The sequence below is a fragment of the Bidens hawaiensis genome, unplaced genomic scaffold, assembly GCF_021521415.1.
Source record: "Bidens hawaiensis isolate Kalapana, Puna unplaced genomic scaffold, B.hawaiensis_p1.1 tig00013426_1, whole genome shotgun sequence".
Lineage (NCBI taxonomy): Eukaryota > Viridiplantae > Streptophyta > Magnoliopsida > Asterales > Asteraceae > Bidens > Bidens hawaiensis.
In genome coordinates this window covers 16,482-88,570 of record NW_027492138.1, presented here as the reverse complement: position 1 = coordinate 88,570, position 72,089 = coordinate 16,482, and the positions used below count along the sequence as shown (strand labels likewise).

The 72,089-nt window shown below is 37.0% G+C and overlaps 5 protein-coding genes and 6 pseudogenes across 5 annotated transcripts; 3 read left to right on the top strand and 8 right to left on the bottom strand.

The window, feature by feature from the left end:
• Window positions 1-11,561: 11,561 nt before the first annotated feature.
• Window positions 11,562-12,676, bottom strand: LOC143544044 (copper transporter 6 pseudogene; annotated as a pseudogene).
• Window positions 12,677-21,824: 9,148 nt separating this feature from the next.
• On the top strand, window positions 21,825-23,958 carry LOC143544076 (UDP-glycosyltransferase 76H1-like). The gene is made up of 2 exons (XM_077036236.1): window positions 21,825-22,351; window positions 23,051-23,958. The coding sequence occupies exons 1-2, from the start codon at window positions 21,856-21,858 to the stop codon at window positions 23,914-23,916; spliced, it is 1,362 nt and encodes a 453-aa protein (XP_076892351.1). The 5' UTR covers window positions 21,825-21,855; the 3' UTR covers window positions 23,917-23,958.
• Window positions 23,959-24,866: 908 nt separating this feature from the next.
• LOC143544030 (UDP-glycosyltransferase 76H1 pseudogene) lies at window positions 24,867-32,196 on the bottom strand (annotated as a pseudogene).
• A 5,893-nt stretch (window positions 32,197-38,089) lies between these two features.
• LOC143544074 (17.3 kDa class I heat shock protein-like) lies at window positions 38,090-38,770 on the top strand. The gene has a single exon (XM_077036235.1). It carries the CDS (start codon window positions 38,175-38,177, stop codon window positions 38,640-38,642), a length of 468 nt encoding a protein of 155 aa, XP_076892350.1. The 5' UTR covers window positions 38,090-38,174; the 3' UTR covers window positions 38,643-38,770.
• Window positions 38,771-41,779: 3,009 nt separating this feature from the next.
• LOC143544029 (F-box protein At3g61340-like) lies at window positions 41,780-42,412 on the bottom strand. Its single transcript, XM_077036209.1, has one exon. It carries the CDS (start codon window positions 42,410-42,412, stop codon window positions 41,780-41,782), a length of 633 nt encoding a protein of 210 aa, XP_076892324.1.
• Window positions 42,413-45,048: 2,636 nt separating this feature from the next.
• On the top strand, window positions 45,049-45,571 carry LOC143544043 (17.3 kDa class I heat shock protein-like; annotated as a pseudogene).
• A 225-nt stretch (window positions 45,572-45,796) lies between these two features.
• On the bottom strand, window positions 45,797-51,176 carry LOC143544075 (UDP-glycosyltransferase 76H1-like; annotated as a pseudogene).
• Window positions 51,177-59,111: 7,935 nt separating this feature from the next.
• Window positions 59,112-60,721, bottom strand: LOC143544072 (AAA-ATPase ASD, mitochondrial pseudogene; annotated as a pseudogene).
• Window positions 60,722-62,936: 2,215 nt separating this feature from the next.
• LOC143544073 (UDP-glycosyltransferase 76H1-like) lies at window positions 62,937-64,740 on the bottom strand. The gene is made up of 2 exons (XM_077036234.1): window positions 64,287-64,740; window positions 62,937-63,803 (listed from the first exon to the last, which is right to left on the bottom strand). The coding sequence occupies exons 1-2, from the start codon at window positions 64,738-64,740 to the stop codon at window positions 62,947-62,949; spliced, it is 1,311 nt and encodes a 436-aa protein (XP_076892349.1). The 3' UTR covers window positions 62,937-62,946.
• A 1,725-nt stretch (window positions 64,741-66,465) lies between these two features.
• LOC143544042 (17.3 kDa class I heat shock protein-like) lies at window positions 66,466-67,463 on the bottom strand (annotated as a pseudogene).
• A 2,904-nt stretch (window positions 67,464-70,367) lies between these two features.
• On the bottom strand, window positions 70,368-71,157 carry LOC143544041 (17.3 kDa class I heat shock protein-like). The gene has a single exon (XM_077036217.1). The coding sequence runs from the start codon at window positions 70,961-70,963 to the stop codon at window positions 70,496-70,498; it is 468 nt and encodes a 155-aa protein (XP_076892332.1). The 5' UTR covers window positions 70,964-71,157; the 3' UTR covers window positions 70,368-70,495.
• Between the last annotated feature and the right edge of the window lie 932 nt (window positions 71,158-72,089).

Genomic DNA, 72,089 nt, shown 5'->3' with positions numbered 1-72,089 from the left:
TACATTCTTATTGTTTTCGTTTAACAAATGAATAGAAATCAAGAAGTTTCCATTTTTGTTTTTTATTTATATTTTGTGTTATAATTTTTTATTATTTTTTTTGAAATTTTTTATGGGTTTTCAATTAAGATTAAAAACCCCTCAAAAAAAGTATTCAAAAATAATAATAAAAAATCATAACTTAAAATATAAATTAAAAACAAAAAAAAGGAAAAAACTAAAATGTTTTATTCGTTGTCATCGTTAAAAGAAAAAAAATTTCAAGATAAGATTCCAATGAATTTATTGAATTCATCCACATTTTAAAAGGATTTGAAATACTTGTATTTAAAGGAATTTGAACAATTCCAACGAAACGAGCACGTCATGTCATGAGATTTTAATTTTAATTACTTTGAATAGCCACGACCTCTGTGAAACGAACACGCCCTAAGTCGGTTAGTTATCCTTATCCAACATATATAGATAATAGATATAGAATTATTCTATTCTAATTCTATTCTAATAATTAATAATTTGATGAAAGAATGACAACATGTTTTGACTTTAGATAAGAAATAATTTAAAATGTAGGCGAAAAGATGGTATGGTTTTATATACAAAAATACAAAGGGGTAAATAAATTAATTAAATTAAAATTGGAAACAAATAAAAACTTGTGAATATGACAAGTGAATCAATTTTAAATTAAATTTATAGTTGTTTTGGGAAAATGGTTTTAAATTAAATTTATAGTTGTTTTGGGAAAATGGTTGGAAATGTGAATTAATTTAAATTAAATTTATAATTGTTTTGGAAAAATGGTTATTTTAAATTAAATTTATAGTTATTTTGGGAAAATGGTTGGAAATGTGAATCAATTTAAATTAAATTTATAGTTGTTTAGGAAAATTGGTTGGAAAATAGGTGTGCTTTGAATTCTAAATGTAGTAAAGATAATATATGAAATAATAAATTTTTTGTTTGGCTTTTTAAAAGTAATAACTTTTTTGTTCGGAATCCAATTTGGATGGAATTTGTATCCATTGACGTCTCTTTAAACACACAATAGTTATGCTTGTGAGATTTGAGATACGTGTAACTGGTTATTTGGTTTTGCTTCCACAAAGGTGCTATCAACTATGACTTAACTGAGAGTCTTAAATGACATCTCATTTGTCACGAAGGTGAATTGATAACAGAATATATTAGAAAAGAATTACACATATAATTTTGAAACAAGCTCTCCACTTTTTATAATTTAGAAAATAGTTTAAAACTAGACTAAACTCTCATAATCCTAATCAGAAGTGATGCCTAGATACATATGCTCGAGCCGACCCTAGCTTCATGGTCTAGGGATGAACTTGGTATCGGTATCGAAAATACTTAATACGGTACCAGTTTGGTACCAATACCGAAGACAAATATTCAAAAAAATATCAGTACCGTATCAAACCGTACTGGTACCGATGTCGAAACCACAAAAAAGTTGGTACTGAATTAGTACCAACGGCACCTAATTGATACTAATGCCCGATGCCATTTGCCCATCCCTATCGTGACCTAAATTAGCCCAATAGGCAAACAATCTCCTCCGCAAATACCACATATTATCAGTTAATGCCACACGGTGCCGGCTTCTTCATTGCCCTCCACGGAAATGACTCTATGTGCTCTAAAACAAACCATTTCTAGTCATTTATGCACATTGAAGTTCGAATATTAATTCCATACATTTTATTCAAATTGAAGATCAAAGATTAGTTTGTAGTCACAAGTCTATCTCTAGACTCGTGCTTAGAATCATAAGTTTTTTTAAAAGGCTGATTTAATTAAAAACCAAAAGAGAGACTACTTACAAGATGCAAGTAGCCCAAACAAAAGAAGCAAAATAAAACAAAATACAACCCAACCGAACTACTAATTAAAGTGGAAAATTAACAAAGTTAAACCGTCACCATTTATCCTACTCTAGTTTTGTGCTTTTGCTTCACCCATAAGAATGAGGTCGCCTTGATGTCATTCACCATTTTAGAACACACGGAAGAGATATTCTTTTTTATGAAGTCATTTCTTGATTACCAAATTATCCAACACGTAACCACAAGATAGATTGAACCGCATGACAAGTCTCTTTACCCTTGATAATTTTACTTGGAAAGTCTAGAATTTCTTCCACCAAATTAAAGTTCGGCTGTCTGTTGGGTTTCTATGGAATTTACAAGCTTAGTTAACCATTTAACTAATCACAATTAAGGCGGAAGCGTGATATTTATTTAACTAAACATATCTATCCATATGTTTATATATGTATATCTTACAAGTTTATATAAGATATGTTCATGAACAACCTAGTTCATTCAAGTATTAAGATTACCAATAATCTATTTATTAGAAACCCGAAGCAAGGATCAAATGATACGGAAAAGCTAAACTATCAAGCTAGTAAATACTTACATTCTTAACCCTTTAAGAGTTTAGTAGATGGTTGAAGAAGATGATGATGTGAATGCTAGACTTTCAAAGGAAAACCCTCAAACGGAATATACCCCGAGTCTCCAACACACACCGAGCTATGCTAGGAAGCTTGAACACGAAAAACCCGAGACCCGAGCCTTTCTTTTCCTTTTTGCCGTGAACAAGAAAGAAAGAAAGAAAAGAAGAGTTATATTTTTTTATGTTACTTGAAAGTGTTTATATATATTTTTGATCATGATCTTTTCTCATCATCACATACCATCATACTAACATGGTGTTAGGTTTTGGTTAGGTTTTGGTTAAGTAAAATACACTCAACCTTGTGACAAGAAATTGACCAAGATATGGGGTGTGGGGCCCACCCTAAAACCGGCCCCAATAATAATTTTTTTTTTTTTTTTTTTTTTTTTTTTTTTTATTTATTTTATACTTTATAAAATATATAAACACCCCATCTTTTATAAACCATTTTATAAAAGAATACATAGTTAAATAATCATTCCAATAATAATTATTTGAATAAATAAATTAACCGATTAATTTATTTAACACTTTCAAGTAAATATTCAGAAACCCGAATTTCTGAATGTATCGTGTTCTGTATTTGTCTTATAGATCTTATCTTAACAAATACATAATTGGTGTGTGTCTAACTCGTTATTGGGTATGACCCGACTTGGATCAAACATGACTAGCCACATTAACCTAATTATGTGTCTCGGGCATACGGTATTCCAACAATCTCCCACTTGCACGTGACTCATAAGAAGTTAATGCTAATGGTGAATACCGCCTAACAACAGGTCACCACCCCTAGTGTGTTTGACTAAGTGCCATTCAATAACATCATCCCCTTCAAGTCCATACTTGATATGATATAGGTAAGTCTTATCATTACATCTCTTTGTTACTAGATGTCCTGTCAAATCGAAGAGACACAGAGTGATCATTCTCTCAATGATTTAACTTAACAGGCCTTAGACATCTAAACTCTCAACACATAAGAGGAACAAATCCCATCTTGACTGCATACATCCTTGTTGACATCTCGTATGATATCTGAGCTCTTTCTTTTACGTCATCGTGTTACCGAAAAACAAAGAAGAGAGTCAAGTTATCAGACTTGATGAGAAACCAGATCCAATATGCATCTCAGGTCAAAGGACACAATGATACTCGCCTTTACTCAAGGATTACTTATGATCAGTTGCACTAACTCCATGCAGTGATCCTTGAGAGCGGATCATGTCCAATATTTGTGTCCCACAAATATCTATGAACCTTGGTGGCAAACCTATGCCTTATATTCATCACATGAATATCAACCAATCCGGGTTCATAATAGTCTTACCTTCATACTTGTTCCCACAAGCATGATCGACTACGGACGTTTAGAACAACATAAGTCATTCATGGATTAAACATGCAAATATAGAACATAACTCATTGAATAATTAAAACATAATTAATTTCATGAGATACCCATTACATTCGTTCTTATACAAACACTAAACACAGATTAAATCCACTCACTAGAATACCGAAGTCCTAATGCACAAACATGACCCTCATGCTTTGGCCTATCGAGGAGCTTCGTGAGTGGGTCCGCAATATTTTGATCGGTATGAACTTTATGAATACATATCTTTCTCTTTTCAACTTCATCCCTTATGTAGTTGAATCTGCGCTCAATGTGCCTCGTTTTCTGATGAGCACGAGGCTCCTTGATCTGTGCAATAGCACCCTCATTGTCACAGAATATCTCTAGGGGCTCCTGAATGGAAGAGATAATCCCTAGATCCATGATGAACTTTTTCATCCATGCAGCCTCTTGGGCTGCCATTGAAGCGGCGATGTACTCAGATTCTGTAGTGGATAACGCGACAACATCCTGCTTCGAACTCTTCCAAGAGACAGCGCCTCCATTCAAAATGAAGACATATCCCGACTGTGATCGAGAATCATCTCGGTCAGTTTGGAAACTCGCATCCACGTAACCCTTTACGACGAGTTCCTCCTCACCAGACCCATATATTAAAAACATATCCTTAGTCCTTCTAAGGTATTTTAATATATTCTTGACAGCCATCCAATGACTGTCACCTGGGTTGTGCTGGTATCTACTCGTTATGCTTAAAGCATACGAGACGTCCGGTCTGGTGCACATCATTGCATACATAATAGATCCTATTGCCGAAGCATAAGGAACATGCTTCATCCTATCCTGCTCTTCCTTAGAGCTAGGACTTTGGGATGAGCTTAACACGGTTCCTCTAGGAATAGGTACCAAACCTTTCTTAGAGTTTTCCATCTTGAACCTTTTCAGGATTTTATCAATGTACGCACTTTGATTGAGTCCGATCAATTTCCTTTGTCTATCCCTATAGACCTTTATTCCCAAGATATATGTCGCTTCTCCAAGATCCTTAATTGAGAAACGACTACTTAACCACGCTTTAACGTTTTCCATACTTGGTATATCATTTCCAAATAAAAGTATATCATCGACATACAAAATAAGGAAAATGATTATACTCCCACTAGCCCATTTATACACACACGCCTCATCACTGTTTTGGACGAAACCAAACGCTTTGATTTCTTCATTAAAACGATGATTCCACATCCGTGATGCTTGTTTCAACCCGTAGATTGATTTCTTTAACTTACAAATTTTATCTGGATTAGATGGATCGACAAAACCTTCAGGCTGAACCATATGGACATCTTCCTCAAGATATCCATTTAGAAAAGCGGTCTTGACATCCATTTGCCATATCTCATAATCAAAATGAGCTGCAATGGCAAATAATATCCTAATCGACTTAAGCATCGCGACCGGCGAGAAGGTTTCATCATAATCAATCCCTTGAGTTTGCGTGAAACCTTTTGCTACAAGTCGTGCTTTGTAAGTATCTAAATTTCCATGCATATCGGTCTTCCTTTTGAAGACCCACTTACATCCAACCAGTTTGGAGTTAAGTGGACGATCAACCAATTCCCAAACTTGATTATCGTGCATGGATTGCATCTCGGCGCTCATGGCTTCAAGCCACTTGTCACAATCAGGTTGTGACATAGCATCTTTGTAGGAGATCGGTTCATCCGAATCGACCAAGTAGCAATCATCCACAAGAAATCCATATTTCTTGGGAGGTCGACTAATCCTATTAGATCTGCGAGCAACGTGTGTATGATCAACCATTTGATCATCTTCAACATCCTCATGTTGAAAGCTAGTATCGACCAACTGTGTATCATCCAGTGATTCTTGAACCTCTTCAAGTTCCACTCTCTTTTCACTAGGTCCTTCCATAAGGAACCTAGTTTCTAAGAAGTATCCTTTGCGTGAAATAAACACCTTTTGTTCACTAGGATCATAGAATATATATCCTATATCATCCTTTGGGTATCCTATGAAGATACACCTGATGGATCGAGCCTCAAGCTTATTTGGGGTGTCACGTTTAACATAAACTATGCATCCCCATACCCTTAAATATGAAAAGGATGGAACCTTTCCATGCCACACTTCATAGGGTATTCGATCCACCTTTTTGGTCGGGGCCATATTCAAAATACGAGCCGCTGTGAGTAGCGCATATCCCCAAAATGATGGCGGTAGTGAGCTTCGTGCCATCATTGATCGAACCATGTCCAACAGTGTTCGATTCCTCCTCTCGGATACTCCGTTATGTTGAGGAGTTCCAGGAGGAGTGAGCTGTGAAATAATTCCACAATCTCTAAGATGACTTTGAAAAGCATCACTTAGGTATTCGCCTCCTCTATCGGAGCGGAGTACCTTGATTGTTCGGTCGAGCTGATTTTGTACTTCATTTTGAAATTCTTTGAACATTTCAAAGGCTTCATGTTTGTGTTTCATTAGATAAACATACCCATATCGACTAAAATCGTCGGTAAAGGTAATGAAGTACCTTTCACTATTCCTACTAGTTGGCTTGAAAGGTCCGCATACATCCGTATGTATGATACCTAACAAATCCTTAGCCCTTTCATTTGTACCTTTGAAAGGCTCTTTGGTCATCTTGCCTTGAATACAAGATTCACACTCATCAAACGAACCTAACTCGTTTGTTTTCAAAAGACCTTTCTTTTGGAGAGTATTTATACGATTCTTGTTTATGTGTCCAAGGCGACAATGCCAAATGTAGGAATTACTCAAATCCTTTTTGAGTCTTTTAGTAGAGGTTTGATATAATGAGCTATTTAAGGTATTATCATGAACCAATTCATAAATACCGTTGTTTGGTACAGCTTTAAAATAAAAGATACCATTAGATGATACATGCATTTCTGATCTTACAAATTTAAAATCAAAATTACATTGTCTAAGAAGGTGCACAGAAATAATGTTCCTAGTCAAACTAGGAGCATACAAAACATTTCTCAAAACAACTTCCAAACCACTTGGAAGCGATAAAGTGAAGTCTCCTCTAGCGACCACGTGCACCCTTGCACCGTTGCCCATGAAAAGATTCACTTCGCCCTTCTTTAAGTCTTCATTCTTTTTGAACCCCTGCAACCAATTGCAAATATGAGTTCCACATCCGGTATCCAATACCCATGTGTTAGAAGAAATAAGATTTAGCTCAACATTAATCATAAAGACATTACCCGAGGTATGCGCCGCATTCCTCTTGTCTTTTAGCTCTTTTAGGTAGACCGGGCAATTGCGTTTCCAGTGTCCGGTCTCCCCACAACCAAAACAAGGATCATCCTTATGACCCCTCGGTTCCATAACCTTTTGTTTCTTTGCCATAACCGGTGATTTGCCCTTACCCTTAAGATGCATAGGAGGACCCTTTCTTTTGGCTACTTTAGCCTTAAGATTGGGTTGAGATCGATTCTTGGATCTACCTTCATTGATCGCAAACATGGGTAAAACCCTTTTGCCCATGCTCGCCTCGGCTGTTTTAAGCATTGAGTGAAGTTCTCCAATGGTTTTGTCCCATCCGTTCATGTTATAATTTAACACGAATGTGTCGAACCTTTTCGACAAAGAGTTAAGGATCAAATCCGTTGCTAACTCTTTTGAGATGGGACAATTGAGCTTGGCGAGGCGATCAATGTAACTTTTCATCTTAAGTACATAAGTTGAAACTGGTTGATTATCATCCATTCTACATGCATGCAAGGCTCGAACCGTTTCGAACCTTTCAACTCTTGATTGCTTAAGGAACATTTCCTTAAGTTGAGTAATCATGTCGTACGCATTATGGTTTTCGAAATCCTTTTGGATTTCGGGAACCATAGTCGCCAACATGAGGCATGACACTTGAATGGAATCTTCCGTAAGTTTGACCCAATTCATATATTCGACCTCACTTCCCTCTTCCGGTTCTTCGGGGATAGGTGTTTCCAAAACATGATATAATTTTTCTTGTTTTAGAACAATCCTTAAATTTCGGAACCAATCCGAAAAGTTATTGTGGTTAAGACGGTCTTTAGCGAGAATAGATCGGAGAGAGACATTTTGGACGTTAGGGATTATGTTGTCGTCGACGTGTGCGGCCATCTGCAGAATTTTAATTAAGTTCATTTTAGTGTTTTACCTTTTTAATTATTAATACCCTTTTATATATATACCAAATATAATTAATAATTAAAATCTAGAATCCAACGATAAACCCGACTCCGGTTAGGTGACCTTTTTCCCATTGTCGATTTATCAAGGTAGTTATTCATAACAATTGCAAACCCTTTTGCAACTTCTAGAGTTTATGGGACCGGTTCGAAATCATATTTCGTGTCGGCATGTTTATCCCATCAACACCTATTAGACCCCATGTTTGGGTGACCCTCTTCACATGGTTCTAATTTAAGTCGTCCTACTTGTATCAACTTGTAATATTAACATACAAACGGTTAGGTGACCTTTTTCCCATTTATATGCCAATATTACCTTAACATATTAATTTACTCTTACGCGGTTAGGTGACCTTTTTCCCACTAAGAGCTTACTAATATGTTAAGCGTTATACAAAAGGATGGTGTTTAACTTATTATCCTTAATTTTAAAAGGGATTTTTAGTTTTAATAATTCTAGTTGTAAAACTTTAAATCATGTTCTAACATGCATTTAGTAACACGATATTTTGAAACCATTTTTCAAAATTCTAATTTATAATAAAGCCATTTTATTATGGGCGTGAGACGGCTAGTTAATAAATCCATTTTATTAAACTATGTGTCACGTAATTACCGATAATTATTAGAACCCATTTTATGCTTTGTTAATTAATTCTATGTGACGAAGTTGATATCCTAATATCTAACAATCACACAATCAAACAATCAATTAACAAGCATACACAATTATACTAGACACGAGCCACTAAATTAGACCACACTTGTTAGCCGAAACAAGTGTGTGTCTTAGGTCCAATCCTAAGGGACACATGACACATGGATGTTGTAGCTCCCACTCGATCCCGCATCCAAATGCTTCGAGCATCTTCTTCAACCCCGTTGTGATCCATTGGGCTTGAACTTGGGCCTTAGCTTCCATAAGCTTCCATTTGGGCTCAATTGGTGGGCTTAGGTCCTTTTGGGTTTGAATCCCTTTAATGGGCTTGTGAGACCCATTATCACCATACCCGGCCCAATTAGGCCCAAACTTCCAATTTTGCAATCTTCTTTATTTTACAAAATAAATGTCCTAATACATTTTTCTATAAAATAAAGATAATACAAATAACCTATTTATTACATACCCATATGAATAAATAATTACAAAATTACAAAATTGCCCCTAATTAATTATTACAAACCGAAACTTGAATAATTAATTACAATCACAACATCAACCACAAACAAACATCCACTTGGTCTACGGCTCGGTCTAGTATTTAACAAACATAACCCTTTATGTCTTAGGAACTCGTTCCAAAACCCCTTGACTTTATCGGGCCTAGCCCAACCCATTTGGGCTTGACCCAATAACTAGATTATGGGCTTCGGCCCACATGTGCACAACACATGGGCTTCGGCCCAATTAAAAAACTCATGGGCTCGGCCCATTTAACCAAAAATGGGCTTCGGCCCATATAGCCTTTTCCCTTTTATTTCCGGTTAGCCCAATAACCATATTCAAGTGGGCTTCGGCCCAAATTCACCCGAATTGGGCTTCGGCCCATTAACTCGGTTTTTTTTTTTTTTTTTTTGAACAAAGCCAAAAACAATAACAAGATTAAATACAAAAAAAAATCATGCATGTTAATTTTTTGTATAAAATCTTTCAAGGGGAAAAATATAAAACCGAGAACCCGAAGCTTAGTTTCCCGTACCCCGGCTCTTGATGCCAATTGTTGGGTTTCTATGGAATTTACAAGCTTAGTTAACCATTTAACTAATCACAATTAAGGCGGAAGCGTGATATTTATTTAACTAAACATATCTATCCATATGTTTATATATGTATATCTTACAAGTTTATATAAGATATGTTCATGAACAACCTAGTTCATTCAAGTATTAAGATTACCAATAATCTATTTATTAGAAACCCGAAGCAAGGATCAAATGATACGGAAAAGCTAAACTATCAAGCTAGTAAATACTTACATTCTTAACCCTTTAAGAGTTTAGTAGATGGTTGAAGAAGATGATGATGTGAATGCTAGACTTTCAAAGGAAAACCCTCAAACGGAATATACCCCGAGTCTCCAACACACACCGAGCTATGCTAGGAAGCTTGAACACGAAAAACCCGAGACCCGAGCCTTTCTTTTCCTTTTTGCCGTGAACAAGAAAGAAAGAAAGAAAAGAAGAGTTATATTTTTTATGTTACTTGAAAGTGTTTATATATATTTTTGATCATGATCTTTTCTCATCATCACATACCATCATACTAACATGGTGTTAGGTTTTGGTTAGGTTTTGGTTAAGTAAAATACACTCAACCTTGTGACAAGAAATTGACCAAGATATGGGGTGTGGGGCCCACCCTAAAACCGGCCCCAATAATAATTTTTTTTTTTTTTTTTTTTTTTTTTTTTTTTTTATTTTATTTATTTTATACTTTATAAAATATATAAACACCCCATCTTTTATAAACCATTTTATAAAAGAATACATAGTTAAATAATCATTCCAATAATAATTATTTGAATAAATAAATTAACCGATTAATTTATTTAACACTTTCAAGTAAATATTCAGAAACCCGAATTTCTGAATGTATCGTGTTCTGTATTTGTCTTATAGATCTTATCTTAACAAATACATAATTGGTGTGTGTCTAACTCGTTATTGGGTATGACCCGACTTGGATCAAACATGACTAGCCACATTAACCTAATTATGTGTCTCGGGCATACGGTATTCCAACACTGTCTTGGTAGCTTAACCCAATCAAGTATTAACGACCATATTAAGGTCATGAATATGAACAAATATTGAATTTCGAAAAAAAATGAAACCTTTAAAATGTCCAATTGTTTAGAATCAATTATACATTGTTAGAATTAGAAAACACGGATTCAACGATAATGTTAAATTATAGAATTACTTATTATTTTTGTGTGTTTATAGGGGTATATTGGCTCAATAACCTTTAACTAGAAATAGATCAAACTTGTGGTATTGAAATTTGAACGGGTGTAAAAATCCACAAATGATCTGGAAGCCGTTAGGAATTGAAAGTTGTTGTTCTAAAAAAATAAAAAAAGAAGCCGTTAGGAATTCAACAACCAATCAACCATGGATTGATATAGCCTAAATCAAGAAAATGTTGTACGTGTTCTTAAGTAATGCTGCCCAATTTAACAAGAATTTTGAAATTATGAGAAAAGTGTGCTCTAATCTAAAATATTATAAATATCTCGTTTATGTAAATGGTGGTTTCTGATAAAATCATGTTATTTGAAGTCCCAAAAATGAAGAATTAACAAATCTAAAGATGGTTTTATAAGTTTATATGCACATATTTGAATGTGTTGGAGCCTTGGAGGTGCCTTCAAAAGTAATCAAAAGAAAATATGCAACTTATATATGTATGTTTTTTTTATTTTCAGTAAGTCTATTAAAAGTTATGATGGTTTCCTGACCTTTATATTGATGTTGTGTAGCCTCTTTGGTTCCTATGTTTGATGATCTAAATGTATCACATATTAGTTGTTCGATGGTACACTTTTGCCGTTTGCTAGAGGCTTTGTTGGTTTGGTTTTTTCGGCTTTTCGTGTAGGGGATTTGTTGGTTTCGTTTTCTATGGCTACACACTTGTTTTAGGTTTGTTCGATGAAATGCTTATTGTTTATTTTGATCTTATTAGGTTATTTTCTTGCGAAAATAGGAGGATGGATATCAATTTCAATCCACGTACCCGTTAACCCGAATTTATTAATTACTAACCCATCAGTCGGATGCGATTATCACCCTTACTTTAGAGCCTAAGTTATCCATCAAACACATCTATGTGAACAAATAACTGCATATCATTGCTAGAACTCAAAAGAATATCATTTACTACATAATCAAACAAATTTAAAATCTAATAGACTATAGAATTAGCAAGCCATTGAAGGCATTTCCGAATCTTTATCCGATGATTTTTTAAGCACTCGAAACACATAAAACCCAACGGCATGCCCCACTATCGCCACAATAAACACACCAATGTTGAAAGACATCACTGCTAACATAACCAAAAACGATAACACCAAACGAAAAGCGTGCAACATCGTACGTGGTATACCGTTGGATTGTGTTGGGGTAGGGCTATTATGAGCTAGACATTCGTTAATTAACGCGAGCACAAACACTAAAAACAATGCCAAAATATACATTCCCGTGTTGCTTCCAGGCCAACCTTTGAATAAAATCCAGGCGTTTTTACCCCAATAAAACGTCATGTGTGTCATCATTTCATTTTTGCCCATTCCCATTCCCATATCCATATTCATATCCATTCCCCCCATTGAGTCATTTGCGGGTGCTTTTGGCGGCATTCCTCCCATTGTTCCGTCGTTGTTCATCACCATCGGTTCCATTTCGTTGGCGGTGGCTGCACTTCGAACGGAACCCGGGAACCGTCACGTTGATTATATATTATTTTTCCGCTATATATTATTTTCCCCTTTTTCTTCAGTCTTCTAATATTGTTAGATTGGAAAATTTAAGTACCCGAGATATTCGTGTTGTGTATTTTCATGTCGTATTTTCATATGTGCATTGGACTTGTGTTGTTCATATTGGTTGGTTTTCCTATAAAGAAGCAATCTTTTCAGAACAAAAGGTTCACAAAATCTTAATATGTTATTACAACTATTAGTCTTTATTATTATTTTTATTTGTAAAAAGTATTTTTTATATGGTTTATTGGATTTAAATAATCCAAACTTTGGTCAGTTGGCCAATATTAATCCCAACTTAAGAATTGGCCCACATTAATCCCAACTTTCACTGTATTGTCTGTCAACGAACCTTTTCCTAACGGAGTCTAACTCCGTTAATTTTTGCTTACGTGACTGCTTATGTGGCGCAAAAAAAACATTAATTTTTTAAAAACACTCTTTTAACATATATATCAAAGTTCATAGACCATTTGTAAAAATTACCCATCACCATCTAACATCTTATACCACCACCACACCATTACTACCAGTCTACCACCACCACATCAAGCTACCATCACCTCACCATTATCACCACCATCACTACATAAGCATGGCCACCACACCATTCTATTCAGAAAAATCAGAGTATGTGGATCTGAACGAAATCTGAACATTGACAGAAATTTGATCGGAACAAAATAAATATGTTTTGTAGAGATATTCTGCGGTCGTACAATTAGTAACACATTGTTTTCTTATACAAACCTGCTGGAAAACTTCATCATGGCCGGAAAAACGAAAATGACCGGAAAAAGTAGTTAGGCCACCAGAACAACAATTTTCTTCACCGGAGAAATCTGTTACAGTCGGAACTCGATGTGTTATTACTAAATCAGAAAATGACACTAATATGGCTTGCCGAAAACGCGTCCCCAGAATGGCCTCACCGGAATATCCAGTTTCGTGCCGGAAAGAAAATAGGTTACGAGATCAATTAACACTCTAGAAATCATCAAACATTTCTGATCATGCTCACATCCATGGCATGAACGTCGCCGGGAATTTATGTTGTTACAACGAAAAATATGGTTACCTTGCCGGAAAACCGTTTTAAGCCGGAAATCTTGCCGGAATTGTCAAAAACATCACCGGAAAATCTGGTAGTGATGTGGTAGTGGTGGTAATGGTGTGGTGGTGGTATAAGATGTTAGAGAATGATGATGGTGATGGGTAATTTTTACAAATGGTCCATGAACTTTGATATATACGTTAAATTAAAAGAGTGTTTTTAAAAAATTAATGTTTTTTTGCGCCACATAAGCAGCCACGTAAACAAAAATTAACGGAGTTAGACTCCGTTAGGAAAAGGTTCGTTGACAGCCAATACAGTGAAAGTTGGGATTAATGTGAGCCAATTCTTAAGTTGGGATTAATATTGGCCAATTGACCAAAGTTTAGATTATTTAATTCCAATAAACCTTTTTATATTGATCCCCAAAATTATTGGCAAAATTGTTCGGTTATTAAGCTTTCTGCTCTCATTATCACTAGAATATGTAATTTCTTGGAAGCAACCGTCAAATTACTAAGTGGTGGGGGTTTATTTGATGCTAAAGATATTTAATCTAGCGAGTAGTAGCGACTAAAGGGTATTTTGTCCAACGATATCTGATCATGTATTATACAGTTTTTCCTTTCTTGCAGGTTGAGGTTCGAGTCCTATAACAAACATTGATATAATATTATTAGGTGTAGCACCCCGGCCCAGATTGGGCTGACGTGTCACAATAAACATGGTTTATGAACAAAAGACATGATTTTATTTATTTACTTGTCAAACTTATAATACATTAGATGAGGTAAACTTAAGGCTATTTTACAAACTAGTACGGTCAAAAGATATTTTATTATGATCCTGATGCTTTATTCTTCTCTCTTAACCCCGTCCATAATAACCTGTGTACCTGTAAAAAAAATATTAACAATGGAATGAGCCGAATGCTCAGTACGAAATAATAGGCTCAAAACGACTTAATGAAACGTAATTTAGATTGAACTTATGATAATGATACGATGCAAAGTAACTTAAAGAAAATAAATCGTATCATACGGATGTACCCATGAGCGAACATAAAACGTGACAACATACAGGTAGCTACTCCTGCATATTAATCACATGAGATGGCGAGTTGGCATACCCGCTATCCATCTCCTTATTAATCCTAGGACCGATCCATACGCCTCCTATTAGTCATATGTACCACTTGTACTCAAGAGACGCCGTGAACTGATCTCACCGTCACGGGTGGTGCACATGTTGTCGGTGCCGCAACAACATGCTCGTGGGACACTCCACGAGAAGCGACATTCAGGGTATCGGAATACAAATGAACATAATTCATATAATTCAAAGCAACTTATTTTCGTAACATATATCGGAACATGCGATAATGAGTATAATCAAGCATAATAATATCGCATGACATGGAAGCTAAATTCAATGCTTAATCCGAATTTGAAATTCAACGGACACCCAAGTGAATTGATAATTCAAAGACGTGAGGAGTTATAAATATATTAACTCAATGGGTTTATATCAATTGAATATGAAAGCAATGAAGAGTGGGGTAAGGATCCGTACCTTTAATGTTCCAAAGTGATGTTTACCGGTTCACGAGCGTTTTAATTATCTACATATGAGGTATGTCCTAGTTAGAATTATTGGTACATTATAACTTTCATATCAGTTATATAGTTTGAATTAATATAGCATCATTGATTACATATATGGTACGTTGTAATTTAACTTATATAAAGTATTACCTTTATATAGTGTTTTGTATGATGTGTTTAATTGCTACAAAAATATTTTAGTTGTTTATGAATCACAATTTATTTATCTATTAAATTTATTAGTTTATACGATCATTTATCAATTTACAATATCTCTTCATACCCGTGTGTATATATGTTTATATAATTGATGTCTAAACTTTATTTATAAAATAAAAATCATTTCCGTTATCATGTTGGGGACAGATAAAATATTAATAATAAATACATGTTTGAATATAAAAGTTTAGAATTCATAAAGAAAATTGATATTATTTATTATTAGTAAACAAGATATATAGTTTACGTGATTTACACCACTTGTATTTTGTAAGTATTATTATTTTCTTTATTTTATTTTGTAGATAGTTATTATTAAAGTAATTTATATTTATATTAAACTAGTTGGTTCACCTGTCGCAACGCGGCAGGGTGTCGGTAAGAATTAACAGAGGGTCGGTAAGAATTAACAGAGGAGGTTTCACGTTTAATGACCGCATTAAGCTTTACGTAACAACCGTATAGCCCTTCATTACAACATATCGGGTCAACTCGTTTACACCCTGGTCAAGCCAGCGTGGGGCGGATCTATAGCTTAAATGAGTGGTTCCTCGGAATCACCCGAGTTTCGAAATAATAGTGTATTTGTATATAGAAAATATTAGAGGAACCACCTTATAAATAAGAAAGGAACCATCCTATAAACATTTGAAATGCTAGTCCAGCCGGTAAGTTGTTGGTCTTGTAACATGAAGGTCACAGGTTAAATTTCGGATTTCCAAATAAATTTTTGAACTTTTTTTTAAGTAACTGCTGCACAGCCCATTTAGTAAAAACACACAGACACAACGGCGCCTGCTATCTCCCCTGACCCCTCGTCCCCGTCGGCCGTTCTCCGAAATCACCATCTAGTTATTAAAATAACCAGTGGACCGGTAAGGCGTCTGGTTCAATGATTATGTAAGCTTTGGTTATAATTTTTTTGCCTTTCTTTGCTAGGAACTTTAAGTTAGTGATCTGCAAGAAAGTAGAAGCGATATCCCAACTTAATAATCTTAGAATAAAGTGGTATGGTCGAATAATGTTATTTCTTGCAAGCAAATAAAGCTAGATGATGGCCACAAATGCAGTAATTGGATTAAGGGCAGGTGAAAGACTATTAAAAGACTATTAATTCATCCTAATGTCAATGAGAAGCTTCCAAACAGTTGTGAACTCGGGTTTGTATCTGTCCCAACTAAGAGCATGATCACTGCAAAAAAGTCAACCAACTACGGTCTTGATTTCAAACCCAAACAACATAATCAAGACATATGTTACATCAGAGCTGTAAAAGAACATGTTAACGTTGCTTCCGATTGGGTTCAAGGGTTTGAACATGCATTTAGTAAATGAAGATTCTGATGAAGAGTTTTCAGTTGAAGCCTTGCTTTCATTATCCGAACCATCGAACCGACCCGAACCTCAAACGACCCGGAATTTTTTATACCCGACTCTATAAAATTGAATATATAAAAGTTGTGCACCACCTGAAAAAAATTTCTGGATCCGCCACTGCGTAAGGCACTTAATTTAGACTTGTACGAAGACATGACCCATTTCAACATAGAGATATTTTGACCCATTTCAGCACGGATATTTTGACTCAACCTATTACCACCTTCATTACATACCTATAGAAATTAAACAAAAAAAAACCTAGCATAATAATAAATCTTAAAACCAATATACAAAAAGGAAACACTATCATTAAAGTCAAATGGTTATGTCTAGAGAATTAGAATTAATCTAAAACTCAACGAAGGAAAATAAAATCAGAAAAAGACCATTTACCATTACTACCCATAGCTATCAAGAACTCGCCTTCACATACAACTGCACCTCCAACATGTCTTTCCCTGCAATTGCAACTCCGAACCATTTTGAAGTTTGATTAATGTCACTCTCATTAATGTCTTCTATTAAAAAAATATAATAATCTGTTATAAAGTTGGAAAAGGGCATATAGTTTTACCTGAGGTATCATTGAAACTTTGTTTTCTTTTGGTCTTTGGCTGCCGATGTAGGCGGGAGGGTGAATGTAGAGTTGTGGGTCGCAACTATTTTTTCTTTTTCGAGTGGTGCTGGTGCTAGTTGCGTGAAGGGTTGAGATGTTGAATATTTAGCTAAAAAGAATCTGGGTCACCACTACATAGTGTATCCCCCTCCTATTACCTGCCAAAAAAATAATAAAAATGTTAATCACTGCATTCTTGAAATATGAAAAGTGCTAGTCTTGAATACAATCATATAAATGTCAATTAATAAATACACATCCAAAGTAATTATCCAATATGCTTATTTAAATGTCAAAAAAGAATTCAAATAAAATACCTTCACATTTCACAATCCATGTCTTCGCCACCAAAGGCATTCTAAGCCTCACCTATTCAATTGCCACAAAGAACTAACTGTCACGTGACCACCCTACTTCCGGCTGAAGTATTTGCCAAACTACCAACTTGAGCCATTGCCTGAAGTATCAATGTTAAACTATTAGCAAGAAGATAAAACTTTATACTTTTGTTAAACAATTTATTAAAATAGATGTAACAAAACTTGGTTCATCGACGGTTGTAAGAAATATAATTACAAATAGGCTCGGATAAGTTATCATCATGACATTCTATCAACCAAACCGACCCAGAGTCGTAATAAGCCGCCATCACAGACAACTGTCGCCAACACCACCGCCACCAAGGGTTCCGAATCGGAAGATGACAACGATAGACTATCGACAATCACCCAACACCGACATCAAAGGTTCCAAATTAATCGGAACCCGGCAATGATCGAAAACGACAGACTTAGGGGCCATAACAATAAAACGGATGTAGGCTACAAAATAATAATCACAATCGCAAACGTCCGCAAGACCACCGCCAAGAACAAACAACCGCCATCATGGCCGAAAGTCGAACCAGACCATCGTTTCACAACATTCTGCCTTAAACCATCACTATCGCCACTGTCTACCATAACAACCATAGCAGATCACCGCCTAGGCCACACAACTGCCGCCAAGGGCCCGGAAATCGAACCCGGCAAAAGTGACGGGATGTTTAAGGATCTTTAATGCGATTGTCATCTTCATCTACAACAAAGTTTAATCAAACTTCAATCAAATAATTAAAAATACAAACTTTATCAAAAACCCTATTACCTAATCCATGAAATTGAATACATAAAAACTGAAGAACACCATACTTATTGGAGATATGAAGGTTGTTGATCCGTGTTTTATTAAGAATCTTGACAGCGAACGGATGTCTAGTTTGTACGTTTTTAGCTTACTTAACTTTCGCGCAACCCTCATTGTCAATCATTATTCGTAGTAGCAGACCAATTGAACAATGCAATTTGAAGTTGAACTAAACACAAACCAAAATGAGAAATAAAACAACATACGAAAGTATGAAATTCAAAAGATTGGACAACAAAACAATCCATTAGAAATGCAAATGCAATCAGCAGAGAAAAATTCTAAAACTGACTACAACATAAGAAAAACAAAGTTGAGAGCTTACCGATACATGTACGATAGTATACCAGCCATCAATCCATTGCAAGATAAACAATCTGCTAGTGTCATTTATGAGTAATGACTATAAGTAAGAGAGAAGTAAAACAATCCAAACTTACCATCATTTATAAATAGGCAGAATGGAGCTTGAAAATTGTTTAAACACAACAACCTGCAAGATAAGAAGAATTGCAAAGCAATCAAAGATAAAAAGAACACAAACTGCAAGAAGACAAATGTGCGGGAGGGCGCAACCATAGCAGATGATCGGAACACCATAACAAATCCGCCACCACCATAAACAATCACCGTTGCTACCGTCGCCTAGGGTTCGTAATGGAACCCGGCAACAACACAGGCAACATGGGTGATGGAATCGTCGGAAATTCCAGTAAAAGGAGAAGAATCAAGCGGTGATGAAATGATAGAGAAAAAAGCAAGCGGTGTATATTTTGATTGCAATTATGTAAAAACAAATAAAGAAGTTAGTGGTATTTTTGGTCCAGTCACAGTCAAGGATGTACAGAATACACTTATTAAGCCAGAAGTACAACTCATGATGCACAAATTTAGTTGAAAATGTAAATATATAAATTATGGAGTCTACTAGCAAAATTTCATGGGTTTGAAAATACAAGTAAATGGATAGTACAGATACTTTGGTTCGAATCATTATTGTATGTAGTGGTTTCCTTACTAATCTGTATAACTTGTCTTTCATTTGTTTAAGTATTAAAATAATAACAACATATATATACAACTAGCTGGTACTTCGTCGGAAAACGAGCACGTCGACCGGAAACTGTTCTGAGTTCTAAGAGAGTTTTCTAAAAGTAACGAAGTGACCGACCATTACTAACATGATGAGATAAGTAGATATATATCATATTTATAGTGGAGTTACCTTACGTAACAATTAGTGGCGACAAAAAGAAAATTCGACGTTAACGCCGGTTTCGTTGTGATGTTGTACGGTGGTTCAAAAGTGGTGGGGTGTTTGGTTATAGTGTGGAGATGAAACTGTTTGGTGTTTGGGTTCATTTTGGCTTGTCTGAAATGTTGAGCGTTGCCGAATTTGTTGTCGGAGTGATAATGAGGATGTTCACATGTTTAGAGAGAGTTGCATTTATATAATCACTTTTATTTATTTATATTTTATTTTATTATTATTATTATTTTTTCTTAGTGATCCAGGCAAAGATATGAATGGATGATACACCTTCACTGGATAGACCTTATTCCACTAGTTATCCTAACTTGAAATTTAATATTGTATTCTATATTTTGTTTAACTTGCTCACTTTGTCTTTATATCACATAGGAAATATGAGTTCCTTTATAATGTTTAATATTATTATATACTTTAAACATAACTATTACTTTTACGACAAAAATTCATTTATTATTATTATTATTAGTATTAGTAGTAGTTTTGGTTATTACATTAGGACTAGATTAGATTGTTGTTAAGAAGCAGAAAAAGAAAGAAAATAAGAAAAGTTAACTAGATGTGTGTATGGGACTATGGTCAATTTAAGTTTATGCTATATATATGAAGATGAATAACGGGAAAGAAAGGACCCCAAAATAAATCGATGAGTTGTTTTGATTTATGTTATTTTTTTATTAATTTGAAAAAGGAAAACTTAAATTACCTTCTATCTAGGTAAAAAATATATTATTGAAACATAAAACAAAAGTTAGTGATCTAAATAGAACAAACAATTACACCAGTGACCTAATTGAGACACTTTCAAAAGTTAATTACTATTCTATGAAATAGTCCCTCGTATGTGATACGAATTACAAATAATTTATTTTTTGATTAAAGTATTCGTCACGTATCACGGAATTAATAACAGACAAAAAGAACAATTATCAAGTAACAAAAGAATCTATATTTATGTGGAATTAGAAATATAAAATTTGATAGTCAAATCAGACTTGCTGATTTCTTATATAGGTATCGAATTGACATCAAGATTGGAGTGAAACGTCACGATTGTTTGTTTCAGAGGTGGTACTAGGGGGCTACCCGGACCCCCAATGGGCGGTGCGCCTTGGAATCCTCTCATGATATGTGAAGGTTCTTTAGTAATGAAGTCATAATAATCATCCGCCAACGTGTACTTTAACACCATCTAACTTGTATACAAATTGTGAATTTTTATTTTTGTGCTAATACATCACGTTAACTAATAGCCATACAACTTGATAACATTAAAATAACCAACAAGTTAGAGAAAGGATCACGTAGTATGTGATCAGAAATTATTATTATCATTACTAAATAATAAATATGACTCATTTTTAATTATTATCAATATTATTTTATATTGATCCTCATATATTAAAACTTAATGATTTATACTAGAGGCTTGCTATCTTACGTTATCATTATCTTCCTAAATGATTTAAGGTTAGCACTAGTTTTAAAAGTTATGTAAATTAATCAATCTAAAAAATTAATCATATTGATTATACCAAAGACCTGTTATCTAATGGTATCGTTACCTTCCTAAATTAATTTATTTATCTAACAATACTGATTTGTTTTAGCCAATGCATTTTAGTTCAACTGACATCGAAGGAACGTGAAGATTTTGGATGAAGAAGCAATGTCTCAATTTCAAATCCGATCTCAACTTTATCGTGCCTTCGGGCGGTGGCTGTTTGAAACATGAGATTGTGGACTTAAACTACAACTGACTGAGATCACAGACGCATTGGGTTACCTCGGATAGCCGGGTTGTTAATAGTAAAAAAATAATAATAAAAATAAAAATAAAATCTAACAATATATTGAAAATTTAAGTTATCATTATCATTACCGATCACTATTTTGGACTTTGGTACCAAACGTAGTCAAATCACAATTTACAATTAGTGTGTGGTCTGTTCTCTCAGCAAGACAACATCTCACACATGATCAGTAACGCAACCAAACAAACAACAACCATGTCGGAACACAGCGGCCGGAGCCGCCGTCTATTATTAGTACCAAGTCCGTTACAAGGTCACATAACACCCATGCTACAACTTGCTACTTACCTTCACTCCCAAGGCTTCTCAATAACCATAGCTCATGCTGACGTCAACTCGCCGGATTCTTCTAACCATCCAAATTTAACCTTCCTACCTTTGCCGGCAAACTTATCCGGCACCGACAACTCCGGCGGGTTGACTCAGTTTTTTACAAATATTAATGTTAACTGCAAACCCTATTTGTATGAATATGTGGTTAAGAGTTGTGATAAGGAATCACTTGTTATTGTTCATGATAACTTGACGTTCTTTGCCGGTGAAGTTGCCGGTGAGTTGGGTGTTCCAGAGATTGTCTTACGTGGCAGTAGTGCGGTTTTCTTTCCTGCTTTTAATATTATTCCTAAACTTCATCAAGATGGTCGATTTCCTCCATCAGGTAATTAATTAATTAACTGATAAAACCGAACCGAAGGTTAGCTTTTTAGTTTGGTCATAATTTATAAAGGAAAGGTTTGGTTTTGGTTACCGATCATCATAAAATCAATTAACCGAAAATAAATCGGTTAAGATCAGAGGGGGGCATAAACAAGACGAGCCAAGTCCGATCAAGTTTAACTCGTTTAACTTACAAGCGCTTGAGCTTGCACACAACTTGTTAATTTTGAGTTCTACTTTTAAAACTCAAACTCGGCTCGGTTTTTTTTTTTTGCTTATTAATTAGTTTTCAACTTTTCATAGAATTATAATTAATTTTTATACATAATATAGTTATAACTTCTAAATATAATGTAGCATATATTATCCAGTTATAATTTACATGATTTTATACATAATAATTGTTATTATAGTATTATGAGTTTAGTATGTTATATTAAGTCATAAAGAAGATTGGCTCATTTAGACTCACAAATCAAATGAAACTCAATAAGTGATGTTGTAGTTCATGCTTGTTTATTAAACAAGCTTACTCTTATATTTGAGCTTGTTTAAGCTCGACAAAACTCAAGTTTTTAACAAGCCGATCTTGAGTAGCTCATGAGTGGTCACATGATATATTAGTTTGTGTCTACAAACACATATTTACAGGAATTCATATAAGTGATTACTAACAAATTGTTATAAATATGTTTCCAAGACTCTTTACTAGAGGAAATCATTCCAGAACTGCATCCATTTCGTTACAAGGATCTACCTTTTCGTACCCGGCCAATTGATAAAACACTTGAATTGATCACCTTGACCAGCCCCAAGACACACCCTTCCGCGTTTATTTGGAACACCGTCGAGTTTCTTGAACAATCAGTACTAACCCAAATCCGCAACAGCCACCAAGTTCCAGTTTTCACGATCGGCCCACTTCACAAAACAGTCACAATTGGCTCGACAAGCTTTCTTGAAGAGGACACAAGTTGCATCACATGGCTAGATACACAACCACCCAAGTCAGTTATTTATGTGAGCTTAGGAAGCTTAGCTAACTTGGATGAAAATGTAGCATGTGAATTAGCATGGGGGCTAGTTAATAGTAACCATCCATTCCTATGGGTGGTTCGACCGGGTTTGGTTCGTGGGTTTGAGTGGACCGAGTTTTTGCCAGAAGGTTTGGTGGACGAAATTAAAGATAAAGGTTTGATTGTGAAGTGGGCCCCACAAAAGTCGGTTTTGGGACATAAAGCGGTTGGGGGGTTTTGGAGTCATTGTGGGTGGAACTCGACTATGGAAGGTTTGTCTGAAGGGGTGCCAATGTTGTGTCAACCGTTTGATGTGGACCAGTTGTTGAATGCTCGGTATGTGTGTGATGTGTGGATAATGGGGTTTGAGGTTGTTGTGGAGAGAGGGGAGATTGCGGGTGCGGTTAAAAGGGTTTTGGCGGGTGAAGAAGGGGAAGAAATGAGGCGTAGAGCGATTGAGATTCAAGAAAAGGTTAAACTCGCAATTGGAGATGGTGGTTCGTCGCATAACTCGTTGAAGGAGTTGGTAGCTTTCATTTTGTCATTGTAAAATTGTGATTATAAGTTTGTCATTTGTGTATATGATAGTAGTTGTGGGGATGGTGATACACAATAACAGGCGTTTTTATATATCGCATGCCCTGTATTCATTATTAATTGGCCTGGACTAGAATTTATCATTGTAATTCAATTGCATAAAATGGGTCTGGAGTAGAAACTGCCATAGTAGCAGGCCCACTTTGTGATTCATTGTACAAAAATGGCGGCAGCTGTTGTCATGACTCGAACCCGGCACGGAAAAAAAAAAGATTTTAGGTTGACTAACAAAATCTGTTTAAAAAAATGTCGGTTTGTGTTTGACTAACACGTCCCGTTTAAAAAGCGGGCCGGGTTCAAGTTGACCCATATAAAAACGGGTTAAAAAGAACTTTTATAATTATATTTTTGTTTCGTAATTTTGCTTTTTGTTTTAGTTTTTCCATTTATGTGAATATACATTTGCAATTTCCGATCCAATTTTAAGATTTTTAGGATTTTTTTTATGTTATTCATTTGCTCTCTCGACTCTAAATTATATCAATTTATTTTCAAAAATCTTTCTAAGTTTTTTATGAATTAGTTGTTTTTGGGTTGACCTGAATTTATGTGTGTACGGGTCGTTAGGGTTGAAATCTTTGACACGAATAATGATATGGGTTGGGTTCGGGTTACGCATTTCAACCGGTCGACGAGCAACCTATCAGCCAGAAAACCAACACAATTGACACCCCTGTTAATAAAATGGGACTCTGCTCATAGTTATTTTGCCTAAAGAAGAATGTGATGAAGCTGATGTCAAGTCTAATGAAATTTCCCATTAAAAGTATTAATAAATCTTCTTCACATATTATTATCATATTGTATTATTGTCCACACTGTGTTTCATGAAATGTCCAATTAAGTGGGTATACTTTTCGAACTTAAAAAGACGAATAAAAATGCTTGTTACAAATTACAAATTTATAATGACAAAATAAACTCTTCCAATTCCTTCAATGCATTGTGTGAAGAACCACCATGGTTTAATGCATGTTTAACATTCTCTTGAACCTCTATAGCTCTCTACTTCATTTCTTTATCCTCCAAAAGTCTTTTTATTGCATCTTTAATTTCTGTTTTCTCTACAATAATTTCAATACCATGTTGAACCTTAGAACAAGTAAATCAAGAACACCAAACACGATTTTGCATAAAACGTTTATGCGACTTTTTTCATTAATAAGAAATAAGAACAAATACTTTCTACTCTCTCTACGTTTCTCTACTCTACCAAAAGAAAACTAATGATGGGTTTATATAACTCCCACAATTCTAATCCTACTCAAACTAGGAATCACAATTAAACTAAACCTCTAATTTATTTAATAATAAGTAAAAGATAATTATGACACCAAGTTATTCAACTTGGTCCCTCAACTTTGGATCTCCACCAAACCGCCCCTTGAGATCTTCCGTATCGCCCTTATACTTTCAGTATTTAATCATTCGGGTCCTTCAAGTTGGTGTTGCTCCAAGTTTTACACTCCCTCTCAATACCAACTTCCATTGTTCCTCCAAGATCCTTCACACCTTGTAACGCTCTCACCTCCTTGAGCTTGATTCTTGGATTCGACTTTATAACACTCCCTGCGGGATTCTTTTTCATGTTGACAAATAAGCTAGTTTCGAGATTACCACTATTTAGAACTGCATCACCCGTTTTCAGATGGGAAACAACTTTTGCTTTCTTAACTTCATGACCAACTATCATGGTACTCAAAGCAATTCTTCCATCCTCACTCAACTCAACTCCTTCTTTCGTTCGTTCACTCGGATAACCCGAACTTTGCATGAACCTCACGCAAACTCCAACGTCAACTTTGTTGGTTTGTTGATCTTCAACGTTTTCTATTCCACCATGGCATCCCGTAACATGAGACGGAGCTACCTCCTCGTGCACTTCTTCCAACACGGTTTCTCTCTCGTCTTGTTCGGTTCCAGTCACGGTTACGTCTTGATCAACCGTAATTTCTTCTTCAACCACGATTTCCTCATCATCTATATTCAAAATAACATTAGATGATTCCAAGGCTACCTTTAACTGCGACTCTGGCATTACTTCTTGGCTTGTCCACCAACATGAGCCTTCTTCAAACCATTCATCTACCAGGTTCGGTTTGAATTCGGTGTCAACTGTGTATTTTCCTTGAACCTCGGCCATATTAGCCTCCACATCCCACGGTTCTTCTTCTTCTTTAACCAAAGCTGCATTACCTTCCTCCCTAGGCTCTCGACAGTACCTTGCCATATGCCCATTTTGTCCACAGTTATGGCACCTAAACGGAAACTGCTTTGGTTGGTACCTTGATTCCTTGTCTCGGTTCTCTTCATCCGATGAATCTTCTTCAGAGTTGGCAACCCGGCTCTTCCGGTTCCATTCTCTCTTTTTGGGTCGGTCACGTTTCTCATTCTCCCAATATTTACCCTTGCCTTTCTCACAATTACGGTTATGATATTTACTAAACCGATGCTTCTCCTTTCTTCCGACATACAAGGCTTCGCTCTCGGTTTTAATCGACACACCAGCTAACTGTTTTGCCAAGGCTTCTTGTCCGGCAAGAATATTCTCGAACTCGGTTATACTCGGTTGGGTCGCCCACCCTTGAATAGCGGTAACAAAACTACGATACTCCAGCCTTAAACCGTGGATGAGTATCCACTTCATACGAGCATCGCTAACCCGAGACTGTGGATCGAGTTCTCCAATCTCGCGACATAAGTTCTTCACCTTACGAAAATATCGTGCGATTGGAAGATCCCCTTGGGAAACCGTCATCAACTCACCTTCGACTAGTTGCAATCGAGCATCGTTCTTCTTCGTAAATAAGGTCTCCAGTGTATCACACGCTTGCTTTGGGTATTCGAGTTCTTGAATATGATCAAGAACATCATCATCCACCGTTGTCTTGATGATAAACATCGCACGGCCTGCTTTCACCTGCCACTTTCCGATACTACCGTTAATATCGTTTGCAGGTTGTCTCGTCTCGGTACCGTTCGTTACCTGCCAAAGATCTTGACCTTGAAGATACGATTTGATGCACGTCGACCATTGTTATAGTTGCTCTGGTTAAGTTTCTTGATTTCTCCTACCATCTGTAACTCTGCCATTGTTTCGTATTCACTGATCTGGGTACAACTCTGGTTACGACTAGAAACTTACTCTAATCGGACTTTAAAATATTTAGCGGATTTGTAGCAAAAAGTTACTGGCTACTTTAAACTCCCACAAGAAACAAAAAATAAACTCTATTATTATCCCTATATTTTGGTGATCTCTTACCTCTAATTATGTGCACCACAATCTGTGTTGGTTATGTAGTTTAATTCACGTGAACACAGAACACAAATAATGTGTGTTGACTTTCTTCTCATCACAATTCCCAATCAATAAGAATGTGTCGAATTCTCCTTTTTGAACTTTTGGATGCACTCTTATAATAACCCGAACTCCATTTGAGATAACAACTTACAATGATCATAATAGTGCTAGTTTTAGATTAATAAAAATCTTATCATAAGATTATTAATATATATATATATATATATATATATATTTAATTACTTAACATTTACGTTGAATTATGATACAAATAAAGGAATCATAGACTAAATTAAAAGTTCAATGGATAGATATTAATTTGAACCTCAATTCTTATCCATGCATGCCAACAAAACGTGGAGAATTGGTAACACAACAAACTTTTCCACATCCAGTCATGGGAGCCTTTAAAACCCCATTGTGCTCCTTGCTTTACCATCGCATCGCACCACCACCACTTTACAAATCACGAGCATTACTGCCGCTGCCTCGACCCTTCGTCGGACCTGTTGAGCCACTACCGGGAGACCACTTCATCAGACCACTTAAACCCGCCTCTTTGTTCACCGCATTAAACCGCCACTGCATATTCCGGCCACCATCTCCTGCCGCCTCTACGGACGCTGCGTACCGTCACCATTGCTCACCAATCGACGTTGCGTTCCGCTATTCAGACACCGTCACGCATCCGTATTCTCTCGTCGCTCTCGCTCTTTGATACGTTCAGTTACGTTCGTCTACAGAGGTAATAGTCTGCTCTTTGTTAATCAGTTGTTGCTTAAATAATCTGGGTTAATATGGTTCTTGAATTTCGATGTGTTCCGGCGACCAAGTTGTAAATTGAAGATCGATTTTGTTGGATAGAAATAAACTTACCGATGGTTTTTGCCAGCTCAAAGTCAATTAATATGTAACATTTAATATGGTAAATTGGTGCACACTCAAATTATTTTATAAAGCATAATAGTTAACTAAAACGTTTTAAACCTACTGACTATTTATCAAATGAGTTTTAATGTTTCTAGTTGGCTGAAAATTAATTAATATATTATGACGTTAGGACTAAAATATCTTACAGTCGGGATTATTAAAGTGTTCTACTAGTCCATTGTTTTTCTAAGAACATGAGACAATTTAATATAAGAATCCACAATGTTCGATCTCCGGAATATCAAAATGAACGAGCCAACAAACAAGAGAACCTAAAAACTAAAGTTTGCTAACATTCTAATGTGAAAATAAATAAAATGTAGGAGTTAGTACAACTTAACGTGACTCGACTTTACTTGCTTGCTCATCGACTATTAAAGTACGGTTTCTGTTTCCGTTTAATCTTAGTATTGACTCTATTCTGTTGCTTCGTAGTACGGATTTTCGTTACCGTCAGTTATATTTTGAGTTCAGTTATATTATTATATTATAATATATAGCATGCAATAGATTATTTATTTGTACTCTTTATTGCATGTTCCGGTTTTAAATATATTTAGTTATGTGCTTTTAGCTTTTGTACTCTGTCACCCGAGCATGTCTGAAATGTCGTATGGGCGTCAACGGCATGCACTTATCGTGACAGTGCGTAATTAAAGTTCACGGCGTCTCTAGCTTGTGCTTTCGTAGCACTTTGGCCCCTAGAGGCGTATAGATCGATCTTAGCTCTGAGTTTGCGTTTGTTGTGTGGAGATGGAATAATGGGTGTACGCCACGCTCATATTCTCATAGGTGCATGGACTAGCTAGCTGTGTACCAGTCTGTTCTGTTTTGGCTCGTGGGTGTTTCCGTTTCACGTGACTTTGAGTTCTTTCTTTTATGTGTAGTCACGTGGTTTGATGTGTGTATATGTTATGATATGTTTCTTATATGCATCCGTATGCGTTTGATTATGTTCTGGCCAAGTGTCGGATCATACCTCCGAATTTTATTATGTATATGTTTTGGTAAAAAGGTTGGTTTCGAGTTTGAATTGAAGTTCGTATAATTATTTTCTTACGTCTGTCCTTACCTATACTATTGTTCTTTCCGTTACTGGGCAATTTTTGGCTCATCCGTATTTTCTTATTTTGTTTTTTTTTTATTTTGTTTACAGGTAATCCGGGACTCGGGGAAATTAGTGATGAGAGAGAATAATTAAGTTCAAGTTTTTAAAGAGTATTCATTTTCGATTATTTGAGTAAATATAAATTGACTTAGGCTTATTCGAATTTTGTTATGATATCTGTAATAGTGACACGTCAGCCCATTCCGGGTTGGGGTGTTTCAACTCTAATCCCACCGACTTGTACTCCTTCAAGAATTGACTTTTGAACTTTATGGACTTTGTGGCGACGGTGGCACTATTTTTCACCAACAATAATCCTGCTCGTTCGAACAAACAACCTGACGGACTGGTTTTTTGAAACTTCCGAATTCTTTCTCTTACTTTAACACCTTCTACCGGAACTTTAACTGCCTCCTATGTCTTTGATTGGAAGCACTACTTCAATCAAGACTTACTACCGATCGAAAACACGAGCATGGATCGTTAGGCTCTGATACCACTTATTAAACCTTAGAGCAAGTGAATCAAGAACACCAAACACGATTTTGCATAAAACGTTTATGCGACTCTTTTCATTAATAAGAAACAAGAACAAATACTTTATACTCTCTCTACGTTTCTCTACTCTACCAAAAGAAAACTAATGATGAGTTTATATAACTCTCACAATTCTAATCCTACTCAAACTAGGAATCACAATTAAACTAAACCTCTAATTTATTTAATAATAAGTAAAAGATAATTATGACACCAAGTTATTTAACTTGGTCCCTCAACTTTGGATCTCCACCAAACCGCCCTTTGAGATCTTCCGTACCACCCTTATACTTTCAGTATTAATCATTCGGGTCCTTCAAGTTGGTGTTGCTCCAAGTTTTACATACCGATCTTCCACACATAACTTAAATACCTAGCATTCATCAACTGGTCTACACTAAACGGTTGACACAACATTGGAACCCCTTCAGAAACACTCTCCAAAGTCGAGTTCCAACCACAATGGCTCCAAAATCCTCCAACCGCATTATGCGCCAAAACCTCCTTCTGAGGTGCCCATTTCACTATCAAGCCTCTTACCTTCATCTCAGCCACCAAATCCTCTTCCAAAAACTCGATCCATTCGAACCCTTGAACCGAACCTGGTCTAACCACCCATAGAAACGGTTGGTTACTGTTGACTAGACCCCGTGCCATCTCAGTTGCAACCTTTTCATCCATATTAACTACGCTACCGAAGCTCACATAAATCACTGATTTGGGTTTTGTTTATCTAGCCATGTGATGCAACTAGTGTCTTCTTCTAGAAAGCTAGTGGAGCGGGTTGGGGATGTTTTGTGCAAAGGGCCGATGGTAAAAGTGGGAACTTGGTATTGTTGGCGGACTTGGGTCAGCGCCGATGGTTCAAGAAATTCAAGGGTGTTCCAAATGAAGGCGGAGGGTGGTGTGTCGGGGGTGATCATTTTGGCTGATTCAATCGCGTCTTGTGTCGGGAGGTCAATAAAGGGTAGATCTTTGTATCTGAAGGGTTTGAGCTCCGGTACTATTTCATCCAGTAAAGAATCTTCAATAAAAGTTCAAATGGGCTGTTAGAGGTTGCAGTGGGATGAATGCATGCATAATGAAACACATCAAAATTTCATATTTGTCTTATATATTCAAATTATGAGGTTAAATCTAAATGTCAATATAATTTGATAGATTGAGCTAAAAATTCAGACTAAATAACAAAACATCTTAGTAGTTATGGCGTAAAATAATGCTCGTCGAATTTTAGTTTTAAACGTGCCTCAACTTGAGCTCAAAACGACATTGTTTATTAAATAAACGTGCTCTAGCGCGAGCTCTATATAGCAAGATTATATTATGAGCATAATTAAGCCAATTATTTATATTAAAAATAATCAGTTTTATTTAAAATCATATAATTATATACTTTTATAAATTAATATATAAATAATAAAATTTAATAAAAGTATAAGAACCATGCATGAACCCGGGCTCACACTGAGCTTGTAAAATTCTCCACAAGTTAAACTCAAGTTATAGATATATATATCTCGAAACGCGTTAATTAGGGCTCGCTCAATGAATCACGGGCTCAGCTAAGCTTGTTTTCAATATATTTATTCATTTTCAATATAATTAACGTTCTTTGAACTTCTGATTAACAGAGTAATTGGAATTTAAACCTTTTATAAAATATAAGCAATAACCGGTATGATTCTTAAATCATGGTTCATAAATAAATGATTAATGATCACATAGCCATGAGTATTTAAAGTGTTTGTATATGTGCATTTTGGGATAGAAATATTACCATGCACCGGAAATCGGCCTTCTTGGTGAAGCTGAGGGATGATTTTATACGCAGGAAAGAAAGCCGCACTGCTGCTGTTCATGATGATGGACGGTAGACCGAGATCAACGGCCAATGATCCTCCATACACCATGAGGATATCATATATTATAACCACTGATTCCTCTTTCATGATCTGAAGAAGATGTTCCCTTAGATGCGGTTTGCAGTTTTTGTTCAGAGCTTGCAAGAACCCGAGGAAGCTGGTAAAGCTGCCCGGGCCTGCTAAGTTGTCGGGCAAAGGGAGGAATATGAAATCAGAATGATTGGAAGAGTCCGGTGAATTGAACTCCGGGTGAGCAATGGTTATTGAGAACCCTTTGGAATGAAGGTAGGTTCCGAGTTGGAGCATGGGCGTCATGTGGCCTTGGAACGGGCTTGCTACCATCACCATTCGCCATCGTGTACAGCGGTTCTCGGACATCGTTGTTTGTATCAAACGTAAGATAATGTTTTTGTTCTTATTAGAAAATGGCAACTTTATATGGTACTCTTGCAAATATTTATAATGTTATGGGAGTTAAATTTTTAATATTGAATATTGAATATTGGATAGTTGGTGAGTTGGTGTGGTACCACTTTCTTTGACATTTCTTTTGATTTTTATCTATTTAATTTTAATACAAGTCTCGTGTTTCTCAAGAAGGTATTAAAATGGGAAGATATTAAAATGTTAATGTGTTGATTAATATGTTGACATTATTGATGATATACTCAAGAGAAGTTGAATATTGGATAGTTGGTGGCTTGGTGTGGTGACACAATTGACATTTGTTTTGATATTGCTCTATTATAATACAAGTCTCATGTTTAAAATGTTAACTTATAGATTAATGGGTATACTTTCGCATGATTGATGATATGCTCAAATTCACTCAAGAAAATAAGTACCGACGACGCGTCAACGGATTTATAAGGGGTCAAGAGGGTTCCTTTTCGACCTTGTGATCGACCAAACTTTCTTTTAGTAGTTGCGTCTCGTTCGGTGGGCTTTTTATTTGTATAATTCATGTCACCTACAACTATCGGAAATGACAGATTAAATTTGCTACTACAAAACGGTTTTTATGATCATGCATGAGAGATAGTTGGGAGCCAAGCGGTATGAAGCGAGACTGGTGAACACCCCCCCCCCCCTCGTCGATACGTGCCAAAGCCTCTCCGAACAAGATTCCATCCCGAAGGCCAAGTCGCGACTTTTTAATTTTTAGATTTCGGAATGTTAGCTAGGTTTAACGAGTAGTATATTTTCATACACTAGTTCTTAATCATTCTCTCTCAAAGATTATCTGGTTAGTCAACCGGTAATAGAGATGATTCTCTCGATACCTCATGAATAGAAATAAGCTTAAAAACTTTTTTTCGATGTATTGCAATGGATAAATCCCAACCAAACTTAACTGTTACATATGTAAAACAGTGTGGGGTAAATGTTATGGCTCTCTAAAAGAGGCGTTATACCCTTGCCACGTCTCCAAGAACGCCCTAAACGCCATTACACACTTGGTTTTAGAGGCCGTTTGCCGACATCATTGCGAAGATCCTCATGGGTGTTAAAGGGCGTGAAGAAACACTAATCGACCCCGGCAGACTACGGATAATCTGGGGGTTAAATAGATGTTTCCCACGAGGGTTAGGTCCGGCAAAGATGGTTATTCTTCTGATGACCTGCAAAACAGACACCGTAAGCTCGTCACTGAGAAGGGGGGGTTCCTCCTTGTGACCACCCTCCGGTGTGAGAATCAGACTAGATTGCTCTGAATATAAGTGTATATTAAGAGATTGCTAGAGAAGATAAGATAATGAGATATCAGATAATGTCCTTACCATTCCAAGGTGTTGGAGTATTTATAGCCGAAGGTAGGTTTCCAAGAAGGTACAGCCGGCTGAATAGTATTCCTGTTCTACCAACAGTAGGCTACACACAAGCCATGCTGGTTGGTGGATAGGCTGCGGCCGATAGTGACAAGGCCGGCTGTATACTGTTCCTTTACTGCCGGCTATGCACTGTTCCACCAACTGTAGGCTACGCACGTCCCACCGTGAGGGTTGGTGAGTAGGCAGCGGCTAATAGTGACAAACAGTACTAGAGGGTGCTCCTCCTCGTACTGTTGTCGGTGAGCTGTCACCCTGTGATTGGTTCATGGGCTGTTTTGGTCAGATCGTCTATTTTGCCCATACCTTGGCAGGTATAGTACAAAAGATCTTCTAGAAGCATACGGACTGGCTCATTTGGGCGGGAGTATTCCCGCCTTGTTCATTCCTTCAGGTGACATTACTGAAGTATCAAGAGTTAGTGCCTTGTGCGTGTAGCCTTGCTATTAGTGCGGGTAGCCTTCTCTGATGGCTTGTATCCGCAGCTGCGGGAACAAGCGGGGTACTTCACCATTGGGAGGCTTTCCCTGCGGGAACAGCTGGCGTACTGCGCGTAAGGTCTTCTCTGGGCATGGTGGGTCCTGCGGAAGCAGTTGGTCCTTGCGCAGACGTCCCTATTCAAGGTGAGTCTTGCGGGTCCAACTGGGCTCTGCTGGGACCTACCTCTTCAGGGCGTTTGCCTTTTTTTTGTATAAATAATAGTTAATATATAAACAATCATTTATCTCCATCTCACCTAACAAACATATTTCATCGTATGTTAATATTTTTTAATGTAACATTTGAAAGCCCTTTTAGCCAGGAGCATTTCTTTATCTAAGGTGACGCTTACATAGAAAAATTTTTCAAAATAGGAAAAAACAAATAGGTGAAATGGTTTATAGGAGAGAGAAAGCATGTATTAGTAAAGTAGGAGATCCACCATTTGAAATGACGGATCTCAGACAAAACATGGGATCTGTCAGATCTTGTCTGGTGATGTGGACAACAACCAGGAGATCCGTCATTTCCAATGGCGGATCACAAATATTTTATTCGTGTTCCGCCATTTGAAATGGCGGATGTCAACTTTGGTGATCCTCCAGTTTGACTGGCAGGTCACAATTTCCAAAGTAGGATACCCCTATATGTAAAAGTGAATTTTAGTGGACATCCGTCATTTGAAATGGAATATGTCATCTTGACATCCGTCATTTCAAGTGGCAGATTATAAATAGTGACATCTGACTGATTTGACCACACCCCCTTTTTCTTTATATTATTAATTTACTTATTTGTTTTAATATATTAACGCTTTTTTTTAAATAAAGTGTGTATTATTAAGGTTTAAGAAAAAAGAAAAAGCATTTTTTATTTTATTATTTAGTAAATTCTAAATATCAATATTTAACAAAATATAAAATTTAATATTAAGCTATGATCTTTTCTTCTTCATCTTATTTTTCTTTCGGTTCTGTGGTTACATTCTTGCTGCAAGTTTGTGATACCCTTCATAGATTTGTTTATTTAAAAAGAAAAAGCATTTTTTTGTTAAATATTAAATTTTGTATTTTCTATTAAACAAAATAGAAAAAGTTTTTTAATAGATTTGTTTATTTAAAAAGAAAAAGCGTTTTTTGTATTAAATATTAAATATTAAACAAAAGAAAAAGTTTTTAATATTAATTTTTGTATTTTGTTAAATATTGATATTTAGAAATCACTAAATAATAAAAAGAAAAAAACGTTTTTTTTAAACCTTAATAATACACACTTTATTTAAAAAAACGTTAATATATTAAAACAAATAAGTAAATTAATAATATAAAGAAAAAGCGGGTGTGGTCAAATCAGTCAGATGTTACTATTCACATTCGCCATTTGAAATGGCGGATGTCAAGATGACATCTTTCATTTCAAATGGCGGATGTCCACTAAAACTCACTTTTACATATAGGGGTATCCTACTTTGAAAATTGTGACCTGTCAGTCAAATTGGCGGATCACCAAAGTTGACATCTGCCATTTTAAATGGCGGAACACGAATAAAATATTTGTGATCCGCCATTTGAAATGGCGGATCTCCTGGTTGTTGTCCACATCATCAGACAAGATCTGACAGATCCCATGTTTTGTCTGAGATCCGTCATTTCAAATGACGGATCTTCTACTTTCCTAATACATGCTTTTTCTCTCCTAAAAACCATTTCACCTCTTTGTTTTATTCTATTTTGAAAAAAATTTCCATTTACATATGATGTATTGCCCTTTTAGCACCGACCATTTTCTATCAGATTTATCTCCCTTCTAATACTTTCACTCATTTTTTACACTTTAAAAACTTAGAAACTGTACCGTTTGAATAAAAACTTTGGTATACAAGCAAAACAAAAGTCCAGAATCTTGACATGTAACGAAATTTGTAATGGTTTTGTGAGTTTTAAGTAAAAAGTGTCATCAGCTAGGCCCCATCTAAGAAAGGGTTGTGGGCACACTCACTGAACAGGTTTAATTATATAGTGTGTGCGACCATTTTTTAGTAAAAACTAAATAGTCTCACACCCCTCCCTCTAACGCAAGCACGGTGTAGTGTTCACCATGCTTCACCGCCAGGTAGTAGAGCCACGCCCAATCTCACAGAGGCATTAAGGACACTCTAACATGTAAACAGACACATTAAATTTGAGAAAACTTACATATAATGCACTGATTGATGGTCCGGTCTGACTCATTTAACCCAAATTTACTTTGTGTTCTTATGATATAAACCTACAAATTTAGAACGATTTTTTTTTCTCAATTGTGTATGTAACAATAACACTTAATCATAGCAAAATCACCGGTAACCGGTAGAGATTGAAAATTGAATATATGATGGATAGATCAACTGCTCGTTTCGGATACAGATTCACCACCGAAACAAACAGTCGGGCTGCGATTTTTAACCAAAGATACAGACACACCACTCCGGATAAGAAACCGTGTCTAAGATCACCACTCGAGACGTCAAAATCGAGCTAGCAAAGACAAATCGACTTTACTCAAAATCTATTAAGAAAAATTAACCAAAAGTTTTTTTAATATAAATCATCTGCCTTCCTTCCTTTCATCCAAAACATTTACATAGAAATCAAAATAACTGCCAATAACCCCACCCACTAACATTCAACCTACAAAGGTGGGTTTATTTAAGGGGGAAAAACAAATAAAAAAACATACTAAATAAAACAAACGACAATGTAAACTAAAAGAAAATAAACATGAAACTTTAAATTGCACAACTTGAAAATAAAATAGAGAATAGCATTGGGTAGGATTATAGCGGGTCTTCAGGTGTGGGTAAACATATGATCTTATTAACCCATTTCATAAACCAAAGCCGATTAACGTCACCACGAATATTCAACCCGACCCGGGTCAGGAGATGTCTCTCACTTAAATTATGTAATCTTTTATCCTGACTTTTTACATAAAATACTCAATTCACCGAGCTCATCAAACTCATATACAATAAACCCAAACCCTCAAATTTCATATAAGGTTCATGCCCACTTAGAAATTCAAATCCTCTATTTATAAGGAAGAAACTGAATTGGATCGGTTAAGTACCAAAACACAAGTAAAAAGAATCTAGAAGCTCACAACATTGTACTCATGCTATATCAAGCAACTAAAAACTACGTCACTCATGCTACGTATATTGCCGAACTCCTTGAGACTTGTAAGCAAACCAAACACACGGATATTACACCGAGTACGAACTAGGGATGAGCTCGGAATGGTACCGGTACCGGTAACGATCCCGAAAATCCTGTTCTAGAAAATTTGAAATATTTGGTACCGGTACCGAAATGTTCGGTTTTGTACTGGTAGTTCGTGTAAAATTCAGGAAATACCGATACCGTACCGATACAGAAAATTAAAAACTTGATATCGATTCGGTACCGAATCACTACCAAATCCTATACCGGTACCGAAATGCTCATCCAGACACTTCATAATCTAAATAATTTTTTATGTTTCTATATAATGGGTAAAAGGCCGGAAGTCCAGGCCCAGTATACATCGATCTGCAGACGAAACTTCAGTCATAGTAGGGGCCCTAGAAGCATCAAGACACTTCTTCATAATTCCAGGCTTCAACATTCTAGTGACCGTTACTTTAATTATTAAAGATTCATCATGAAAGTTCGTGAAGATCATCATCATCATCATCATCGTACTCAGTATATCCCACCAATAGCAATGCTATGGTAGGGTCTGAGGAGGGTAAGATGTAGACAGCCTTACCTCTATCCCATAGGGATAGAGAGGCTGCTTCCGGTGAGACCCCCGGCTCGATAGTAGTTTTGCATCAAGCCTTGGACATAAGGCACATAACACTCAATCATCGGGACACCGGCTGATTGGTGCATGTGCCCTTGTCTTTCGGCTATCAACGCCACCACATGATGCCTGATTAACCTTCCGCCACTTTTAACGTTATTTTCACGTGATTAGTAAAATAACGTCAAAATTAGTACAATTTTACTTTTACTTTCACGTGAAGATCCTATCCCAAATCTATATAAACCATTCCAACTCCTTGCATCCCATATCAATCAAACTCAACAACACAACAATCGAGTAACCAAATTTAGCAAGTAATTCTACTACATAATGTCGATCATCCCTAGCTTGTTCGGAGGCCGACGAAGCAGCGTCTTCGACCCGTTTTCCCTCGACATTTGGGACCCGATCAGCGACTTCCCGATTGCGAAACCGTCTGACGTGTCAAGGGAAACGTCTGCATTGGTGAACGCCCGTGTGGATTGGAAGGAAACACCCGAAGCTCACGTGTTCAAGGCGGATCTTCCCGGGATCAAGAAAGAGGAAGTGAAGGTGGAGGTCGAAGACGGAAACATATTACAAATAACGGGTGAGAGGAAGGTGGAAAAAGAAGATAAGAACGATAAATGGCATCGGGTTGAACGAAGCAGCGGGAAGTTCACAAGGAGGTTCAGGTTGCCCGAGAATGCTAAAATGGATCAGGTGAAGGCGGCCATGGAAAACGGGGTGCTTACGATTACAGTGCCTAAAGAACAAGTCAAGAAGCCCGAAGTCAAGTCTATTGAGATCTCTGGTTAGAGAACTTTTATGTATTTATCCGTGTGAAGTCTTTTTAGTATGTTTTTTCTGGGTGTGAAATGTGTGTTGGTCCATGATGAAAACACTTCCATGTAACTTTGAATCTTTGATGATGAATAAAATGTTCTTTAGCTTCTAATTAGAACTTATATATCATTTGGATCTTAATCTTATCTTAGTTTTGACGTTCCATTCTACTTTGTATTGTTGGCAATGACACAATGATAAAGAATATAAAGCCATTTAATATCACTTAAAAGAGCATAATTCACTACATATAATAGAAAAGGTTAAATCTTGCAACTATTTAACACATTTTATATAATTCAACAAAACCTCATAAAGGATTTCTAATTTTTTTCATACAAATTACAAATATTCACCTTTTTCAGAGGATCCTTGTTTGCTTCACTTTTCATTTCAATTCTTTTTGACTTCTTAAAGTCAGCATACATATATGGTTTATTTGCACTCCTAACCCCAATCCTTAAGCTTGTTCTTGTATACTTATTCTCGTAATAACATCAACAATTTCTATTTCTACATTTTTCATTTCATTGTTAATAAATAAAACTTTTATGCCTATTTATTCTGGCATCGCATTCTTTAAATAGCAAATTTATTAACATTTAACACAATCCAAGCTACATCTGGATAATGGGTAAGCGAGCAACAAGCTGCGCCGCTATCCCCTTTTGGATCGCAAAGCCAATATACTAAATATTAATCATTGGTTCTTCGGGCTCTGCGAGCCACTGTGACCTTCTGCACCCGCTCCAAAAACCGAACCACCTCAGGAGCTAGGGATCCAAATGTGTCGAAGGCGAATGGAATGAACACGTGCTGATTCTCCAAACACGCTGCCTCATGCTTAGCAGCCTTCCTAGATTCCGCCCCCAAAACCGCCTGTCTTGGAACGAAGCCACTGTCTCTCAACCCCACCAATGGAGACACCCCAGTGAGGTCGACACACGCATGAAGACACCCCAGTTAGTTTGTATTGAAAGGTTTAGGAAATAAGTGTTACCATACATATTTTCAATCTGTAACAACATGTTCCACAAATGAAAAACTAACATTAAACTATTAAAGTAGTAAAGCTTAAACTAACATTGATCAGTTCCGTTTACATAGCCAGTTCAACTAAGTTGAAATATCAAGAGGTGGAGTGCTGACGTGTGTGAATATATATATATAAATATTTAAGTAAAAGTTACACACAAATCGGGTTTTAAAATAGGTTTTCACCTACAACTAAACCACACACGAAAGGCAAGTATACCTATCGTTTGTAATAAAGTATCGATAAGAACCGAGTATCAATCCATGGACACGGCAACTTTCTAGTACTAAATCTTTGTAAATAACCAACCGAACAAATAAATCTTGATTTAAATATTTAACTAATTAAACTAGCATACAATGAAAACAAAGCAAGTAAAAATACAAGAAAAACAATCAATCCAACAAACTACCTTGACAAGAATCCACTCTACTAACATGACAAAATAGCAATGATATGGTAAAACATCATGAATCTAAACATAAATACTAGATTACAATAAAGCAACCTAATACTAGCAAATAATCATCATGATGGGTTTTCAATCAAGAGATAAACATAGACTAACTTGTTTGTCAAAACAACAAAGTCTCATAATCCAAGGAAAGCTAGCATGAACAACATTCTAACCACCTAAGATTACACTAAAATAGCCAAATTCATTAAATTAATATAAACTTATGAAACTTTAACTAGCAAGTCATCACCAAGTCAAGAATCATAACAACACTCATCAATTTTCCAATATTAAGTGTAGGGTTTCATACTCATCAATAATTATATAACCAAGTTAATTTTTACTAGTCATTCCTAACTTAGTAATATAAACAAAGATTTCATGAACATTCAAAGTTTACAAACAAGCATCTAGAACATAGTTTTCCAACATGAATGCCTAAACATTTGCAAAACTAACAAGGTTATATAACATAACAAGCATGAATACCATCAATATCAACTTATAAATTCAACCATATTCTTGAAAGAAAACCACTTTACCAAAATCATGCATAGATAATATATCACATTAATAAGAGTTTCAACATTGTCTAGATAGCAAAAGTAATTAGCCCATAAGACTTAATACAACTACAATCAAACTAGAAATAAGCTTACAAAACATGTTCAAGAACAAAGGAATGCAAACTAAGATCAAGCAAGGATTGAAGGATGGAATGATGAATCTTGTGTTGGTAGAAGCCTCCAAGAATCCCCAAAAATTGCTGCACTTGGTTGGGAGAGAATCCCCAAGACTCCACACACCAAAATGAAGTGAAAACAAGTGTTTATAAGCTTCTGGTCAAAGTGCATGGTCGTGCACTATTTTGGGTAAGTCAAACTTTCACTTTCGGCGGCTCAAAGTTGCAGGTTCCACAAAAGTGCACGGTCATGCCCAAAAAGTGCATAGTCGTGCATTTCCGGCACTAGCTAGTGCACTTTCAAAATTAATGTGTCTTGTCCTCGGCATCGGATAGTGAACGGGCTCGTGCACTCGGAAGTGCATGGTGGTGCACAAAAGTGCATGATGGTGCAGTTTCACTTTTGGCACGACAGTAGATGTGCACAGGTTCCAATAAAGGTGCATGGTCATGCACTTTCGTAGCATGGTCATGCACTTTGGCACGGTATCAGATGTGCACGGGTTCCTATAAAGGTGCACGGTGGTACACCAAAAGCGCATGATGGTGAAGCTTGGTCAGCATGGTCATACACTTCCTTAGCATGGTCATGCACCTGCAGCATGGTCATGCACTTTCTTAACATGGTCATGCACTTTGGGCAGATTCTTGATTTTTGTCCGAAAAACACCATCTTTTCATCGTTTCTTCGTCGGGCGGGCGCCCGGACCTGCAAATTCATAAATAACTCAATTAAGTACTAAATACAACGAATTTGCATGGAGTTTTACCAAAGTAGAAGGATAATTTGATGCTAAAATGTGTACACTTTGTGTTACATCAAGTGCCTTACCGGTCAAGCAGAATTAAAGATTCTGTGTACGAGCTTACATAAAATGAATCGCGTCTCCCTTCAATCCCTATGCCATTAAAGTGTTTTGACAAGGGTTCATAAGCTACAAGTGCATCTGAATCTTCATCGTAGTAGTTAGCGCCATCATAAGTTCACCATTCTTTCTAAACCCAAATGGCAAACTTGACGAATATGGTAACTCATACGGCATTCTAACGGTAAAATGCTTCTTAAACTGTTTTGAAAGGCCATTGCTCATCACCCACACTTCATATTTCTTGTTCATCGAACTCCCCTTAAGCACAGCAACCGAATCCTTTATATTACATAAAAACAACTCCATTGAATCATGGAGTGCTAACTTAGATGGAAGATATATTTCTCTAAACTCTTCAGTTGACAAATCAAATAAAACAAGAGATTTATATGCATCACCACCGACACATTTTATAGCAGCAAACCAGTAAATTAACCCGTTGATGGTTACTTGAGAGTGAGGCCATTTGAATTCAACGAAGTTATCAATGAAGCTGTTAGGTAGACTACCATGTGCCCGTCTCCAAACCCCATAGCTTAAAGTATAAACCATTACACTTTTCGTCTCCGCGTTATTAACTTTCACAGTTTTAGGGTCATTAGTCGCACAACAAACCCCAAAACCAAAAGTAGACGGATCTTCATCGGGCACGGCAATGGCAACTGATTTTGTAATCAACGGATTCCAAAGAACAGCCATCGGCGTTCCAAGTTCATATTCTAAATCATCTGGATCATGATAATAACCGAAGATACAAAACAAGCCGTGAGAGGTACCGACGACTAATGAATCATCCCTAAGTAGTAGGTTAACGGAGTGGGGGACAGTAAGGGAAACTTTGTGGTGGGGAAAAGTATTATCATCTACAATCGAAAAGTATGTTATCTGATCAGACGGATATTCGTACCTTATAATCAGCAAATGTTGCGGTTGATTATCATGGCTGCGAGCGATGTAATCAGAGATGGAATCAGAGGAATCGATTACTGACTTCCATGGTGATGTAATAGAATCTCAAAAATAAATATGCTATGAATATATTTAATTAATTATCATCTTAATTCAAATGATTAGGATTTTTATTAACGTATCCAGGTATTTTCAAAAAAACGGGTTATGTCCGAGTTAATTATTTAATGTTTAGCTCACCAACTAGATTGTCATATATATTTACAACTTGATTGTTTATTACATATCAACATGTTTGATGTGTTTAGATAAATGGACAATGTTTAATTCCAGGATTTTTAGTGTGTTTGGATGAGGTTGGCGTTTTTAACACGAATACAAATACATATTGTTTTTAGGTTTCACATTTCAACTCATCAGCTGGTAACTCAACATGATTGACACCCTAATTTTTATCGTCACTTTATTCTGCTTGTATTAAATAAGTATCTCCTATTTTCAGCTGGAAAGATATATGAAATGATTCTATAAGATTGAAATACAAATTTTGTCTTTGAAAAAGTTTAATTTAAGACGGTGTTATTTAAGAAGTAGTTTCAAACAATAGAATATACATAATCACAATATGTTTGGAGAAATCAAGATGAAGTGGTTTATGTATAAAACTTTTTCACTACTCATATTATCAATTAGCAAATGATACCGACTGTCAGTATCGAACAGGTACCGGTGAATTGAGAATCGTCAGCATCAATTCGGTACCAACGTTTTGAGGTTTCAGGATTGATACGGTACCGATATTTTCCTAATTTTTCGTCTTCGATACCAGTAACGTGCCTTACCTAGTATATTCGATACCAGTACATATATGAAGATTTTGTAGGAAGTGGTTCACTTTTAGTTAAGATAATAATAAAATTATAATAACGATACTCTCGTTAATATTGGGAAATTCACTTAGTACAATACCGTTTACAAAAGTACATAAAAAGAATATAAAATGCAAATTTATATACCGAAATGATTCAATCCATATCTTACTAGGAGTGCTTCCATAAGCTTTCTTTTAGCATCCATGTCACGAGTCTTCATCACTTGAGTCTTCAACAAATGTTTCTTCAAAACAACAATTTGTTTATTGAAATTGGGTAACGGTTTTGGTTGAGGATCGTGTTAGACACGGGGGCCCTTAAAACAGATTTCGTGCCTACTCTCAAGCGCGTCTGTTTCCCAGGGTACAACAACCGGAACAGTATGTGTACTGCCGGAGATGGCCACGAACCCGAGGAAGTCACCGGCTATATTGGTGTTTATCAAGATGTAGGAAAATTTGTTGAAGTTGTTTGACATAAGTATAGAGAGTGCTCCTCTCTAAATTTTGTCATGAGTGTGTGTAAGTGACTCCAAAATTTTTTTAAGTGCTATTACAACATGAACCAACAAGTTCATTATATACTTACACAAAATGAGAAATACTCAACCAAAATTAATATGTCATAAAAAATAAAATTAATTTAGTCATAAAGAAAATAATTAATCTTGTAATAAACTTGAAATTAATTATTCTAATTAACATGGTTAAATACTTTTAATTAGATTTAAGTGGTGAATCAAAACCATCATATTTATTCATGACATGAGTTGAAACAAACTATTTGACCAGGTCCAAACAACTGTTCGCAACAGTCCGTTATGCAGGCGCGACACTCATGCGCTCCTACGTGGGACACGATGTCAAAGATAAATCCAATTTTCTATTCTTTGGTTATTCCAACCATACAACTTTGAGCATTGATATTCAGTCATCTAAGCTCCGTTTTAAACACTCAAATCAATATTTATACAACACATATATAAATATATTATTCATGTTCAAAGTTAGTGAAAAACCCATTTTCACTAATAAATTTTTCCAACAGATTTTTGGGTAACGGCATCAAACTCATCTCTATTATCAATCACAACCATATCAATAACCAGTAGGCCTTTTTATATGCAATTAATTCAATTCATGGTTATTTTAGTTTTCTTTTTCTATGTTTGTGCAATGTTGTTGTCGTTGGTTTTAGGTGATAAATTTATGGAAACCTATAAACTGAAAGTATGTTATGTCAATGTTCCACGGAGTGATGTTGCTCGTAAGTTGTAAGTAGTAAACCACCGAAACAGGCCCGGCCCGGCCCGGCCCGGCCCAGCCCAGCTTACAATTTAATCATGTTTCATCAAATGGGCCCACAGAAGAATCAAGACGTTTCTTCAAGATTCCAGCGACCACACATTTTATTCTTAAAAGATTCATCATGAAAGTTCGTAAAGATTCTACCCGAATCTATATAAACCGTTACTACTCCCTATATCCCATATAATCAAACTCACAAAAACAACAATCGAATCAGCTCAATATATACCTTACATTCTTACAATCAAGTAACCAAATCCAGAAATTCAATTCCATTACAAAATGTCGATCATCCCTAGCTTGTTCGGAGGCCGACGAAGCAGCGTCTTCGACCCGTTTTCCCTCGACATTTGGGACCCGCTCAGCGACTTCCCAATTACGAAACCCTCCGATGTGTCAAGGGAAACATCTGCATTGGTGAACGCCCGTGTGGATTGGAAGGAAACACCCTAAGCTCACGTGTTCAAGGCGGATCTTCCGGGTATCAAGAAAGAGGAAGTGAAGGTGGAGGTCGAAGACGGAAACATTTTACAAATAACCGGGGAGAGGAAGGTGGAGAAAGAAGATAAGAACGATAAATGGCATCGTGTTGAACGAAGCAGCGGGAAGTTTACAAGGAGGTTCAGATTGCCAGAGAATGCTAAAATGGATCAGGTGAAGGCGGCTATGGAGAACGGGGTGCTTACGATTACAGCGCCTAAAGAACAAGTCAAGAAGCCTGATGTCAAGTCTATTGAAATCTCCGGTTAAGAAAAGTTTTATGAATTTACTTGTATCTAATATGGTTTTCTTGGGTGTGAAGTGTTTTGTAACCTTGATAATGAATAAAATGCCTTTTTAGCTTCTAAATCAGATTCAACATTACTAATTTACTATGGCTAAAATGTGTTACATGTAATGTCTAACATAAGTTGTACTTTTGTGTAAAACTTTGATAATGATGAATAAAATGCTTGTTTATTTATTGTAATAACTGGTTTCAAATTTACAATTATTTATAATGATAAAATGAATTCAACCAAATCATTCAAAGATCTACGTGAAGAACCATCATGGCTAATTGCAAGTTTAACATTTTCTTGAATCTCTATAGCTCTCTCCCTCATTTCTTTATCCACCAAAAGTCTTCTAATTGCACCTTCAATTTCTGTTTTCTCCACCACAATATCTATACCAATCTTCCACACATAACGCAAATACCTAGCATTTAAAAACTGGTCCACTATAAATGGTTGGCACAACAATGGAACCCCTTCATAAACACTTTCCAAAATGGAATTCCAACCACAATGGCTCCAAAATCCTCCAACCGCGTTATGCGCTAAAACCTCCTTCTGGGGTGCCCATTTTACTATCAAGCCTCTCACCTTCATCTTAGTCACTAAACCTTCTTCAAAAAATCGAACCATTCGTACCCATGAACCGAACCTGGTCAAACCACCCATAGGATCCCATGCCATTTCAGTTGCAACCTTTTCATCCACGTTAGCTACGCTTCCTAAGCTCACATAAATAACTGATTTGGGTTCTTGTTTATCTAGCCATGTGATGCAACTTGCATCCTCTTCAAGAAAGCTAGTGGAACCCATTGTGACCGTTTTGTGCAACGGACCGATGGAAAAAATTGGAACTTTGTATTCTTGGCGGATTTGGGTCAGTGCTGATGGTTCAAGAAATTCAGTGGCGTTCCAAATGAAGGCAGAAGGGGGTGTATCGGGGGTGATCCCCTTGGCCGATTCGATCGCGTCTTGTATTGGCAAGCCAATCAAAGGTAGATCTTTGTATCTGAAGGAATTGAGCTCTGGAACTATTTCCTGCATTAAAGAATCTTCAAGAACAAAAACAAATGGATTGTTACACTGTTGTAGCTGGTCTAATGCATTCAGATGAGGTTTATATATAAATATATACAGTGGCAAAGCTTGGACTAATCAAGACACCGGGCGCCAAACTCAAAATATATTTATATATAGATATATAATTGAGGGGGCGATTTCAAATTTTCGTCCGAAAGCGGCTAAATGTACACCACGTATAAACATTTTTGGTTGATAAACGAATAAATTTATACAACTGCATAAAAAACAGGGGGCCTGGGCCACCCCTGGCCCTAAGTATACTTCGTCACTGTATATAAAATTGTGTCTCTATACTAGATAGATTGAGCTAAAAACTTAGACTGGTAACAAAAAACCTTAAGCAAGTCTATTCGAGTTTAAGCTAGAGTACGAGACTACCGGAAACTCGTTTAACAAACGAGCTCTAATACAAACCTTTATATGAATATATATAACAAGTTATATTTAATATCTTATAAAATATAATTATTGATATGTGGGTAAAAGTATGTGCATTAAGGGTTCTATATTGTGTGTTTTACTTGTTTATATGTATCGAACACAAATACTTTGATAGGTTTTATGTTTACAAGTGTGTGTGGAGCTTAACGGAGCTTAAAGAAGCTAATTTGGAGTATTCATGATGGATTGGAAATGAAGGTAATGATCTATGAGATGATAGAGAATTGAAATATGAAGACGTGGCCGTAAACGGGGAGGAAAACGGAGTTGAAACGAAGATTTTATGAAGAAAACAGTTTTGGGCTGGCAAGACCGTAAAGCAGAGTTGTCTGACCGTAAGCTACGGTGGCCAGACCGTAGCTTATGGTCTGGTCTGACAAAAAAAGTGATTTTGGTGATTTTCTTCCATATTTAAGGCCCAAAAACCCTAATATCGATATCATCTAATCATAATCAGTCTTGGGACTTCTTGGAGGCCATCAAACACCATCCTAACACCTACCAATCAACACAATCATCCATGTTCTCATCATCTCAACCAAGAATCATGTAACATCCTAAAATTTATAATGTTAAATAAAGAAAGTTACGTTTAGTGATTTCGCGTTATTAATTAATTAATGTCGAGTAAAGAACGGATCATGGACTTAGATTAATTAAGATGGGTTAAATGAAAATGGGCCTTAGGTCCATGGGCTTTAAGGGATATAAATATCCCCTAAACCAACCTAAAACCCTAAACCCTCATTTCATTTCCATCATAATCTCTACACACTCAAAAACACACACATACACTACACAATATTCGGCCGAGAGAGAGAGAGACATCCGAGACCAAGAATCAAGCCGACCATTATTAGATCTTCAATATACGAGATAACCAAGCAAACCGTGACCACACAGAACGTATAAAAGGTATGTTCTTGACCTTTAAAGTTTACGTTTTGTTGAACGTTTAGCCTTTTGAATGTCCTTAAGCTTAAAGATCCAAGCTTTATAGTATATACGGGATATATATACGACCGAAAATGGTTAGGGAACGTTAGTGGGTGATGTCGAACCATAACAAGGGTATTAAAATCGCCAAAATGCTTGATAAAAACCAAACCCGTAGCTGAACTGGGCAACTTCGCCTGCAAACTGATAACTTCGCCTTCAAAGCTTAACTTCGCCTTCAAAGCTTAACTTCGACTACGGCCAAGTTCGCCTAACTGGTAACTTCGCCTAAGGCGAAGTTCTCCTAATTGATAACTTCGCCTAAGGCCAAATTCGCCTAAGTGATAACTTCGCCTACGGCCAAGTTCGCCTAACTGATAACTTCGCCTAAGGCCAAGTTCGCCTAGGGGTTGTGTGCATACTCGATATGTTTGTTAATATCGACCCCAGCCAGGGGCTCTGCCCCTTGGACCCTGCTAGGGGCTGCCGCCCCTAGACCCCGCTGCCAGGGGCGCTGCCCCCGGACCCCCGTTCGTTGTGGGTCATATAAAGATAGAAATACAACATGAGTAGTAGTAGTTAATTGATACGTGTAAATATTATACAGTTAGCCGTGCACAGCTCAAGAAGGGAATAACTATTAACGGAGAGCGTAATAGGATTCAGGTGAGTTTCTAGCCCCATTTATGTGTTATGTTTTCGGGGCTGTGTGCATACTCGATATGTTTGTTAATACGCTTATCCTAAGAGATAAGTGTATGCCTTATGTGAATAATGTGATATGTATGAATGATGGCTTGACGGTACGTGAACGATCTTCGGATATTGCACGTACTGTCAGGTTGTAACGCTAAGTATAAGGTAAGTATGATATGTATGCTTATGTGTATGAATGTGATAAAGTTAATAAAAAAGGAAAGGATGGTTGTATGGTTACGAAGAGGGTACCGGGCCCTAATAATACTCGAGGTATGATGTATGGTTGTATGGTAACGAAGAGGGAATCGAACCCTACTAATATTCGAGAACTAGGGAACCGAACCCTACTAATATTCGAGGTAAGAGAGTACCGAGCCCTAATAATACTCGAGGTATGATGTATGGTTGTAAGGTAACGAAGAGGGAATCGAACCCTACTAATATTCGAGAACTAGGGAACCGAACCCTACTAATATTCGAGGTAAGAGGGTACCGAGCCCTAATAATACTCGAGGTATGATGTATGGTTGTATGGTAACGAAGAGGGAATCGAACCCTACTAATATTCGAGAACTAGAGAACCGAACCCTACTAATATTCGAGGAAAGAGGGTACCGAGCCCTAATAATACTCGAGGAAGGAGGGTACCGAGCCCTAATAATACTCGAGGAAGGAGGGTACCGAGCCCCAATAATACTCGAGGAAGGAGGGTACCGAGCCCTAATAATACTCGAGGAATGTAGGGCGTAATGCTCTTTATAACGTAAGATATGAAAGTAGGTTAATACAAAAGAAAGTATGAAAGTATGAAAGTATGAATGAAAGAATATAAGTTTATGTGTATTGTATAGTGTATGATTAACTAGAACTCATTCAGCGTAGCTGACTTTTAGTATGCACGCAGGTGAGTAGGATGAGGCAGCTCGCTTGAGGAGACACGTGGCACTGAATAAGAGGCTGGCATCGGAAGACTCAAGACGTTTAAGTTTAATGTTTCGTTTATTTTGAAAGACAAAATGATGTTTTAAGACAAGACGTGTTTTGTTATGAAATGTTTTATGAAAGCTTTTATATTCCGCGAATGTTTTAATTAACTCTGATATTTAGAACTGCGTTTATGAGTAAATCCAACACGAAAGTAGGGCTACCGGTAACGGGGCCTTACAAATCAAGATCTTCAAGATGCATATGCTAGGCTAAAGCCTTTGTGACCATCTCCGGGCGTAGGGTTGTGTTTGTAAGCAAGACCTTTTGGTATTTTGAACCTTAATATTGGATTTGGATTTGGTTAATCATTCGGTTAGTTGAATCTTTACATTTGTTTATGCATTCAACAGTTTTTCGTAATTGAATGTTTTGTGTTTTTATCAATTTATTGATTTGTGATCATCAACTTTTAGGATTAAGTTCTTTGAGTCATTGGCCCGTTTATCATTTACCATTAAATCACTTACATTTATCAAACCTTAAAACTAGTAATCAATTAGATTATTATTCAGCTATGCCAATTGTACAGATTAAGTTTTGACAATCAGCAGAACCAAATATTTAGTCTTTTGCTTATTAATTCAGATAAAGAGATTTCCAAATAGGTTTAATTACTTGTCCAACTTGCTTCACAACCCGAAACCTGAAGATTGGTTATTTTCTCATAACTGTTTACAAATCAAAGTAACATTGTGTTTGCTTAACAAATCTTTTAAACCGCTTGACATCGTTTGTTCACTTAGTTTAATATTTTATAAATTATGAACTTTATTTGCACTTTCCACTGATTCCTTGTGGAGACGACCTTACTTACCCATACTAGTTATAGGTATTTAAGTTTTATAAATACTTGTTTTTGATTAGAGCACGACATCTACATCAAGTATAAGTAAAACTATTTTTGGATTTATAAATATTATCAAATAACTAAACAATATATATATATATATGTATAATATATTAACATTGGAAATTACCATGCACGGGAAATCGGCCTTCTCGGTGGAGCTGAAGGATAATCTTGTATGTCAGAGAGAAAGCCGCATTGCTGCTATTCATGATGATGGACGGTAGGCCGAGATCAACGGCCACCGATCCTCCAAACACCATGAGGATATCATATATTATAACCACTGATTCCTCTTTCATGATCTGAACAAGATGTTCCCTTAGATGCGGTTTGCAGTTATTGTTCAGAGCTTGCAGGAACCCTTGGAAGCTAGTAAAGCTGCCTGGGCCCGATGAGTTGTCGGGCAAAGGGAGGAATATGAAATCAGGATGATTGGAAGAGTCCGGTGAATTGAACTCCGGGTGAGCAATGGTTATTGAGAACCCTTTGGAATGAAGGTAGGTGCCGAGTTGGAGCATGGGCGTCATGTGGCCTTGAAACGGGCTTGCTACCATCACTATTCGCCAACGTCTCTCGGACATCGTTGGTTGTATCAAACGTCGTAAGATATATAATGTCTGTGTTCTTATTTGAAAATGGCAACTTCATATGTTACTCTTGCAACTATTTATTATCTTGTGGAAGTTGAATGTTGAGTATTGGATGCTTGCTGACTTGGTGTGGTACTGCTTTCTTTGAAATTTGTTTTGATTTTTTATCTATTTAAGAGCATTCCCATCCCATCTCCCATAATTACGTGAGGGGAATTGGTAAATTATAGGGCAAGGTTTTGAATGATTGTGAGTGTAAATTATAGGGTGGAGAAAGAAATGTAGTGTTTTTTTGTAAATTTGGGGAAACATTTGGGGAAAATTGTTTGCCCCTATTTATTTTTTAATATTTGTTAGATTGGTTGTCAGTAGATGAGAGAGAAAACTGTAATGATAAAAGTATTATTTAATTAAACAGGAAAGAGAGATGTAGTGTTTTGTAGTGTAATTATAGAGATAGAGAAGAACGGGATATGAATGCTCTAATACAAGCCTCATGTTTCTCAAGAAGATATTAAAATGTTGACGTGTAGATTAATATATAGATTTTCACATGATTGATGATATACTCAAGAGAAGTTGAATATTGAATAGTTGGTGACTTGGTGTGGTGACACTTTAATTGACATTTTTTTTTATCTATATATTATAATGCAAGTCTCAATTTACTCAACAAGATATTAAAATGTTGTATAGATTAATATGTATACATTCACACGATTGATGATATGCTCAAGTTCACTCAAGAAGATAAGCATCGACAGATTTATAAGGGGCCGAGAGGGTTCCTTCTCGACATTGTGGCCGACCAAACTTTCTTTTAGCCGTGGTGTCTCGTTTGGTGGGCTTTTTATTTGTATAACCATGTCACCTACTACTCTATGAAGTGGTAGATTAAAGTTGCTATTGCAAAATAAAATTTCATTAGTCAATGCATATACTGTACAAAAGTATCCATTTACAATACCAAGGGATTCAATTACTATAGAGAGGTGAGTAAGCGAGCAAAAAACGGCTTTTATTTGTGCGGCCCATGGATTTATAGCTTCAAAACACACGTGCCAAACTGTGATTCATCGATAATTCTAAAAAGTCAATGTTATTTAGTTCATGTTCCTGATAAACTTTGCTATTTTGATAATTTTCTCTTAACTCTCGATACGATTGCTACGCAACAAAATTTTAAATACCATAATAGGCGTGTGCCAAATTTTCTCATAAAAATAAAACCATTTTTGTTCAAATCATTCAAAGTTCTTTTTTGCTAATAGGTTAGAGAATACTAAAGTTAGATCCTTTTGTCTTTAAATGTGTTTTAGTTACCATTTAAAAATACTTAACTAATGGTCAGAAAATGGGCCAAAAGGCCTAGCCCATATAAGAATGAAGACGACGCTTCTTCAAGATTCCAAATTTCCAACGACCATGCATTTTATTGTTAAAAGGATTCATCATATCACCACATAGACTAGGCCGTCCAAACTGCTCGTCGCTCGAACTCGCTCGGCGCTCGCTCGAAAATTGCTCGAAAATTGCTCGCTCGTTTTTTCGCTCGATTGTAAACGAGCCGCTCTGCTCAGTTCGGTTTGTAAACGAGCCAAGCAACGAGCAAGGGTTAGCTCGGTTCGGTTCGGCTCGAATATTTTTAGTTTATATATATATATATATATGAAAATTTATATAATTAGTTTTATAAATACCTTTCTATTTGTATTCAAAAAGTCCATTATACACTACAAAAAAAATTAAATTAAATTAGAAAATATAAAAGATATTAGATCTTATCCCCTTCACACAATCCAAACCTTATCTCTTTTACAAGTTCACAACCAATTACCAAAAGTTCAAAACTCTCACTACTCTAGTACTCCCGTCAATCTCACGCACAGCCGCTCCGGCCATCGACCACCGCGCCACTGCCACTGCTCACGTCTCGCGCCACTCCTCATGGCCTCTGAGCCTCCTGTACATCTCGTCTCCTTCATTTTTCTGGTATCCTTCATTTTTTCGGGATTTGGTTTCGATTTTAGCAATAATATATGTTAACTGATAAGAATTATGCCTTTATTAAGTTCAATGTAGGTTTAATTTTGTTTGAAAAACCCCTAAAATTTCATATGATATATGGAACTATAATTCATATAATATACTGTCTTTTCGGGTTTGCTTATTGTCGAAGCATGAAATGAATCTGACCTGATCCATGACGATGTTTCCACGGATTTTTGAGATGAACGAACCACGACTTGATCTTCTTATTCGATTGCTTGAGACCTGCAATGGCTTTTCGGGGGGTGTGGAGGTGACTGCTAAGAAATCCTGAGGATCTCTTGTTTACAGACACAAAAATAGGGTGGTGGCTCTTATTGAGCATGACCCCCTAACAAGGAGGTGGAGACCTCCTTATATAGAGAGCCTCATGGCCACCATCATGGTACCCTAATGGGCCTAGCCCAGTTAGGGTTACCTCCACAAAACCCCCTCAGCCCAATAACATTGTATTAGTCCATATAATAAAATAAGCCAAACATAATAAATTTAGGGTCGTAAAACCGGGTTTAGTACCATACCCCTACAAGCCCCCCAAGTCCAGTGTTGCTCCTAGGCGCGCAAGCGTTTAGGTGGAGCGCTGGACTTTATGAGGTGTGTTAGGACATGAGGCGGTTCTTTCCCTTTTCTTCGGCCTTATCTTTATTGTCTTTGAGTTTTGGGAGGTTTTCCTCATGATGGTGACGAGCTGTAAAAATAATGAAGCTTGCGCGCGAGGCGACTTACGAGCTATAGAATAATAAAGCTTGCGCGCGAGGCGACTTACGAGCTATAGAATAATAAAGCCTGCGCGCGAGGCGACTTACGGGTCTGTGAGAATAATAAAGCCTGCGCGCGAGGCGACTTACGGGTCTGCGAGAATAATAAAGCCTGCGCGCGAGGCGACTTACGGTCTGCGAGAATAATAAAGCCTGAGCGCGAGGCGACTTACGAGCTATGAGAATAATAAAGCCTGCGCGCGGGGCGACTTACGAGCTGTAAAAATAACGAAGCTTGCGTGCGAGGCGACTTACGAGCTGCGAGAATAATAAAAGCCTGCGCGCGAGGCGACTTACGGATCTATGAGAATAATAAAGCCTTGTGCGCGAGGCGACTTACGAGCTATAGAATATAAAAGCCTGCGCGCGAGGCGACTTACGAGCTGTAAAAATAATGAAGCTTGCGCGCGAGGCGACTTACGAGCTATAGAATAATAAAGCTTGCGCGCGAGACGACTTACGAGCTATAGAATAATAAAGCCTGCGCGCGAGGCGACTTACGGGTCTGTGAGAATAATAAAGCCTGCGTGCGAGGCGACTTACGGGTCTGCGAGAATAATAAAGCCTGCGTGCGAGGCGACTTACGGGTCTGCGAGAATAATAAAGCCTGCGCGCGAGGCGACTTACGAGCTATGAGAATAATAAAGCCTGCGCGCGGGGCGACTTACGAGCTGTAAAAATAACGAAGCTTGCGCGCGAGGCGACTTACGAGCTGCGAGAATAATAAAAGCCTGCGCGCGAGGCGACTTACGGATCTATGAGAATAATAAAGCCTGTGCGCGAGGCGACTTACGAGCTATAGAATATAAAAGCCTGCGCGCGAGGCGACTTACGAGCTGTAAAAATAATGAAGCTTGCGCGCGAGGCGACTTACGAGCTATAGAATAATAAAGCGTGCGCGCGGGGCGACTTACGAGCTATAGAATAATAAAGCCTGCGCGCGAGGCGACTTACGGGTCTGTGAGAATAATAAAGCCTGCGCGCGAGGCGACTTACGAGCTATGAGAATAATAAAGCCTGCGCGCGGGGCGACTTACGAGCTGTAAAAATAACGAAGCTTGCGCGCGAGGCGACTTACGAGCTGCGAGAATAATAAAAGCCTGCGCGCGAGGCGATTTACGGATCTATGAGAATAATAAAGCCTGTGCGCGAGGCGACTTACGAGCTATAGAATATAAAAGCCTGCGCGCGAGGCGACTTACGAGCTGTAAAAATAATGAAGCTTGCGCGCGAGGCGACTTACGAGCTATAATATGATGATAATGACTGGCCCACAAGGGCCTCTCCTGCGCAGGATGACTATCCCGGCTTGTCTTCAAAATAATAATGAAGGCACAAATGGCCAGATAATAATAATGATGTCATAGGTGCTTGTGCGGCTCGTAGTCAAACCTTTAAGCTTGGCGCGTGGCCTATGGGTTTATGAGGATTCCCAACCTTTAAGTTTGGCATGTAGCCATGTGGGATATTATGAGGATTCCCAACCTTTAAGTATGGCGCGTAGCCATGTGGGATATTATGAGGATTCCCAACCTTTAAGTATGGCGCGTAGCCTATGGGTTTATGAGGATTCCCAACCTTTAAGTATGGTGCGTAGCCACGTGGGATATTATGAGGATCCCCAACCTTTAAGTATGGCGCGTAGCCACGTGGGATGTTATGAGGATCCCCAACCTTTAAGTATGGCGCGTAGCCATGTGGGATGTTATGAGGATTCCCAACCTTTAAGTAAGGCGCGTAGCCATGTGGGATGTTATGAGGATTCCCAACCTTTAAGTATGGCGTGTAGCCATATGGGATATTATGAGGATTCCCAACCTTTAAGTATGGCGCGTAGCCATATGGGATATTATGAGGATTCCCAACCTTTAAGTATGGCGCGTAGCCATATGGGATATTATGAGGATTCCCAACCTTTAAGTATGGCGCGTAGCCATATGGGATATTATGAGGATTCCCAACCTTTAAGTATGGCGTGTAGCCATATGGGATATTATGAGGATTCCCAACCTTTAAGTATGGCGCGTAGCCATATGGGATATTATGAGGATTCCCAACCTTTAAGTATGGCGCGTAGCCATATGAGTACAATCATGGTTGTTCTTATCCTGATCTGGATTAGACTGTTCTTCATTTGTTGTGTCGCTTACGCGCGGCCTGCGCAAGGTCTCCTTTATTCTCACGCGCAGATGTGGTGCGTGAGCGTGCATTGATGCGTGAGCATCTGATATGCATGAGCATACGTGAAGCCCAATAACATATGTGATGCGTGAGCACATGAGATGCGTGAGCATGTGTGGTATGCGTGAGCATGCGTAATGCGTGAGCAAATGTGATACGCGAGAGTATGCGTAATGCGTGAGCATATGTGATGCGTGAGCATACGTGGTATGCGTGAGCATGCGCGATGCGTGGAGTAATCGCCGGGATCGCGCACGCGACCCGCTGTGGCGTGAAGTAATCGCCGGGAGCGCGCACGCGACCCACTGTGGCGTAGAGTCATCGCCGGGAGCGCGCATGCGACCCGCTGTGGCGTAGAGTAATCGCCGGGAGCGCGCATGCGGCCCGCTGTGGCGCGCATGATCTAGAGATTTTGAGTATCCACATCAGGTAGGTTTTATGTAAAACCAAAGATCTGATAGGATTTATAGATCCATGAATATGAAGTGTGACTGTTGTTCAAACGAACCCAGATCTGAAAAAATCGTAACTAGATTTGGTATATTTCACTTAGAAAAAACACAGATCTAAGGGCTTTCCCCAAAAGTTCGGTGGTATTTCTTCCTATGTATTTCCAGATCCGGAAGTATTTTTTAGATCTAAGGATTTTTGGATTTCCATAGAACATATCTGAAAGAAGAAACCGTAGACCCGAGATATTGATGAACAGATCGGAGGGCCGAGATGAGAAGCGAAGTGTGGTTCATTGGCGTCCCACGGATGGCGCCAATGTCGAAGCATGAAATGAATCTGACCTGATCCATGACGATGTTTCCACGGATTTTTGAGATGAACGAACCACGACTTGATCTTCTTCTTCGATTGCTTGAGACCTGCAATGGCTTTTCGGGGGTGTGGAGGTGACTGCTAAGAAATCCTGAGGATCTCTTGTTTACAGTCACAAAAATAGGGTGGTGGCTCTTATTGAGCATGACCCCCTAACAAAGAGGTGGAGACCTCCTTATATAGAGAGCCTCATGGCCACCATCATGGTACCCTAATGGGCCTAGCCCAGTTAGGGTTACCTTCACAAAACCCCCTTAGCCCAATAACATTGTATTAGTCCATATAATAAAATAAGCCAAACATAATAAATTTAGGGTCGTAAAACCGGGTTTAGTACCATACCCCTACACTTATATTGCCAAGTTTTTCAATTTCATTTGTTTTTACACAGTGGGCTTAAAACCCATATTGAGGAAGCATGATCTTGAACAGTTGACTTTGAACCTAACTCATTTTGTTTCAATTTCATTTCATTTTGTTTTTACACAGTGCCATATAGTTTTACTTTGAACCTAACTTTATGTGTTATTTTTGTAGAATGGCTTTTTGTAAAGAGTCAATCATGTTGATTTAAGTGATGGAGAGAGCATTCGCCTCGAGTTAGAGTCAGATGAGGATATGGACAATGAAGCGTCCGAAGATGTAGGTTCAAAGCGAAAGCGGAAGAATCAAAGTATTGTGCATCTACACTTTAAAGACGTTGATGAAAACGCCGATAGCCCGCTTGAATTTAAACATGTTTTTTTCTTGGGATTTTGTTGATGAAGGCGCTGATAGCCTGTTTATTTGAGCGAAACAATTTTACATTTATATATGTTGAACTTGTAATGGATGTTGGTTGAATGGAAATGGTATTATTATGGTAGCATTTTAATTTGATTATTTAAACTGAGCGAAATCGAGCAAAACCGAACCGCTCGGTTGTAAACCAAGCGAGTTCGAGCAAGATTTTTCTGCTCGTTTTCTTATATTCGAACCGAACCAAGCTGCTCGGTTTCAATTCAAGCCGAGTTCGAGCAGAGGCTCGCTCGGTTCGGCTCGGTTGACCTATCATAGTTTAATATCACCAGTAATCTAGGGCACAATTTTTATATACTAAACCAACAAAAGGTGTACCATACTACCATGTATGATCGGGTGGTGTATGATAAATTGTTTGTCGAATTAACGTGATAAAACAATCGTATTCCAATGTTCACAACTAAATTATAGGTTTAATAATGATATGATAATCAAACCAACCGTTCATACAACCGGAAAGCCCACTCAACAAGTCTCTAAGGCCACATGATCATTTCATTTACTCCATTTAATAGTTCATTTAAAAATTAATCATTCCATTTATCCTTTGATTACACTAACAATATTACAATCTATATCTATAATATATATAAACGAAAACATATAAATCCTACGTGTCGCGATGTGGTCGCTCCCCTTTTTTTGGAGTCACCAGATTTGCTTGATTTTTAAATGGAGGCTTCTCATGCATTTGACCCGAATTCATAGGTATGGGTCTTACCAAACCCAGATATTCCTTAGACGGGTTATAACATCTCATTAAATTAAAAATTATTCTCACCAAATTATTGATATAAAAATCCTATAAAATAGGATATACAAAAAGTTAATATCTTATTTATTTTAAAAAATATATATATATATATATCATTTAAATTAAAAAACCAATTTTATAGTAAAAAAACAAACGAGTCTTGGGTCTCATCAAACCATAAGTATATTATTAACTTTCATAAATATTATTTATAATTAAAAAATCCAATTTTATAGTAAAAAAATAAACGGGTCTTGAGTCTCATAAAAACCATATACGGAGTAGCTTTTAAAATGTGTTATAACCTCTCATTTATTTGTGAAACAATTTATCATCAAACCATAAGTATATTATTAACTTTCATAAAAGAAAAAAAAGTTCAAAAAATAAATAAATATTAGAACAAAAAATATAAAACAACCCCGTAATACAGGGATAAAAACTAGTATTATATATATCACACAAAATATACATATTTTAATTATTTATCTTACAAATAAACATCGTACAAACATTCACATCACTGATGAATCTTTTAATATTACAATTTGACAACCAATAAAAAAAAACACATCTTAAACCCTAAACACATTTCAATTTTACAGGTAGCTAGCATGGTTTTTGGTAAAATTTGTAGTACTTATACACTCAACACACCATTTTCTTTTGCGTCAGTAGCTTGTATCTTATCTACACTTTTACTAGTCTTCTTTACTTCACCATTTTCTTCACTCTTTTTATTTGCTTCCTCTTCAGCTTTCATCCTGGCATCTTCAAGAGCTTTGAGTCTTACTTCTTCTTTTGCGTCCTCCAAAGATTTGATCAACTTTTTCAAGCAAATCTCAGCACTCTCTTCATCTGACTTTGGCATCAAGTTTTCAGCAACATCCGCCGGAGTCATCTTCGTCTCCCTCAACATTTGACGAGTGGTTTCAAACAACTCATGCGAGTCAAGATCCAAATAGTTCTTTGCAAGAACCTTAAACGTTTCATAACAGCAATACGACATCTCAATATGCTTATCCATCCGTCCTCGCCTAATAAGAGCCGGATCAAGCTTTTCAACATAATTTGTGGTGAATATGATCAACCTCTCACTACCACAAGCTGACCATAACCCGTCAATGAAGTTCAAAAGCCCAGATAAAGTCACTTCACTTCCCTTTTTCTTGTTATCCTCTTCTTCTTTAGCATTTTTGTCAATTGGATCCTTCTCATCTTCTTCACTCTTTTTCTTCTCCTCCTTTCTTTGTCCGGTGAGGTTAAGTGAACAATCGATATCCTCAATCACAATTATCGACTTACTCGATGTATCAATCAGTAGCTTCCTCAAATCGGTGTTATCTTTCACGGATGCTAATTCAAGATCATAGATATCATAGTCGAGAAGGTTAGCCATGGCCGCAATCATACTAGACTTCCCGGTTCCTGGCGGACCATAAAGAAGATATCCTCGCTTCCATGACTTCCCCAGCTTCTTGTAATAGTCTTTTGACTTGCTGAACATCATTAAATCATTCAAAATCTCCTTCTTCTTTTTGGGATCCATTGCAAGAGTATCAAAGGTAGAAGGGTGCTCGAATATGATGTGGCTCCACATCGTCTTCTTGAAACGGTACGACTTTTCAACCTTGTTGTTGGTAAAGAGCTTTCGTTGCCTTGTTCTTACCGCAATAGCCTTCCCCTCGTCAAGCACATGTTTCAAGTAAACATTGGTGATCATAATTCATATCACGGTGTTCTCGTCTACAAATAAGCTTGTAGAACCGATTCTCTTCATCACCACGATATGAAAATAAAGCTTGTTGTTTGGGGACCCTTTTGCACGAAATCCACCAGATTTTGATGCCGTTGAACTCGTCTGTCACTTCTTCGTTCTCATCCATGCTTAGGACAATTGATTCGCAGTCCTTGACTACGTTTGCTTTGAGCTTTTTAGCTCTTTTGGAAGAGTTGCTACCGAGGTACCGTTCGATGGACTTCACTTTGTTCGAACCAAGTGTCTACTTGGTATTCATGAAAAGTGATTTCCACATAAGGGTACACATAACTAATCGCTCTGTCGACGAATTTTCTGAGTTCCCTTCGAAGCTCGTTAGGAATTATTTGCCTGAATATCGCCAAAGTGCCCATAACCACGGCCATCAAAGTCATCTCGCCCATCATCGTCATCTTGTTTTTATTAGAATGGTGTATGTAGTAAGAGGTAGATGAGCTTTGGAGTGTTAAGTATAATCTGTATTTATAGGAGTGGCATTTAGCATCCAGAAAGTCCTTTTTTATTATTATTATTTTTTTAATCTCTTGACAAACAAAATGCCAAAAGAGGTGGCCAGCGCCCAGCCGCCTTATTTGAGTCTTTAAATTTTTTTGAATTTTTTTTATTTTTTTCGTTTTTATTTATGTTTTGGGTTATGATTTTTTTATTGTTTTTTTAATTCTTTGATCTTAATAAAAACCCTCAAAAAAATTAATAAAAAAATCATAACTCAAAGTATAAAACAAAAACAAAAAAGTAAAAAAACTAAAACGTTTCGTCCGTTGTCCTCGTTCGAAAAAAAGAAAAAAAAACCCGACAAATGAACCGAAAATGAAGTCGACGAAAACAAAACAAAAACGTGCTGAAACAAGTTGTTAAGTGCTTAAATGAACTGAAAAATCGCTGAAGCAAGCTGTTAGGTGCTGAAACGAACTGAAAAATCGCTGAAGCAAGCTGTTAGGTGCTGAAACGAACTGAAAAAACGCTTAAACGAGTTGTTAAGTGCTGAAACGAAATGAAAAATCGCTTAAACGAGCTGTTAGGTGCTGAAACGAACTGAAAAATCGCTTAAACGAGCTGTTAGGTGCTGAAACGAACTGAAAAAACGCTTAAACGAGTTGTTAAGTGCTGAAACGAAATGAAAAATCGCTTAAACGAGCTGTTAGGTGCTGAAACGAACTGAAAAATCGCTTAAACGAGCTGTTAGGTGCTGAAACGAACTGAAAAAACGCTTAAACGAGTTGTTAAGTGCTGAAACGAAATGAAAAATCGCTTAAACGAGCTGTTAGTTGCTGAAACGAACTGAAAAATCGCTTAAACGAGCTGTTAGGTGCTGAAACGAACCAAATATCGCTTAAACGAGCTGTTAGGTGCTGAAACGAACAGAAAAATCGATTAAATGAGCTGTTAGGTGCTGAAACGAACTGAAAATCGCTTAAACGAGCTGTTAGGTGCTGAAACGAACTGAAAAATCGCTTAAACGAGCTGTTAGGTGCTGAAACGAACTGAAAAATCACTTAAACGAGCTTTTGTTGTTAAAACGAGCTGTAACGTGTTGAAAACGCGCTGATTCGTTGGTAAAAAAAACTGACCCGAAACCCGTTATAACCTTGACCCGTTCTAACCCGAACCTGTTGACCCTAACCCGTTCCGACCCGAACCAAAACAACCCTTTTTTTTAAGTGACCCGCTTCGACCCTAACCCGTTTCAATGATCATTTCGATTTACACAACCGTTTCCAAATACGAAATAACAAGAAATAAAGTACATTACCTTACTGATCAAGTAGAATTAGGGATGAATTTTTTTTTCCAAATACATGTACCCGTACATGTACTCTTACCCATCTATTGTGTTCAGGTACAAGTGCCCAGATCCACATATTTTAATTACGGGTACTTTCGAATACAAGTATAGGTACGGGTATTACGGGTACTCGGTACCCGTTTAGAATGTGTAGGTCTTTTATTGGGTTTCCAACACTCATGATTTAAACCGAGCTTATCATCAGGCAGTTCAAGATACCAAACGAACTTTTTGAAACCTAATTTCCTTATATCTTTCAATCTTCACATCGATCGATAGAAAAATCTCATCACTATATCAGTCGATTATATACCATCAGTTCCAATCAAACCCTAGTTTAAATCGCTTTGGTTGTGTTATTATTATTTTGGTTGTGGTCTTACGGTTTTGGGGTTATAGACTTTTTTTTAAGATCAAGGTGGTACCAAAGAGAGCACCGTATCAAAAGTACCCATATCCGTTCCATAAAATTCGGTACGGGTACGGTACACCCAAATTTACTTATTTTCAATACGGGTACTGTACCGATTTCATCGCATAATTAATTAAAGATTCTGTGTACAAGCTAACAAAAAACTAATCACATCATCCTTTAAACTTAATATCAACGAAATAATCAGGATCTCGATGATAACTGAACTGGAAAACGGGGTGCTTACGATTACAGTGCCTAAAGAAGTGGCGAAGAAGCCCGATGTCAAGTCTATTGAAATCTCTTAATAGAAATATGTTATGTCTACAATGGGTTCCATGGAATGTCTAGCATATGTGTTGTAACTTTATGTAACTTTGATGATGAATAAAATGCTTGTTATTTTCTAAATTTGATTCAGAATTACAATTACAAATTTATAATGACAAAATATACTCTTCCAAATCCTTCAATGCATTGTGTGAAGAACCACCATGGTTTAATGCAAGTTTAACATTTTCTTGAACCTCTATAGCTCTCTGCTTCATTTCTTTATCCACCAAAAGTCTTTTTATTGCATCTTTAATTTCTGTTTTCTCGACAACAATTTCAATACCAATCTTCCAAACATGACTCAAGTACCTAGCATTCATCAACTGGTCTACACTAAATGGTTGACACAACATTGGAACCCCTTCAGAAACGCTCTCCAAAGTCGAGTTCCAACCACAATGGCTCCAAAATCCTCCAACCGCATTATGCGCCAAAACCTCCTTCTGAGGTGCCCATTTCACTATCAACCCTCTCACCTTAATCTCGTCAACCAAACCCTCTTCCAAAAACTCAAACCATTCGTACCCATGAACCGAACCTGGTCGAACCACCCATAGGAACGACTGGTTACTATTAACCAGACCCCATGCCGTTTCAGTTGCAACGTTTTTATCCAAGTTAGCCATGCTTCCTAAGCTCACATAAATAACTGATTTGGGTTTTTGTTTATCTAGCCATGTGATGCAACTAGTGTCTTTTTCTAGAAAACTAGTGAAACGGGTTGGGGATGTTTTGTGCAACGGGCCGATGGTAAAAATGGGAACTTGGTATTGTTGGCGGACTTGGGTCAGTGTCGATGGTTCAAGAAATTCAAGGGTGTTCCAAATGAAGGCGGAAGGGGGTGTGTCGGGGGTGATCATTTTGGCCGATTCAATCGCGTCTTGTGTCGGGAGGTCAATAAAGGGTAGATCTTTGTATCTGATGGGTTTGAGCTCCGGTACTATTTCATCCAGTAAAGAATCTTCAAGTACAAATACAAATGAACTGCTAAGAGGTTGAGTAGGATGAATGCATACATAATGAAACACATATCAACATTTTATACTGGTCTCATATATTCAAATTGTGAGGTTAAGCTATACTCTTTGAACTTTCAGCAAACCGATTTGAATTTAAACGTGCCTCGGCTTGAGCTCGAAACTACATTGAAGTTTATTTAATAAACGAGCTCTAGCACGAGCTTAATATACCAAGCTTATCATGAAAGCATTATTAACCAATTATTTATATTAAAAATAATAACTTTTATTTAATATCGTATAAGAATTTTTACTTTTTAGTTTTTGATTTATATTTTGAGTTATGATTTTTTTTAGAGGTTTTTGATCTCAACCACCTAAAGGCCACAAATTCTTCTCACCCTTTTTATTTTTGTGACCCTTTGTATTTTAACATTTACCTCATGATCACATAGCAAGAATATTTAAAAGAAGATAGAAATTACCATGCACAGGAAATCGGCCTTCTTTGTGGAGCTGAGGGATGATTTTATACGCCGGAAAGAAAGCCGCGCTGCTGCTGTTCATGATGATGGACGGTAGACCAAGATCAACGGCCAATGATCCTCCAAACACCATGAGGATATCATATATTATAACCACTGATTCCTCTTTCATGATCTGAACAAGATGTTCCCTTAGATGCGGTTTGCAGTTATTGTTCAGAGCTTGCAAGAACCCGAAAAAGCTGGTAAAGCTGCCTGGGCCCGATAAGTTGTCGGGCAAAGGGAGGAATATGAAATCAGGATGATTGGAAGAGTCCGGTGAATTGAACTCCGGGTGAGCAATGGTTATTGAGAACCCTTTGGAATGAAGGTAGGTGCCGAGTTGGAGCATGGGCGTCATGTGGCCTTGAAACGGGCTTGCTACCATCACCATTCTGCCGTTCTCCTCCGCCATCTCTGTTTTATATGTTGCTTAAGATGTTTTTGTTCTTGTTAGAATAATTAACGTGGCAACTGTTTATAATCTTGGGGTAGTTGAATATTCTGTAGTTGGCGCCATTTTATTGACATTTGCTTTTGTTTTTGGTCTCCATGACATTTCTTTATGCATTTTTTTCTAAAACATGATAAATTTTCGTCTTTTTAATAGATTTTCCATTTTCCAATAATATATTACAAATTAACTTCAAATAATTAACATCTTAAAGGGTTTAACATGTTAATGTTACATTCATAATTACAAAGATGGTATTGCCAATGTTTAGTATAGAGTTTCACATGATTGATGAAATACTCAAGTTATCTCTAAAAATTTAACTAGATAAGGCCATGTGGTATATTCTAACCCCTACAAAGGTTAAAGTGACATGGCACTTTAAAGATGGATTAAACCACTCCCCAATTGTGTTAAGTGTGTTAAAAATGCCCATGGGTTATGCTTTTAACGGGTTAAAAGGTACAATATGTATTAATTACTAATTGATTTGTTATATTAATTATGTGTTAAATGGGTTAACCATTTCCTTTGGATGACATAGAGTGAAAGAGAAAAAAAATAATGATGTGGATCTTATGTGGAATTAAGATGGATTAGAGTATACCCCATAGCCTAAGCGTCAGCGGATTTATAAGGGGTCAAGAGGGTTCCTTATTGACACGCTGGCTGACCAAGAAGATAAGCACCTACTGCTCGTCTGCGAAGTAGCAGATTAGATTGCTATTCCAAAGGGACGTTTTATTTGTGCTGCTGCAGAGAAGCTGATGTGGGCTCAAGTGTTGAAGACCGGGCTATTATGTTTCTGGAGGCTCAAGATCGCGCTACAAAAAGTGACCCACGAAAACGGGCATAACTTGGCCCACGAAGCTCCGTTTCAGGCCTATTACCAGTCAAATCGAAGCTTGAGACGAGGAGCACATTGTGGCAAACGGCCTACATCGGCTTGGCCCCTGTCCAAAGTCCAAAAACGCATTCTAAATAAAGTTATGGGCCTTTTAATGTTTTTTCAGCGGTTTTTATGTTTTCATCAGAAGTGGTACAAATTTATTGTTCCAAAACACACGTGTCAAATTGTGGTTCATCGATAAGATAAAAAGTCAAGATCATTTAATCAATATTCCTGAAAAACATGGCTATTTTGAAAATTTCTCATAAAGTCCCAAACGAATAAATACTAGATACAATCACAGCCGCGTGCCAATTTTTCTCAAAACAAATATTTATTTTGTTCAAAATCATTCAAGATTATCAATACCATATTTTTGTGCCCTACATATATGCCTAAACTTTATTTTGTGCTACTAACTTGTAGATTAGATAATTAACTTGTAGATTAGATAATGGTATGATTTTGCTTTCAATGTGTTACAGATGACAATAAACAGAGGTTCGATTCATGAGGAGAACAGGGAAAATAGTATTCAAAAATACAATTGCACATTTAACAAAACTTAAGTATATCAAATCGAGCCGACGGAAAATCTATAAATCTAACCTTTAACAGATATCCAAACACCAAAACTTAATGACCTGGTAAAATATCAGAAGACGTTCCATTGATCTATATTTATAATTTTGCATCTGCTGAATCGGATTTAAAAAGCGCTCTTTATTAATTCATCACAGTTACATAGAGATTACAACACTTATAATAGACATATTTCATGATTTCATCAATCACATTATGAATCAACACAAACACTTCATAAAACTTTTCTTAACCAGAGATTTCAATAGACTTGACATCGGGCTTCTTGACTTCTTCTTTAGGCACCGTAATCGTAAGCACCCCGTTTTCCATGGCCGCCTTCACCTGATCCACTTTAGCATTCTCTGGCAACCTGAACATCCTTGTGAACTTCCTGCTGCTTCGTTCAACCCGATGCCATTTATCATTCTTATCCTCCTTCTCCACCTTCTTCTCCCCGGTTATTTGTAAAATGTTTCCGTCTTCGACCTCCACCTTCACTTCCTCTTTCTTGATCCCTGGAAGATCCGCCTTGAACACGTGAGCTTCGGGTGTTTCCTTCCAATCCACACGGGCGTTCACCAATGCAGAGGTTTCCCGATTTAAACGTCTCCTCATTATATCCAGATTCATTTCTTTCCTTTGAATATAGGATATAGTAATATTCTTACATTTATGAGGCTAATACGAAAAAAGGGATCCTATCAACTTGTTCCGACCTGAGATAATAAGCTCATGAGCTTGGTCTTACTTTACTGTCGAGAAACGAAAGATGACTTCCATCTCCAAATTTAACTCAGACGTAGCTCCCTTCTTTTTGGGTGTGAAGCAGTTGTCAAACCAAAATACCCAACAAGCATTAGCTCTCCCTGAAAAGGAGGTGATCCAGCCGCACCTTCCAGTATGGCTACCTTGTTACGACTTCACTCCAGTCACTAGCCCTGCCTTCGGCATCCCCCTCCTTGCGGTTAAGGTAACGACTTCGGGCATGGCCAGCTCCCATAGTGTGACGGGCGGTATGTACAAGGCCCGGGAACGGATTCACCGCCGTATGGTTGACCGGCGATTACTAGCGATTCCGGCTTCATGCAGGCGGTTTCGCAATGGGGAAGTCGCTGAGCGGGTCCCAAATGTCGAGGGAAAATGGGTCGAAGACGCTGCTTCGTCGGCCTCCGAACAAGCTTGGGATGATCGACATTTTGTTTAATATGGAATTGAATTTAGTTGATTCGATTGTTGTTTTTGTGAGTTTGATTTGATATGGGGTGTAGGGAGTTGGAACGGTTTATATAGATTCGGGTAGTATCTTCACGAACTTTCATGGTGAATCTTTTTAAGAATAAAATGTATGGTCGCTGGAATCTTGAAGAAGCGTCTTGATTCTTCTATGGGCCCATTGATGAAACATGATTAAAATGTAAGCTGGACTGGGTTTGTTTAGGTGGTTCACTACTTACAAGCAATATCACCCCGTGGAACATTGGCATAACATACTTTCAATTTATAGGTGTCCATAAATTTATCACCTAAAACAACGACAACATTGCACAAAAATAGAAATAGAAAACTTCTCAAAAGAGAGAATTCCACTAATGGTGAGTCAAATTTTAAGTATGGTTCCTAATGATTAAAACTTGCATGTATAATTCTAAACATCAAATTTGGTTTCATATAAAAAAACTTGTTAGTTATTGGCATGGTTGTGGTTTATAAAAGAGACAGAGCTCGATGCCACTACTCCAAAATCTTCAAATGTGGTGATTGGTATCCAATATACTAGGTAAGGCACGGTACCGGTATCGAAGACAAATTCAGGAAAATATCATATCGGTATTGTATTACTCCCGAAACTTCAAAAACTCGATACTTAATTGGTATCAACGATTCTCGATTCACCGGTGTAGGTTCGATACTTGCAGCCGGTATCATTTGCTAATTGATAATGTGAGTAGTGAAAACGTTTTATACATAAACCACTTCATTTTGATTTCTCCAAATATATTGGGCTTATATATTTTATTGTTTGAAATTACTTCATAAAGAACACCAACTGAAAGTAAGCTTTTTAAATGACCTGATTTGTAAATCATATATGTTTAAATGATAAAATTTGTATTTCAGTCTTCTAAGAATCATTTCCTCCCAGAAATATAGCCATCCTTGCCCCCATATATCTTTATGTCTGAAAATAGGAAATACTTATTTAATACAAGCATATTTAAATATCTTTAGAAATTAGGGGGAACAATCATGTTGAGTTACCTGTTGATGGGTTAAAATGTGAAACCTAAAAACAATATGTATTTTTATTCGTGTTAAAAGCGTCAACCCTATCCGAACACACTCAAAATTGTGGAATCCAAACAATGCCATCTATCTAAACACATCAAACATGTTGATATATAATAATCAAGTTGTAAATATATGTGCTAATTTAGTTGGTGAGTTAAACATTAAATAATTAACTCGAACACACCCATTTAATTAAGGCAAATACCCATATTGTCCATTCTTATATGAAAGTCAAGGAAATGGCCATTAGAAAAAAAAATCCTCATAATGTCCATGATGAACAACGTCGGATGCCAGTTTCTTCCCTATCAATCGAACTTTTATTCTCCCAACCATTATGCGCCACCTGTCAAGTTTATCGGTGCATCCGATGTTGTTGTCTTTGTAAAAGCGAGGTTGTGTTTAACCTGTCTCCGTTGGAACCAACGATCAGCGACCATGTTGACATCGGAACCGATTGTATTCTGGCAATAAAGTCGGAGCTCTTGTGTATTATGGCGGCAACCATGGTGAAGAAGCTTTGGAGAAGATGAATAAGATAACAGTGGTTTTAGAGTACTGAAGTCAGGCCTCTTTTACTAGTAGACTAGGTCATAAAAGTTGGGCTAATAGAAGGAAAGTGAAGAGAATACATGGCCGTTATCTTTATAGCTGGATACATGCGTGTAGGTACCAACAAACAAGTAAGTCGATAAACATGGCGGTCCGAGTTTTTTGCCAAAATAAAGATATCGTATTCTGATGCCGACACGGTCTCTGACCGTCGTTTCCGACGAGAACATGTGGATCTCAACACAGTCGTCGCCTCATTTTTGTTAAAACTTAATCCGTCGTTTATATTTAAAGATGTCGCTTGACTGTTGGCTGGAAAAGACGTTTTATGTCGGAAAATAGGTATTCTTGATGAATAGTTTGGGGCTATAGACAATTCTTTGACTTGAAGAAGATAAATGGACAAATTAAGGATTTTCCCTTTAATTAAATATATTAACTTCAACACAACCCGTTTTTCAAATACCTAGACACATCAATAAAAATCCTAATCATTTGCATAAAAGTTTTTAAGATGGTAAGGCAAACCGTAATGGGGCGACAAAGTTGAGTTGTTTGGGCGATAATTGACGGCAACACCGCCCCTCCCGGCGATATGTTGGGTGACAAGGGGGCGACACGGATTTGTCGCCTGCGTGAGTATTGTGTATGTTGAAAAAATAATAAAATACTCTATCCGTCTCATTAAATCGTCCACATTTCATTTTTTATTTTTTCCATTACAAATGTCCACTTTCATAATTTATTAGCCAATTTTCAAATTTACTCTTAAACACACACAACTAACATTAATAAATAATATTTATAAACCCAATTTTCAAAGACATTATTTTCATTTGGTAAGCAAAGAAAACAATAATTTAATCTACCTTAAACTTTTTGTTTTTCAGACTAAGACATTTTATTGATCTGGGACTTGAAATGTCAGATTACATACCTTTTGAAATACAAATGAAAATAATCAAAATGCTTCCTATAAAATCACTGATTCAATTCAGATTCGTTTCAAACCCATGAAAGTCAGTGATCGATTCCTCTGATTTCATTCCTGATTACACCGCTCGGAGGGGTGTTTAATTAGATAAAATGTGTGAAATAATTGCAAAATGTTAACCTTTTCTATTATATATAGTGAATTATGCTCTTTTAAGTGATATTAAATGGCTTTATATTCTTTATTATTTGTGTCATTGCCACCAATATAAAGAATGGAACGTCAAAACTAAGATAAGATTAAGATCCAAATGATATATAAGTTCTAATTAGAAGCTAAAGAACATTTTATTCATCATCAAAGATTCAAAGTTACATGGAAGTGTTTTCATCATGGACCAACACACATTTCACACCCAGAAAAAACATACTAAAAAGACTTCACACGGATAAATACATAAAAGTTCTCTAACCAGAGATCTCAATAGACTTGACTTCGGGCTTCTTGACTTGTTCTTTAGGCACTGTAATCGTAAGCACCCCGTTTTCCATGGCCGCCTTCACCTGATCCATTTTAGCATTCTCGGGCAACCTGAACCTCCTTGTGAACTTCCCGCTGCTTCGTTCAACCCGATGCCATTTATCGTTCTTATCTTCTTTTTCCACCTTCCTCTCACCCGTTATTTGTAATATGTTTCCGTCTTCGACCTCCACCTTCACTTCCTCTTTCTTGATCCCGGGAAGATCCGCCTTGAACACGTGAGCTTCGGGTGTTTCCTTCCAATCCACACGGGCGTTCACCAATGCAGACGTTTCCCTTGACACGTCGGACGGTTTCGCAATCGGGAAGTCGCTGAGCGGGTCCCAAATGTCGAGGGAAAACGGGTCGAAGACGCTGCTTCGTCGGCCTCCGAACAAGCTAGGGATGATCGACATTATGTAGTAGAATTACTTGCTAAATTTGGTTACTCGATTGTTGTGTTGTTGAGTTTGGGATGCAAGGAGTTGGAATGGTTTATATAGATTTGGGATAGGATCTTCACGAACTTTCATGATGAATCTTTAATAATTAAAGTAACGGTCACTAGAATGTTGAAGCCTGGAATTATGAAGAAGTGTGTGTCTTGATGCTTCTAGGGCCCCTACTATGAGTCTATGTATGACTGAAGTTTCTAACTTACGGCCCATTTGATGCAACATTATTAGTATAATGTAGCTTGCGCCTGGGCTTCCGGCCTTATACCTTAAGTCCATTACCCGTTATATAGAGAGGAATTATTTAGCGATGAGTGATGACTGGTGAGTGGTGACCAAACTAATAGGATTTGTCCGAGAATCCACAATAAGACGATATAAAAACATAAAAAAAATAATAAAAAAGACATGTTTAGTCAGCTGCAACGTTATAAAAATATTATTCTTTAAAAACACTTAGAACTTACTCAATAAATAATTATATAACACCAAAAAACATTGTCACGTCATCACCACATTTTACTCCCAAAACCCCCACCTGACCCACCATCCGCAAAAGATCCCCATTTATCACATTTGTTCTAGTTCTTGTGGAATAACTTACTTGAAAAATGCCTTCTAAAAATCATTCCCACAATAAAGAAAATTGAATGAGTTGGAAAATCACAAAAAAACATCCTCTAAATACACTTTATTGAGAATGGTTTCAAGTATATGATATAGTTATTTATAAACGTGACTAGTGTATGACTTTGATTATGTTATAAAAAAAATTATAATTTTTATGTTAATATTTAATAGTTATTTAAATTAAGTAATTTAAATGAAATAAATTTACTTGCTTATTAGTTAGTGATGTTTTGAAACATCAAAGATGTTTCTTGATATTTCTTTAGTTTAAGGACGACTGGATTACAAAAAAATGCTACAAGCTGAAAGGGCAAAGCAAAGAGTGTAACTTACTCTATGTTTTCTTCTATTTAAGTCTTTTTATTAAGGAACTCATTTTACTATGAAGTTCTAATGGTGCTAAACGGGTCGTGTTGGCAGGTTACTTGGCACAAACCTGAACAAGATATAAATCAGA

Excerpts from the sequence above, each read along its gene's own strand:
- LOC143544074 (XM_077036235.1), top strand. The coding sequence starts at position 38,175 with ATGTCGATCATCCCTAGCTTGTTCGGAGGCCGACGAAGCAGCGTCTTC.
- LOC143544076 (XM_077036236.1), top strand. The coding sequence starts at position 21,856 with ATGATCAGTAACGCAACCAAACAAACAACAACCATGTCGGAACACAGC. Across the intron at positions 22,352-23,050 it reads TGGTCGATTTCCTCCATCAG|ACTCTTTACTAGAGGAAATC; the intron begins GTAATTAATTAA and ends TATGTTTCCAAG.
- LOC143544041 (XM_077036217.1), bottom strand. The coding sequence starts at position 70,963 with ATGTCGATCATCCCTAGCTTGTTCGGAGGCCGACGAAGCAGCGTCTTC.
- LOC143544029 (XM_077036209.1), bottom strand. The coding sequence starts at position 42,412 with ATGGCTGTTCTTTGGAATCCGTTGATTACAAAATCAGTTGCCATTGCC.
- LOC143544073 (XM_077036234.1), bottom strand. The coding sequence starts at position 64,740 with ATGGCGGAGGAGAACGGCAGAATGGTGATGGTAGCAAGCCCGTTTCAA. Across the intron at positions 63,804-64,286 it reads AGGCCGATTTCCTGTGCATG|ATTCTTTACTGGATGAAATA; the intron begins GTAATTTCTATC and ends TTGTACTTGAAG.